The sequence below is a fragment of the Sparus aurata genome, chromosome 18 (assembly GCF_900880675.1).
Source record: "Sparus aurata chromosome 18, fSpaAur1.1, whole genome shotgun sequence".
In the NCBI taxonomy this organism is placed as follows: domain Eukaryota; kingdom Metazoa; phylum Chordata; class Actinopteri; order Spariformes; family Sparidae; genus Sparus; species Sparus aurata.
Window position 1 is genome coordinate 23,173,726 of NC_044204.1, and position 58,798 is coordinate 23,232,523.

At 41.7% G+C, this 58,798-nt stretch overlaps 3 protein-coding genes across 3 annotated transcripts; 1 reads left to right on the forward strand and 2 right to left on the reverse strand.

Moving 5' to 3' along the window:
• Positions 1–6,543: 6,543 nt before the first annotated feature.
• Positions 6,544–10,272, forward strand: LOC115568715 (rho GTPase-activating protein 22-like). The gene is made up of 2 exons (XM_030396270.1): positions 6,544–7,772; positions 9,041–10,272. Exons 1-2 carry the CDS (start codon positions 6,793–6,795, stop codon positions 9,276–9,278), a joined length of 1,218 nt encoding a protein of 405 aa, XP_030252130.1. The 5' UTR covers positions 6,544–6,792; the 3' UTR covers positions 9,279–10,272.
• mapk9 (mitogen-activated protein kinase 9) lies at positions 9,975–26,876 on the reverse strand. Its single transcript, XM_030396268.1, has 12 exons — positions 26,668–26,876; positions 20,346–20,492; positions 19,495–19,624; positions 18,347–18,405; positions 17,926–18,064; positions 17,233–17,398; positions 15,060–15,131; positions 13,946–14,128; positions 13,358–13,482; positions 13,203–13,266; positions 12,234–12,305; positions 9,975–12,091 (listed from the first exon to the last, which is right to left on the reverse strand). Exons 2-12 carry the CDS (start codon positions 20,459–20,461, stop codon positions 11,955–11,957), a joined length of 1,263 nt encoding a protein of 420 aa, XP_030252128.1. The 5' UTR covers positions 20,462–20,492; positions 26,668–26,876; the 3' UTR covers positions 9,975–11,954.
• Positions 26,877–27,946: 1,070 nt separating this feature from the next.
• Positions 27,947–46,513, reverse strand: gfpt2 (glutamine-fructose-6-phosphate transaminase 2). The gene is made up of 19 exons (XM_030397269.1): positions 46,391–46,513; positions 44,738–44,845; positions 43,970–44,077; positions 43,368–43,493; positions 41,932–41,990; positions 40,939–41,073; positions 38,857–38,918; positions 36,983–37,062; positions 33,840–33,957; positions 33,547–33,710; positions 32,810–32,905; positions 32,272–32,369; positions 32,039–32,159; positions 30,971–31,128; positions 30,644–30,758; positions 30,373–30,500; positions 30,048–30,215; positions 29,510–29,671; positions 27,947–29,198 (listed from the first exon to the last, which is right to left on the reverse strand). The coding sequence occupies exons 1-19, from the start codon at positions 46,395–46,397 to the stop codon at positions 29,154–29,156; spliced, it is 2,058 nt and encodes a 685-aa protein (XP_030253129.1). The 5' UTR covers positions 46,398–46,513; the 3' UTR covers positions 27,947–29,153.
• Between the last annotated feature and the right edge of the window lie 12,285 nt (positions 46,514–58,798).

Here is a 58,798-nt window from a genome sequence, read left to right on the forward strand (position 1 = left end):
AAATCATGTGCTCTTGTAAAAGCAGTCTTGTGGCACTAAAAACACACACTGAGAAATTCCTTGTTGTTCGCAGTTTCATGAAGGAACAGTATGCAACACGCACCAACACAATCTAGATGGATAAATACAGGTCAGAGGAAAAATATGTATTTTGGTTATGGGGTGAACTATCACCAACAATATGTACTTTCTGCATCAAAAGTATAATGCAAAATATAGTGTAGTAGTGTAAGTATTAAGGAATGTAAAATGGAAATACTCAAGTAAAGCACATATACCCCACGTGAATGTGAAATAAATACTCCTCACCCTAAAGCAAACAGACTTCCAGCAGCGTCACAGTCTGACTCCCGAGGTGTCTGCTGCACAGGAAACCGTGCTTGTCTTAATAAAACATGAGTAAACAGCAGAGAGACGGTATATAATCTGCTCAGGTAGCACTGCAGCTTTAAAGCACACACACACACACACACACACACACAGAGAGAGCTAGGGGATCAGAGGAAAGAGAGGCAGGGATGTTAATCTCTCCAAAACACACCTGCATGCAGGAATATACCACTGCATTACAGACAAACGCTGCCTTCTCCCCTCTTATCTCTCCTCGAGTTGCTGTCTATCTGCTCGACTTCTCGTCACTCCCCCGCACAACATCCATGGCCACCCTTGGTATGATTTGTCTCCGTCTTACCCCCCGGCGATGAATTTGAATCCTGGATATTATACATATATATATATATATATATATATATATATATATATATATATATATATATTAAATATACATATATATATATATATGTATATACATATATATATATATATATATATATATATGTATATACATATATATATATGTATATATATATACCTCACACCTTCCCTGGCAGTTCGGAGAGAAGTTAGCTGTGGGAGCTTCTCCTGTTAGGCAGACCCGGTCTCTTGTTAACAAGGGCCCTCCTCAATTACTCTCCATCGAGACACTTGCTAAAATAGCCACAGAGACCTTCCTCCCTCCTCCCTCCTTCATCCATCCACCTTTATTATTTAGAACCATGGGGATCTGTGTTGCCATGGATTCTGTCGTCATGGCTACAAACAACTACGCAGATGTACAGGAAGTGGAGAGGGAACGAAGGAGAAGGGAGGGATGGTGGGGGGGCGATAAGGGGTCTTGGAAGAAGCTTAACCTCCGCATGCTGGAGATCCAGCTGTGATAAGTCACAGGGGGTGTCGGGGCGAGGAGGCGGGGGTTAAGATGGCGAGGTCGTCCGTCAATTGTTCAATGACAGATGGAGGTCAGGGCAAAGCCTCAGAGAGACAAGAGATTAGAGCACAACTGGTAGTTTTCTTTACGGCGTCTCAAGGGGGACATTTCAGATTTTTTTTTGTTTTGGTCTCACCTTGAGCGCTTCAAAAACACTTTCACATATTCACAACAGCATCTTTCTGCGTTAGCTCAGAGAGGCACAGGGAGGAAACTCTGCACACGTTCAGATCCGGCAATGTATGTCTACAAACAGATAAAGAAAAATTGGGATTCCTTGCCTGTCTGCGCGGCCTTGAAGGGCGCAGGGTGCATTTACATAGGGCAGATATGAGCGGAGTTTTATCAGTGTTTGACGGACAACCGACTGCTTAATGTGCTCGTGCAGGAATGACGTTTGCAGCGTCCTTGACTCGTGAAGCACTGCAGTGACACCCCAAGGCTCTGGTGGAGCACTCAGTTATGTAGAGTTAATCAGCACTCTCAAAAACAAGTAGTCACAGGCAGTTGTGGAAGAAATACTCAAATGCTTTACTTAAGTAGCAATAAGCAGTGTTGGGGAGTAACGAATTACATGTAACGACGTTACGTAATTTAATTACAAAATTTACGTAATTGTAATCCGTTAAATTACTGGGAGAAAATATGTAATTAAATTACAGTTGCTTTTGGAAATTTCAATGATTACAACTTAAGTTACATTTGAAAAATCGCCGCAAAAGCTCGGATTTATCAAATAGTTTTTCGCCCCCCTGGATTCATGTTTGTTTTTAGTTTTTTTCATATCAACATCCTCCTTCAAAAAACTGACGCTTGTGATTGGCTCTCTGGTCATGTGCCATTCGACAAACCGTACGGCGGCAGTCAGACTCAGCAGCAACAGTGTCGGCGGCGCACAAGATGTTCCTGGGCTGGAAATAAAAAAAACACTTCATACAGACAGAAGCCAGGCTTCCCTGTATTACAAAGGTGGCTCTCTTTTAACCCGACTAGATCACCATGGTAACTTATGCTTAGCTCATAACCTGGTCCCGACCAGGTTCTGTTCATTGTTTAATCATAAAATCAACTGTTTCACTATTTAACTCATTTACAGCTGGCGTGACCTTTACTTTGAAAGTCCAGTGGACCTGGATCAGAACAGAGCATTTGTACGGAGGGAGAGATCGCGCTGATCCGCTGCTGTTTGCTTTCTCTCTGAGCGTCTCCGCCTACAGATGTTCAGCTGAGGGGATACGCTGCTCAGCTGATGATCCGACTCGCGTCAGGAGGTCATTTATTAGGCTATAGCCTATTTACTTTTATATACAGTCACTCACCACTGAAAGAAGTTGTGCGCTCGCAGCAGGACAGATAATTTAACTTAATGTGGCCATGAATAAATTCATTGTTTCGCCTGTTATGTGTTGTCCAAACGCACATTTTGAGTAGGTCTACTCTGTTTTCTGACATTTAAAAAGGTCTTTGTACAGAGACAACATTAGATTTGATTGTACCTACAGCACCTAAAAAACCCACTGTAACCTATTTTCATACGCACACCAGCCTCGCTTTCAATAAAACACACACTGGCATTTTATAATTGCGATCAGTGAAATATATGAAAACAATATAAAACACAGTTTAAAACAACAGTTGTTGTTGCTCTAAAGCTTCATATTTAAAAGCAGCTCAATGTAGAGATGTCAGAAATTAAAATCAGCCTCCTCTTGTCATATTTGCAGCAACACTGTTGCTTCAGGCTGTGATCAGGCTTTTTTGTATCGCTCATACTCTCTCCATTAAAACAACCTGCTCCTCTTGGCTGAAATCAGCCCGTTGTCGCTCCATTTAGTGAGGAAGTGAGCCTCCTTTGCAGCACAGACCTAAGGTTAGACTCATAATATATGGTTAAACCTTTGAACTGAAAGGTTTATCACACTATAGGTCTTAAAATGTGAAAATGGTTAACAGTTGAGAGATTTCATTCAAAATTAAGAAAAGTAATCATATTGTAATCAAATGTAATTAGTTACATTACTTTGAGAAAGTAATTGAAATAGTTACACTACTATTACATTTTCAACAGGGTAACTTGTAATTGTAACCAACTACATTTCCAAAGTAATCTTCCCAACACTGGCAATAAGCACAATGTAAAAAGAAAAACTATGCATTGTAGCAAATGTATTGAAAATTTCAATGGCCCATTTATGATGATCAAGATAGGTCCTGAAATATATAGTTTATTATTTATTTATTATTATTTTTATTTTTTTTACATTTAAAGGATCAGTTCATCCAAAAGTGAAAATACTGGAATGGTTTCCCTCACGCCAGTGGAAGGTCAGATGACGTTTCAAAGTCTACAGATGTTACTCTAAGTATTTATGGAGCTTCACTGCAGGACTGTGTTGCAGTAGATGGGGACTTGTGTTAAAACGTGAATAAAACAAACATCCGCAAAAAACACAAAATGGCTCCACACGTCTCCAGAAGTCCTGAGATCCCAATTTAATTCCAAAGACATTATTCAGACCCCTTTATAAGCAGAAATCTTCACTGTAGCTGATAAGCTTGTAGCGTTAGCCAGCAACCATCTGAAGTGGGCACGACGGTGTAAAAACCTCTTTTCAAATCAATTTTGGACCTCAGGGCTTCTGGAGACCTGGATTGTTTTTTTGTTTTTTTTAATGCTTTGAAACAAGTTCCCATTACTCCAGTTGTTTAAGAGAATGCTGCAAGGCTGTTTTGCTCTGAAGCTCAAGAAATATTTTGTTTACTACGAGACTTCAACTGACATTCAACTGGCATGAGGGTGAATAGAAAGACTTCATTTCTGGGTGAACTTATCCTTTAAGATAAGAATGTGTACACATAAGTTATTGTCATATATAACAAGATAAAAAAAAAATAAAAATAAAAATTTGAGAGATCAAGAGCCCCCCTGTTTCTGACCTGAGACCTGCACTTGATTAAATGTGCTGCTCATGGTCAGTGCATGTAGATAAAAAACGTTGGAGAAACATCACTTCCTCTTTATCTTATTCAGCCGTTTACCTGGAGGTGATTTCAGGACAGAGTGGCTGAGTGGACGTTTCCCCTGATCAAGAGGAAGTGCCTTTGCTAGCGGTTCCTCCATGGCATCATGCAGATGAGCGGAGTTCTTCACAGGGCAGTTCGATCAACACTGGATCAGTAGGTCTTATCAGATCTTTATAAGACTCCAACAACCAACTAACTGTCCCTGCTAGTCTTACATGGACCTAAAAGGAGTCTTTCAATTGAACCATAAGCCATTTAACATCCGATTGAAGACGAATGCATTTGAGTGAAACAGTGCACAAAAGAATCATCTTAAGACATAATAATATATTAGACCACTTGACCAAATCATATTTGTCTGAATATTACAGCTCTGATGCATCATCCTTGTCTTCAAGATGTCTTGAATGATTGCAGTGTACACCGCCCATGTTGAGCAAATCTTTTCATACTGCTGTCTACAGCTCCACCTTGTGGTTGACGGTGACACTTTGTGTGTGTGTGTGTGTGTGTGTGTGTGTGTCCGATAACATTTAGCCAGTTCCCTTATTTTCTCCCTCTCGTTAAGATTCCTCCTGTCATCCCTTTGTGTCCTTCACTTCTTCCCCTGAAATAAGACAGAAACTGAACAGGACATCAGGCACATTTTTCCTACAGTGTGGATCAAATCTGCTAACTGATAACGTGATGTGGTTATATACCAGGTGTCACTATGATTCGCAGGGATGGGTCTGATTAGATTGAAATGTTCTCAATTACTGAATACAAATTGCATGTCAATATTTGTAATTGTAATGGAATACATTGGATTACAAACACTGTAATCTTGGAAGTAATCTTGGATCACAGCAAACTCAAACATTGAAATTCTTCCTTCTTACTGAAAAAATTAACGACGACAACAATTTGCTTCACAAATATCTTTTTTCCCCTTCAGGCATCTCAGAAGATTTTAATTCAAATAAAATGCGTTTTGCATATTCAGCATTTACATTCAGTCAAATCAGATTACCCTTACAAAGCACTGCCTGTACAAGTGTGCTGTGTTTGCTCAACATGTGGGATGCTGTCTCTTTCTGTTGTGTCTTAATTAAAAGACCACATCGAGATTTTTTGCTCTTGTAACGCAAGAGCAAAAAAGGCCCAACAGTCAAGATGCCTGACATTTTACACCAAGATCCTTTTTTTTTTTTTGAGAAATTAAGAAAATAACAATCTCTGAAGGCCAGTCGGATCAACATCCTCAACAACCCTTTTGGATGAGAGGTGAAACATATCCAAGAAACCGAAACAAGTCTGGTTGCCTGCGATACAGCACTGACTGAGAACCTTTATCAACCTTTATCTCATAATGTTAATAAAATTCAAACTGAAAAAGTTCCCTGACCCATCTGTTTACCAAAAGTTAAGTTTTGAGGAAATCTGTTCAGTAGTTTTTGTGTAATTTTGGTCACAAAACAACCAACAAACAAAAACACGGGTGAAAACACAACCTCCTTGGCAGAGTTAATTGAAATAAATGAAAACTCCATTATCATCATTAAAAACAATAACATATAATTATGATTCCAAAAGCAATCCAGGAACTCAAAAAAGTGTTATAATTCCACATTTCAATTAATTAATCAATTAATCCGTGACAATGGAAATAAATGTAAACATACATTCACTAATGTAATCAAGCTGATGACAATTATTTATTTTTTGTAATCTGATTACATAATCCCTTTCACAGGTAATATGTTACTACCTGTCCCTGAAGATTTGTCACCTCATCCTGTTTGGTGAACATATTTCAGTCGTCTGGTGCTGAGCTGCCCTCAGTCATATTTGCACTCGGGCGGTGAACTTGTGTCTGCAGTACCAGCACTTGGCTTTTGACACATCCGACAGCGTTAATGCAGAGTGAGTGCATTAAAACAGAGAAGGGAAATCAATGACGCAGCCGAGGGGAAAAGACCAATGCAAAGACTACGCATTAATCAGCAATGTGGCATTTCTTTAAATGTTAAGAGTCTTGTATCATATCAGATCATTAACTTTTTGTGTTTTTGGCAGATTTCACTGCACGAACGTTGAGTGCAGATTATGGGCGTCATTGTGTGTGCTTCACACTTGTGCTCATGGCCACTGTCTATTTCTGTGGTTGCAGCTATGTGTGACTGTCTTTAGGAATGAGCCAGACTATATTACACCCTGGTCCCTCCCTCAGAAGCTCTGCTAAAGTAATAGCTGATGTCAGTCCTGCTTAAAGACGCACGCACACACACATAGACTGCAACCTGTCTGCCTTTAGGCAGCAGCCTCACAGCAGAGAGCCAGCTAAAGGGGAGGAGGGCTCCTGCACCTTGCTCTCCCCACGACACATCAGCACATGGCGCTTGCTCGGCACCACGCTGACAAATCCACAATCCAAGGCTTGAATCCCAAGTTACAGCAGGCAGAGGAGGGGTGGGCAGTTATCTAAGGCTCTCAGCACCCCCCATGTGCCTGGTTGGATCATGGAGCTGCCCTGTCTTCCCACTGAGACCCCCACCACTGCCAGCTCCTGCTCCACGGACCCCCTGTACGACAACTGCCCACCTTTTGCCCAGCGAGGGAGGGCCAGGGAAAAGGAAATGGAGAGTAGGGTTGTGTGCCCGGCTGTAACCAGACTCCCAGGGCCCTGCAGCCCTCTGCCTGGTCTGGCCCCAGCTGAGGTTCCCACAGTGGTCAGTGGGGGAAGAGGGACTGGCGCCTGGCCAGATCGCAGCTACTGCAGCTGGAGAGGAGGCCTGGGAAGACAGGCCTGGGAAGCAGAGCTGGATCCAGGCGGTAACAGGACAAGAGGAGGGGAGAGAGGAGGAGAGCAGGGAGGCAGCAGCTGGGGAGTCGAGGACAGAGCTCACGGGAACCAGAGCCCGAATCCATCACAGAGCGAGGAGCACAGGAGCGCTCTCTCTCTGTATGATAACCTCCCTGATGCTGTCACCCCCGACAGCCTCCAAGAGGACATGGAGACAAGCTTCCCTGAGCACCTGCAGGAGCAGATGTACCGAGCATGGGCCCCTGAGCACATCCAGGGACTGATGGACGACGAGGGAGCGAGTGAGGACAAGAGTTCCTGGTCCTCCTGTGAGATCATCCTCGCCGAAAGTGGTTCCAGCAACCAGGACCAGAATCCAGACCAAGCCAAGAAGCAGGAGCCAGAGCTGGACTCGGGCTCCTGTGGATTTAAACAGGGGGACCCGATGATGCGCCTTAAGCTGTCCCCTCCTCAACAGCATCTAGCAGCGAGTTCCCCTCAGCTATCCCAAACTGAGGGCCAGGCTCTGTGGCCCCCAGCCGGAGCTCAGCACCCAGAGCAGCCATCCTGGTCTCCCAGGGTGCCCCCTCCCGTACCCCTGGCTGATCCCTCTGCTAGTGCTCTCCGCAGCCTCCTCACCAGCCTCCAGCAGCAGATAGTCAGGCAGAGGGAGGAGTACGAGGAACGGATTATCAGGTATTGTTATGTTTTGTATTTCCACTCCAGACTACGCAGTGCACATAATCACCATACAGACACTTTATTTAGCATGTAGGAGACAAATGAAACGTCCAACATTTAATGTGCTTCAGTATCAAACTTTCACTTCACTGACTTGCCTTTTATTCCAGCCCTTGGTGTGTTTCCAGTGAACACAGTGTTCCCGCGCCCCAGTTGACCCCGAGCTTCACCCTATTTCCTGTTTAGCTCACAGCGCTGAAGAGCTGCTATCAGATTCCTTTAAAGTTTCCAAAGATTCTCCCACAATTTGCAATATTTAACTCAAGTAGTCAGTGTTACTAATGATGAAGTCCTGGTCATTCTTTTCCATTCTGTTGCTGTGGAGATCAGTGCATCACATGTTGTCCACCTCTTTAAATACACAGATGTACCTTTTTTACTGTGCTTTTCCACTGAGCTCACATACAAATTGACAATGTTTCCTATTTGTAAATAGCTGTTTGGTTTTAATAGAACAGCCTGTGTGTGTGTGTGTGTGGTTGACCTATAGGAACAGCTCACGGCGCTGGAAAGAGAGCTAATTTAAGGGGCCATGCTGCTGACCTAGACACAACACATACCTCATTTATTACTGATATAGATAGAGCAAGTCTCTGTGTAAGGTCATCAGAGCTGGTTGGAAGGACACGAGGGAAATAAATGACAATTCTTTTCGCTTGATATAGCATACAGGAGAGTGACAGATAGCTCGATTTGATTGTACAATTTCACTCAACCACCTGTTCTCCCTCGTCCGGATACAGACCCTCTCCTCCCACTCGGCGTTGTCAGACTGGACAATAAAGTCAAATCTAATCTGATCTGATTGTACGCCCATGAACACACACTACCTGTAGTTCTTTTGCAAATCTGTGTTGTCATTGTCACAGAAACCGCCACGCCGCAGCCACAACATCATTATGTCTTTACATCATGGGAATGCGTGCATACTTCTCTCCTCCCTCTTCATACACTTTAAGTTGGCATAATGTCAGGGCTTGTTGCAGAAGTTATAAAACCTATCATTTTTTTTTGTCATTTCTTCTTTATTCACGAAAGGCAGAAATGGAAACTAGTTTAAGTTGCATATTTGTCAACACTTTGAATTGTTGTTGTTGTAGTTGTTGTGGCCTGGAAAACTTCAAACCAACACTCCTCCCATTCCTGTTCATTGACAGAGAAGCCTAACCCAGTTCTCAGCCAGCTCCTTTTAAATACACCCCCATTCCTTGTGTCTTCACCAGTCTAGAGCAGAGAAATGAAGAGTTGCAGGTGGAGGTTGTTCGGTTGAAAACAAACCTCGCACAGCAGCGGCACTGGTACCAGGTCGTCCAGGCTAAGATCGTGGAGTCCGAAAGGGCCCGGAATGCAGCCGAACTTCGCAATGCCACCCTGCAGAAGGAGATGGAGCAGTTCTTTGACACCTTCGGAGAGCTCAACAATGAGGCCAAGAAGACAGAATGTATCGTCAAGAGCTTTTGAGAAAGAAAATGTATGAATTGTGTGTGATGATATGAATGTGTGATAAGTGAAGGACAAGGGGCAGAAGACTGGTTAGTCTTTAAAATGCAGTTAGGATCTCGTAGAAGAATATTTGCTTTCCTCATTGTCAAAAGTCTAAAGGATAACTCCACCTCTTTTACACATTAGTGGGTGCTTCACAGGTCTTGGGGAGGACCACTGCTACTGCATATGAGAAAAAAGTGGTACAAAGCGATTTCTAGCTCCAGAAGAAGCTGCATGTTATTTGATAAATTATCTCCAGTGATGTCACTCAGTGGCCAAGTTGCATTGTGGGTAATGTAAGCACCAGGTTTTGAAAAGGGAGATGTACACGTGGGATAAAAAAGGCGTTATCGCTGGTTCTGCTGTATTATTTTGATTGTTTTTAAACTGTCCGTCCAACAGTGTTAGACGTTGAATGTGAGATCACAGATGTCTACATTACCCACAATGCAACTTGGCCACTGAGTGACATCACTGAATGGAATGACTGGAATTTGTCAGATTCCATACAGCTTTCTCTGGAGCCACAAAAGGCTTTATACTAGTGTTTTTCACACATGCAGTAGCACTACTCAATATGTGTAAACACATGTTAATGTTTAAAGTTACCCTTGAACTTATGTACAGTTATTCCAGAGAAATGTACAAAAACAACATCACTGAAAGAAAATGAATCACTGATGTCCACTTTATTAGTTACTTTTAGGGGCAAATGATGTTGGCCAAGTGATTATATTGTGGTCATTGCAATCACGCAGGACATCTCTGAAAATAAAACAAACAACAACAAAATGTGAGATGTACAGTGTATACAATTGAGCGTTTTTCTCTCTTTTTTAAAAACATGGTAAACACACAAGAAGTTCTGAGCTCTGTAATGCACAGTTTATATCTGATAAGATTTTTGGGAGTGAATTGGCCACTCCTCTGGTCGTTTAAGGCATGATTGAAATAATAAAGTCATGGTTTATAAAAGAACAAAATTATAGTGTACAACATGGTGCTTTCAAGTCCTCAGTGACTCCATAGTGTCATATTTCTGCATGTCCATCACACTGTGCAATCAGTTCTGCAAAAAAGCAGCTCCAAGGTTCATTTAAGTTTCCGTCTCGAGTTCCAAGGTCCAGATTTTCAGTCAGGACTCCACAGTCACAGCCTCTTTTTAATCCTGCTTTTTGTTGAGGGGCCAACTTCCTCCACAGATGCTGCCTTTGAAAACAAGGCTCCTGGACGATTCAGAGGAGATAATGAAGGAGAGCGCTGCACAGTATGTTTTGATAACACACACATACGCACACACACATGGCTTACAAGGCAAAAAAAAAACAACTAACAAAGAAACATCTGCCTCAAACAGGCTTTCAGAACCACAAACATCAAGGTAGTGTAAGTAGAACTGACCTGAACGGATTTCTCTTTAGAACAAAAACTACGGTATCTTATTGAAATCTTTAATGCCTTCATGCAAGTCAAACACTCTAATTTGTGTTTTACTGCTTTTACATGTGTTCTACAAGATGTCGGATTCATGTTTAACTTTGTGACTGTCCAGGTACTCATGGAATGGTTTAGAAAGGAGCAGCCGAAGCTCTGATTCGTCAATGAAATGCTTTGACATGAGGCTTCACTTACACGCACCTCAATGATTGTGTGCAACATTCTGCAAGAACACAAAAATAAATACATGCATCTTTTTGCCTCTCCTGAAATTACGTTGCTATGATCTCCCCTTTTGATAATCAATTTGTCAGTACCTTGTGTCAAATGGGCGTAATTGCAATACGTGGTTCGACAGCTATGTTGGGTTTCTTATCAAAACGAGCACACCTTATCTATTAGTAGTGGGTCTACAGCTACTATGAGAGTCAGATCATGACATCTTTACATACAGTACGTTATATCAGTAAAGAAAACTGTAACACTGCAACCACAGCTTCCCCTAGCTGTCAGGAGGAAAAGCTCAAAATCCACATCACTCCAGCCAATTAAGTCAAAAAAACAAAACAAAAAACACTGTGCAGAAAGCACCACTATGGAGATCTGCAATACTGCGAGCTAGCTAAAGGAGCAATCAAACTTTGGATTGGAGTCTGATCCTCAGATGGAAATCAGATAGTCAGCGCGGTCGACTTATGGTCAGCTTTTGTTCGTATAGGTGTAACATGCATGAGCAGCTGTGGTTTATGTCAGTGTGGTTCTGCTCTAATTCGATGACAATAACCTCTGGTCTCAACTTAACATTCGCTAAAAAAATAAAACTATTAAAATACAGGCAAACAGAACAAACAACAACCCCCCCACCGACTCCTGGTAACCTGAAAATCCATGTGGATGCGTACATCATACATACTTGATCAAGTTAAACAATATCCATAGCGACAGCTTTGACCTCCTTGACCAGCTGTCCGAACACAAAGTGTGAAGTTGAAGAGGATCAACAAGATAAACGTCACGCACAGAAAGAAAATAGAAAAATAGACCTTTTCATTGAGGTTTAAGAGAAAAGAGAAAACTCAGGATACAAAAGGGACAAAAAAACAAACAAAATGGGGGTATGAGGGAGTGAAGAGAAGAAAGAAAGGTGATGGTTGATGTTTGGATATTGTAAATGGGGAACAAGCAGACAGGCAGACACGTGGCCGTGGGATGTGTTCACTGACTCTCATCCAGTGGCCCTGTCAGTGTGTCAATGCTGCTGCTGTCTGTGTCCGAGGCCAACGTTTGCTCTGTGGACATGGACGAGATGTCGTTGGCTGATGAGGACTGGGAGGCTGAACCTGACACCACATCTGATACATGATACATGGAGAGAACCAGAAGATACAAGTTCAGAGTGTTGTAGGGAAACCAGTCAGCTCAAACTTGTTTTGCTCTGAGTCTTTAAAGCAATTTGGTGCCCAATATTACAGATAATAAAGATGATGCATGTACCTGAGCAGTCTTCTTTCATCAGTCCATTCTTGTTCCTCTCCTCCCAGTCAATCACCTCTTCATAAATGAGTTCTGTAGAAAAACATGTTAGCTTTAGAAGACACAGGAAATTCCAGACTGTAACTTTGTAGTTTGATACGTATTAATAAGCTGTGGTCCTGCCATTAGCTTGTTGTCATCAATTCAATATTAACTGGTTACACTGCACTGTTTTCTCCTAAATTTCATAGCCTTTTCTTTTAAGCGATTTGGCAGTTTTGTCATAGAGAAAAATGTTTAACAGGTGAAATATGAACAATTATCAGATTTGTCAAAATTATATTTCTAAGAAGATTTCTTCAAGAGACAAACAAAAGAGACATTTATGTCCATCATGGATTACAACAACTGATACAAAATAAACAATTTAGTGCAGTTGCTGGAATTTTGTCCTCCTCAGCAACAGTTACGTTTTCTCAAATGAAATGGCAGCGATGTATATCACCGTCACATATTTGACTGTTACAGCTACCACAACTGTAAACAAAGAATGAAATACAAACTTTGTTTTGTCCTTCACAGAATTGTCAAATCGATTTGGTGCATTTGAGGCATGAGCAGATATGTTCCTCAGACACAGAACACAGTTTTCAGTACAAACAAACTTTCCAAGGCTCGGGGATTCCTTTTTTACCATTACACTGTTTGCCATGGCTGTGTATTGTCATTTAAACCTTCACATCAATGATGGTTTGGTTTGTGCCTAATTGAAACATTCACACTCTCCAGGCATATTAGTTGTCACAAGTCAAAATAAACAATGGAGATTTTCTGCTGCAACTCAAAAGCTTTGGACAGCATATCCAGTGGAGATCTACTTACAGATTTGGAGGAAACATTCTTGATAGAGCGACATGATTTCCTGTAACTTTAACCAAATAGGCTAAGCTGCACTGCTGTGAGCCTTCCCTAGAGGGCAGTGTATCCTACCTTTCCATTGCTCAATGGTGTGCTCTCTCTCTTCCAGCTGCTTATCTGAAATCTGGGGAGGAGGCTGAGAAACAAAGAGCACTAAATATGTCAGCAATGTCGAACACAGCTGTTGCATTGATAAAAGGCTCCACTATTGAAATAGTTTTCCTCACCGCGTCGGCCTCTCCAGGGTCGTACCACACATGGATGTACGGATGATTTAGGGCTGCCTCTACGGAGATGCGGCATTCGGGATCAATGACCAGCATTTTGGACAGCAAGTCTCGTGCTTGACCGGCTGTTATGGCAACAGAGGAAGGACAGTGTTACCATGGAAAAGAATAGCTCATGACATCACTTTATTTCGGCGACCTTCATGAAAACTGATTACTTCCCCTCATGGTGCTGGGTAACATCTCTTTGAATGTCAAGATTTGCTCTCTGGTTTCAGTGATGTGATCTCTGACTCTAAATGTCACAGATCAGGCCACAGAAACTTTTGACCTGCATGATCATCCCCAGGACTGAGTGAAGAAGAGGTTCAGTTTTTAACGTCATTTTGTTGAGAAACATCTCATCGATATGCTGCAGACAAATACCTTCATTTCACTAAAATCTAAACATTATTGCAGTGTCCTTGAAAAGCCATTTAAAACTCTTGAAATCTGGCAATCGTCTAAAGTATCTGTGCTATTAAACTGTAACTGTTACTAATTTCAAATCAAGTTATGAAAGTGTATTATAGTGAGCAAAACACTTACTCTTCAGTTTGTCATGTTCTGAGTCAGAAGGAAAGGCCCAGTCAGGGAAAAGCTCTGCGAAGCTGACGCCAGGATACTGCGGCTTGTTCATCACATAGTTCCTCACGGTCTCCATTAGCCGGTTCATAAACTCCAGACTGGGCGTGCCCAGAACCTCAATCACCTTATTCCACTGGTCGATGTCTGGACAACACACTTGTTAAGGAAAACTATTTGATTAGGCACACGATCAATAAAGAAATGCAAGAAATTGGTGCACTTTGCATAACATATTAAAATAGAATAAAGAAACGTAAGTCATGGTAACAGATATGTGGGTCTGTATGTAGGCACAGTGTTTCTTTGAGCAAAATGTTAACGTCAGCCTGCAGACAGGATGATGTTAAGCAGGTATAATATTTTGCACAAAACACAAAGTACAGCTGAGGCTGGTGGTAATGTCATTAGTTCTGCTGGTATTTGGTCCTAAATCAAATCAATGGAGAAATGTAAACTTGATGATGGTGCAAGACTGATAATACATTTCATGCCAATCCATCAGCAACACTGACATCCCCAGAACCACGTCCCTAGCATCACTAAAAATACTGATATGCACTGTCTGTGGGCCTGCAGGCTTACAATTGCAATAAAATTCTAGAACATCCTCTGATGAAAAGCAATCTATCATAGAATCACATTGCGCCCTGCATCCATTCTCAGCTACTCAGGTGCAAATGGACAGCGGCACTGAAAAGAGCTGGTGAGTGAAGAGATGATCAAACACATTGGAAACGGAGTAGCGGCCAATATAAATGCAAATTAATTGAATTGTTTCAATCTGGTTTCCCCTATCAATTAAGGGCATTAAAACTGGAGATTAATAAGCACGGACGAGGGCATGAAAACACATGCGGCTCTCTGCTTAAATCAGGGTGTGCAGGGAATCTTGAATGATCCTATACAACAGATTATCTCTGGAGGGCGTACCAGGAAAATGTCGTGACAGACAAAGGTGCTCTGAGAATTAAAAGTCGAGAAAATTGTCAAGATGAATGAGATACTTTGTACTAAATGGAGGTTTGATGGAAGGACAATGAGTGGCACAGAGATGATGAGAACGGAAAAAGGATACGGTCGGTTCCTTGGAAGATGACGCTGCCTTTTACCATCTCTCCCATGATACACCCCACAGACCAGATGTCCACTGGGAACATAGAAAACACAAACACAAATACACCCACAGATATCAAATAATAATCACGTAACATCAACCACATAATATAACTCTAAATATAGAGTAAAATGACATGTGGATGCTGCACAGATGAACGCCACGCTTCATGGTTTAAATCTAAACCATAAACATTGAAATGCAGCACACTAGCTCTCGTTATTTTGGTCCATCCTCAAGCTGTGGCCTGATGCTTTCATCATACTCATCTTCAGGCTGGCTTTCTTTTCTCTCTCTGACTCGGGAGCCTTCTAGGCCTTTCTCCTCGCCTCTGCAGCTCTGCTGCTTATCAGTTTACACAGCTGTTGCTCTCTTCATCACTTTCCCTGTGTGCGCTTAGCCGAGTAGGATGTAGTTTCTCTCCCTTTCTCTCTCCTTCTGAGCTGGCTGTTTGCTTTAGAGCATGTATATCTGGCAAACAGCCATTAACTCCATTCTTCCCTCTATTTCAGTTTCACTGAAGCAGAAAGTTCTCTGTGCTCCGGTTACGTCTCTGGTTCATACAGACCACTTTAGGTCTCGTCTACAAACACAATGCATAAATCATACATTTAAATGTTGGGCAGGCTATGGTTTTCTTTGTGACTTCTCTGACTGGGTAGTTACACTCTTAACTGGGCAGAGGGATGTTATTTCCTGTGAGGCCAGGCCACACACAAGTGTTTTGATTACGTCCTGTTTGTAACCCTTCCTCTAAGTAATGTTTCATGCATCACCTCATACTTAAGCTACTTACGAAAAGACCCGAACAACTTGACTGTTTTCCGACAAATGACACACTATAAAAAAATGCAAATTTGAAGCACAAACTGAAAGCTTTAGATTAAATAAATAACTGCAAGCTATTAATCAAACTATGGTTTCTTATCCTTGTTCTAATGTACTACATAAACTACTCATGATTAAAAACATCTTTGACTCCTAAAACATCTATGAGGGTCTTCTGTCAACACTTAGAGAGAACGCCATAATTAAGGAAGGAATCCTTTCCATGAAAGAAGATTTAGGAGAGATCATTTCAGCCATTATGCATCCAAATGACCACAGGTCCACTATAGCAGATAACTTCTTTGATTATTTCAAACTCCTGACTCGTTTTGTTTTGGAGAGTTTATCACTAACTTTGAATTTGCTGATTAATAGTACCACGATATCTGTTACAGTCCATTACTGCGTCCATGAAATTTTTTTTTAAAACTGAAAGCAGCCTCTTAAATCATAGAATTGAGTGTATGAATGGTGGGAAGCCCCCATTGTAAGTGCATCTAATGCATCCCTTAAATAGCAGGAAACACAAGTACATTTGCTATTTACACAATGTGGGCGCTGGGCATGAAAATGACAACTGCATCAGGCTGAAACTAGCAGTGACACTTGCACTGCACTGTGTTCCGCTTTGCGCTGAGCATAAGATAGAGCCCACTGTGTGTGTTGCCTGGGTCGTGAATGAGTCCGTCAAGTCTGTTTGCTGAAACTTTTAGTGGACAAAAATAATATTTATTATAATAATGATGCTGATGATAATAATAATAATAATAATACAAATTGTTCCAAGCTGATTCTATCACCTGCAGTGCCTGGATCCCTAATAACCAGCTAGAGCCTGACTGATACTGGTTTAAAGACTTGTAGCAGTGAACTTTAGGGAGGGTTTTTACAAGTGAACTGATTATTCTTAACAGCCGGCACCATCTGTTCAGCTGTGATATGCTTTCTTTGTTTACTCAAATGCTGCTGTGTCTGGAAACAGTTGAATCTGTTAGATAAACTATGAAATCATGACAATATTCCTTAAAATCCTCGTGCTTTTCTCTGCACCATGGTATGTAATTTGTTTTCTTTGCATATGATGTGTATACACTGATGTTAAAAAAGGTCATATTAATTTAACAATCACAATAACTTTGTTGATGCCAAATTCATAAACAATTGTAGTTAGACACAGTAGTCTTGTATGAGAACGTGGTCTTGGCAATTGAACTTTTCTCCTTCATAGATCCCTCTCAGTTCATGCCATCATTTTATAAATATGATTAAAACTATTGTTTTATGACTGGTGCTTGTCTGTCCTTACCATTCTCCTTGTACTTCATGCCCAGTATGACCTCTGGGGCACGGTAGTATCTGGTCACCACATAGGGGGTCATCATGAAGTTAGTGCAAGCTGTCCTGGCCAGACCAAAGTCCAAGATCTTTAGAGTGCAATCTGACTTCACCACAATGTTACTGGGCTTCAGGTCCTGAGGAGATAGACCATCAGAAACTTACACACACAGAAACATTGCTTTTTTATTTCTATATTGATAGCAGCCGCAGAAAGATAAGAATAGATGCAAGGCATTTTGGAGAAAATTGTTGCATTCAAACAACTGGACCAAAAGTGTTAAAGACCACTACATTCTTTCAAAACCTCTAATGTAATGTTGGAATGTCCGTTTTCATTTGGTAATAATAAATACTTTAATCTAACACTAAGTGGCTAATCAATGAGCAAAATAACACCAGCTTAAAGTCTGACATCTGGTGGTTTGGACAAAGATCTGGACAAAACGCAGAAGTGTACTCCAGGGTGTGTGAGTGCACTGTGACATCATTGTTGTGTATGGTTACAGGTGCACAGAGCAGACTTCTGACTGCACCCAGCATTGATACAACAAATGTGAAACTTTCAATTGGAGAGGGCAACGAAACGCTCCATCTCAGCCTGATATTAAGTTACTCTTATATAGAAACATTACTGTCTGTCAATTATTTCTTGTCTTGTTACCCTGTGGATGATGCCAGCAGAGTGCAGGTGCCGGATGCCACAGAGGATCTGGTAGAGCAGATAGGACATCCTCTCATGGTCCAGGTCCATGTGGATCACCTGGCATAGGCTGGCATCCATCAACTCCATCACCAGATACCTTAAAGAGGATGCAGGAGTGGAAAGAAATTAAGTTAGGCATGAATAAGAGGCAGAAATGTAGTAAAGGAGTTGATAAAGGAACAGTTCCAAACAGAAAGAAGCAATCAAAGCAAAGAGACAGAGAGAGAAGAGAGGAGAAGAGGCTGACAGGTAAGTGAGGGATGGCACTTAAAAAGAAGAAATCACAGAGAAAGGAAACAACTTCATCTTAAATCTCTGAAGCTACAGAAAGCTCAGAGTAGACTGTTGCAGCTAAAAAAACTACTCGAATGCCACTCACAGGTCCTGGAATTCCTCCAACGACTTCTGAGGCGTGAAAACATTGATCAGACGGATGATCTGCAAGCAGAGAGACAGGCCATTAGTCCACTCTGTGTCTCTTCCATCTACATCCACTTCACTGGGGAGAGCGAGCCAACTGGGGCCACATCACTAAGCGGGTTTGTCTACATTCTCTCACTCTGAGTGAGAAATGACATTCTCATTGCAGCTCTTTTTTCTGTACATTATTTCATTCTTTCTTTTTAATCTCGACAGACAATTAACGTCCTTGTGCTTTGGCTGCCAATCATATCGCAGACCTACTGAGAATCACAACAGTTACATAAAAGACAGAGGAATATCGTTCACAGGTCTCAATATGCTCATGAAACAATGAGAAGATGCTACATTTTAATTTGACTGACAGCAGTTTTAAACCGGTCTGCAGAATTTATTAAATAAGCTTTTTGAACTGCTTTACATATGGTATTATACAGCACTTCATATATCTGTATCAAACATGTAGCACATATTTCAGAAGGTAGGAAAAAGACAGGAAAGAAAGGATACTTTTCAAGTCCAACTTAAAACAATGGTCAGGCGCTGATATAAACACTGACACAATGAACCTTTGCTGCTGCAATAGCTCTTCCTGTTCATGCCGGTCATTAAGATCCCTTCCAAACTCACTTCCAACTGGCTGTAAGTGATGAAAGTCCTCATTCCGTGCAAAAATACATCCAAACTTTAGTTGAGGCTAACATGACGCTTCAGTAGTAAGAGTTCATCAAGTCAAGTGGGTTTCTTTCAAAGTTGCAGTGTTTTTAAGACAAAATTTTGTCTTTGTGTTGCCGTCCGTTACAAATCAGCACAGAAACACAAAGAGGGGATTATGAAGTAAAAGTATTGTTACTTTGAGTGATACCCAATTGATTTGTATAACTAACACTGCTTAATACTCACACTAACTTTTTAACATATTTTTGCAATAAAGAGGACGGTGGATTTTGTCCCCCATCACTTATGTTGGAATCACATAAGTAAAAAGTTCTCTTAATGGCCAGTATCAAGAGGAGGCAGGATTTCCAAGCTGTTTGATTACACACATGGGCACCTGCCTATTGATTTCTACTACATGTGAACCTATCCTTTAAATTAAAGTCTTACATTTTTGTGGTTGACACATTTGAGCAGCACCAGCTCCCTGTAAGCACGCTTAGCATGGGTCTGGTTCTGGAAGGGCCGACACAGCTTTTTTACTGCCACAGGGATACCGAGGACTGTATCTAGAGCAGAGCTAGTCACACATGGTATGGAGGAGGGAACAGAAGGAGACAAAGGTTAGCAAGGAAGAAAATAAATGCATCCTGCAGGGCAAAGCTGTTATCTGACTGGCAGCTAGCTACCCAATTCTTGACATGTAAAATGCATCTGCCTGAAATGAACATTTCAGCAGATATGCAATAAGATAGGAATAAGCTGACAATTTAATCATGTGAATGTGGCACAAACATTTTTTTTCTCTCATTTTACCCAGTGAATGTGCACATTTTGACCAGCATTGTTGTGTCAGTGTCTGCCAGTATAATATATACATGAAAATATACGTGCATACAACAGCATTGGCATCGCTAATAATTACTCTGAAAATATTGACAAAAATCCAATATTGTGCATCCCTAATTTTGAACAGTCATAGTAGGAAAGGCACAGGTATAACTTATAACAATAACAACATACTGTAAATGCGTTGCAGTGAGTCAGCATGCTGAAAGCATGAAGCTGCTAAATGGTATTCAGCCATTTATCACTTACACCTCCGATTTTCCTCCTGTTAACACCTCTGTGGTGAAATCTGCCTTCTAGGGCCCACCGAAAAACTGGACCATAGTTGACTTTACTTATGCAGCACCGAACATGTTTATGTAATTAGGAGGAAGTTAGGATAGGAACAGCACAGCACCCTGGGCCAGTGGTGACACAACCACTAACATGCTAATGAAGCTACAGCCTCTCACCAGACGATGCCCTGGGCCCCCGAGCCGATGGCACGGAGCTGCTGGTAGCGCTTGAGTACAGTGAAGGTGGAGTCTCCCACCTGAACGCTGTAGAACTGGCCCTCCGCCTCACTCATCCTGCTGAACAGTCAGGACCACCAGCACTGTCTGCAGGAGGGAAAAAAAACAAAAAACAGATAAAGACCCAAATAGAATGGATAACAAGTTAAAGCACATTAATAACCTGAAACCACTGTGATGAGGCTATTGCACTGATGGAACTGAATCACTCAAAATGATCCACGGCGAATGGCAGGGCCTAATATGGTTCCATCTGTCAGTCCCTGGCATCACTCCCTTCAGTTTCAGGACGGGCCAAAGCCAAGCAATCTATCACCGCTTTCTGCCCAGTTTGTTCATCTGACAGAGGTAACAGTGGGTTGGAGCTTGAGCCGAGGTTGGAAATGTAATGGTGTGTGTGTGTGTGTGTGTGTGTGTGTGTATTGTGTATATGTAGTGGTGAACAGAGGCAGCTGACAGCTTGGAGTTCCTGAGGCTCTCACTGCCAGCTCTAAACTCATGCTGACACACTCATGCTCAGTAAACACATACATAACACACACACACGCACGCACACACACTGATGCTGGCAGCATTAGGCTTGAGCGTGTTCATTATTCTCTGATCTGCATCCAGCTTCATAAGCATCGGCAAAGCCATCAGCATGAGACGAGAGATGGTAATTGATACATGTCGTCACGTGACGTGTTTGTGTGTTTATAAAAAATATGTCGGTGTTAGTATTGATTGCTCAGGCAGGAAGTGGAGGAGGAGTGGTATTCTTGGCCAGGGTTTGTGTGTATGTGTGTGGGCGAAGACACAGTTATGTAGCTATGCAACAGCAAGCAGTCATGTCTGTTTGTCATTCCTTCAGAAAACAGCCACAGGTTAAATGCAGTCTGATATTTTCCCTTTTCTGTTTGACAGACAGTGAGGGCACAAGAACTCGTTGGTTCTAATGGTCAGAGTGCTAAAAAGACAGACACAGCGGGGCCAAGGCTTTGATCGCAGAGACGAAACAACATCTCAAGATGCTTTAATTGTAAAGCTAGTTAGTCTTAGCTTTGACACTGACATTACAAATAAGTGCAGAGGGTGAGCATCTACATCAGTAAATGCAGGAGGTCAAGAAGAGTTATAATTAAATTTTGTGGCTGCATTTTTTTTTCCAGAAATGTCTTTTCTACAAAAATATTCTTTACACAAAAGGCTTTGATTACTTAATAGCAAAAAAAAATCAAGTTAATTAATGAAATAGTACTTGTAGGGTTTTAATGATATCCAAATTGCGTATAATGCACACTGTCTAAGCTGTAAAAATATATTTATCCGTTAAACGTTTCACACTAGAGCAAAAATATTTTTGCTTGCAACTTTTGTTCTACTTGTCCCTGTCCTTTGCACCTGGCTGAAATAGATGTAAAACAATACCTTTTTCTGTTTTGAAGGCATTTAAAATATACAAATATATATATATAAATGTAATAAAAGTGTTTGTATCAAATTTTCAAAAGGTTTCTATCTTTTTTTTGTCCGTCTGTCAGAACATAATAGTTTCTGAAATTATAATAAAGTGTTTGTTTTTTGTTTTTTTTATCACAAAAACCTCCGGTTTTCATTTCTTTAAGGGACACTGTAACTGATAATGACAATAACAATAATTGCCTTACACTAGATACCATTTTACCATAAAACTGTGATATTTTCAGAACTGTACCATGGAAATCATATACCACTGCAACCCTTGGTAACTGGCTCTTCAACAGGGTGTCCCCCAGATTTGGTCTGCAGGAGCCAACAACACATTGTTTGACAATATATTTAAAAAAAATTTTTACTTTAATTTAAAACTTGTCTGAATATACATAAACACAAATTGAAAATATCATTAGAAGAGATAAATACATAAAAAAACAAACAACAGCTTTAATTTACACAACATGATGATGATCTACCTATGAGTATTCGTGCAGTCACCTTAATGTTCGCTAAATTACTGTGCAGCACCCATCTATATTACCACAATAGTCAGATAACAACATACAGTATTACTGAAATATATTGGTCAGTTATCTGTATTATTGTCTCAAATGTATGTACATTACTTTGAGTCACAGTTGTTTTGTAGCCTATGGAGCTACTGACACACTCTCCACCTCAGAAATCACCAGAGAAATGGCAGAGGGTGAGCTTAACCCACCTAACATTTGCCTTGCTTCAATTGCTGCTGACCTATTTACACATGGCACGACATGTTATTGTAGACCCTGTTTCAAATGCAACAGAATTGTACACAAAATATAAAGTAGTGAGTCCTTTGCCTGAAATATTTTTACCATGCGCCTGTTAAGAAACACTTAAAATGAATTTTAGTCTTCAATCTCCCCCTACAATCACACACAGTAGCATATGTTGCAACAAATACACAATCCCTCCTTCCCACTTTCCCTCATTATTCAGTTAATTTGACAACAGCAGTGATTTCCCTTCCAATTTAAAATGCATCTGTTAAGATATTTCCCACTGTGTTTTCTGTATGTCTTTTGATTGTGTTTTCAATCCCACAGAGTCTCTCTCTCTTTGTTATCTTTGTTTATTTCCTATGTTGGTTGCTTTGCTTCTTTTATAAGCCCAGGTTTTTAATCTCTCTTGAACATGCCATCATTTCCCTTTTTGTGTTGCTTTGTGATACCCTGACCAAATTTCAGCTGTAGTGGGTGTGGGTCTGCAGGCGCACCTGAACTCAGATAAAAAAATGAATCCTTCTCATCTCCATCTACTTTCTTCTTCTGCCTGCCCGGCTTTTTCTCCTCCTTCTCACATGTAAATCCAACTGGATCTCCCACTACAGGGGAAGAGCAGTAAAGACATTTACGTCCTTCATGCTTCTTGTACTCTTTCCATTTTCCTTGGCTTTGTATCCCTTTGTTGTTTCCTCACTCCTCTGACCTTTTCTGTGTTCCTTCCATCTTCCCTGTGGTCCCCTCAAAGATATCCCCACTGAGTGACTTAAAGGTACTGACAGATATATATTTGATGGATTTTTTGATTATGTCATGCAAGCAGAGCTTCTCCCACTTCATTACATGTGTTTAAAAAGGCAGGTGCAGCTAAAACAACATGCTACAGCCTTGGCTGTGCTCAATTAGAATAAAAGAAGGCAGCATAAATTCTAGGCCACAGATTCAAGGAAGCACCCTAACACTTTGTGCAGCAAATATTCTGCAACATATTTCCCTCTGAGGGAAATACACACTGCTATTTTAGCCTGGAAGCTGCATTGGTTAACAGCAGCACTTTTTTCTCCAGTATTTTTTCACGCAAGCGTCTCACGCTCTGATTCACAACACACACATCAAGCTGAGGAACAACATGAAGGAGCCATTAATCATAACCAAAACCCATTTCAACTACAGCAGATACAGCTTATGTACAAGCCTCCACTTGCTGCTAAGCTAAGCACGACTCTCGGGCTCGGCTAAATGTTCCATTTACTCAGCACAGAGACACAGACACTGATAGGGAACAACTGAAGTAAGGTGAAAATTGCATGTAAGCTCAAAATGCAAGACAGAAAGCAGCAGCAGGCACCTGTTATAATTCTTACAAAGAGCCATTAAGGAATTTGTTCAAATTCAAAGGGGATTCGATTAGTGAAAATGATTATGCACCCAAGTAAATTTAGGTCATTGTGGGCATTAATCGGAATTAACTGAAATATAATTGAATTCGCAATATGGCAGAGTGCAATATCCAAATTGCAAAAAGCTGCATCTTTCTGATAAAGATACAATGTGTGACAAAACAGCGTTATAATGAAGTATTGTAGTGCTACAGCAATGTCTTGATCTGCAAATTTTGTTGTACAGATGTAAGGAACATTTTTTTGTTTGGTACAGACCTCAACAAACATCTCATCATCATAATCGCAAACCGTAATATCTAAAAGATAAGTATGATGATATGTGACATTTTACCATATTATGCTTCCTTATCAAAGACTAACAGGAGATACAGATAGAGCTAGACAAAACTAGCTCATACCATTTATAATAGTTGCACAATTGCTTCCCTTGACCTTAGTAATGACAGTATCATGATACAGCTAATGTGGCAATCTTCAAGGCCATTATCCAAAACACATCATTAGGAGGAGGAAATCATACCCACTGAGCGTCATAACACCACAAAACAGCAGATACCAGGCACAGGGCGGGCAATTGTGTGTGCAATAAGGGTGTTTTTGGCTTCAACAATCAGATAAACTTGATCAGTCACAATATTAACTAACAACAAAACTGCCGGTTAGTTAACCTACAAACTGGCTGATCACAGACATTTAAGTGTGTGTGAAGAGAACATTGTAATTAACCAGTGTCTGCTTCCAAAACATCATTAAGGCTACAAGCAAGGGCACTCTCACTGCAAAGAAAATCTGGTAAAGATTTAAGAAATAATTTAGCTGGTTGCTTTCTCTTTCCAATTTTGTTAATGTTTCGCTAAGTGAGAGAAGAGAAGAGGAAGAAATTTCTCCTTTTATAATTAAAAGATTAAAATATGTGTCATTTGAATGTGTCTTTTTTTTGGTTTAGTAGTTTGAAGTTTAGGAGCAAAATATAGATATATATGTTCCTTAAAATGGGTAAGTCAATATGACAAAACATTTAAGTCAAGCAAGTTTTGTTCATAGAGCCCAAAGTAAATCCCATTCATTTGGCAGATCCTTTTGTCCAAAGCAACTACATTTGTGCTGGCATTGAACTACCAACCCTATAATTAAGGACAAACATGTTTTTCCAAGATACCGACTGAGTTTCAGTCACCCATAAATCAAATCAAATAACTGCAATTCTCATATTTGCTTTAGTCGCACAGCCCTGACTCATCTTATAGTGAGTGCTTTACACTATAAAGGGGCTTTAAGTTTCACTGTATTTTAGAGAACTGGGATTTGTGCAACATGTGTCATCATTCAGTTATCAACCCAACATAAACTAGCAAAAGGCAGAACTGAAAGAGAACAGTTTCAATGTCAAAATTGACACCAATATGTTGATAAAGTATGGCAAGATGCTCCATGATTTAATGCTGCACTGTTTGTCATACACTTATCATGGCATACATCCTTCAAAATCCAGAGTTGCAAAGGCAAGTGATTTGGATAATTTCACCACTTCACTCGAGTTGTTGAGAGAAGAAATGACCTTCACACAAACATCCCCATCCCCATCCACTGTCCAGCTCAGTCCAGACCAGCCTTGGGGTCTGATGTGGCCTTGGCTCTGGGTTGGCAACTGGACTGGAGTCAGTGAGCTGGCTATGATGTCAGATTAGCATGGCCTGAAGACTCAGCATCTCACCCTGATGTGGCAGAGTTAACAAAACACACACAGACAGCTAAATCTACATTTTGGCTGCTGCTGCTGCTGCTGCACCAGAGATGTCTGACCAGTCTCTTTAAGAGGATGGAGGATGTAGGGAGTTCATGGAGGGAGATGGCACCGGCATCTCCCTCCATGAACTCCCTACATGTGACGCTCTTGTCTCTTAGCTTCCTTTCATGTGAGACCTGTGTTGTGTGTATGTATGCCACTCTACCCTAACCCACCATGTTTATGCTCTGACGTGCTTCAGACTTCAGACATGACAGACTTAATCCCTGTACATATGCTGCCTGACATGTTGACAAGCCTCTGACACAGCATGTCAAAAGAACTAGATGGAGGTGGAATATAGCTGTAGCGTTAGCCACTCATCACATCTACACCTGTTTTTTGTACTGGTTTTGAGAACCTGAGCTTTACTCGGCCTACAGACATGTCATTCATTTGGCTGTAGTTACATCATCTTAGATCTATGGGGGCAGCTGCGTCTACTGACAACCCGGTGGTAGCCTTAAACAAATAAGGTGGATGTCAAACTGAGATTTTAAAAAATAATTTCCGCACAGTATCCTGACACACACACACGCACGCACACACGCATGCAGAGGTATGATGAAGTCACCCGTGTATGATGACACACCGCGGCCGCAGCACCGCTGGCACTCGGCGGTTAACAGTCAGAAACCATTGGAATACAAAGCCTAACTCACACTAACATAAGCGTCGGTAGAATTCTCAGCTCGCTTAATATATTGTAAAGTTACCTAGAGCTACACTTCCCGTCTTTTTCACTTCTATCGGCAGCACTGCGGTAGTCGGGCCGGGGCTCAACTGAAAGCTCTGACGGACCAACGGACGACAGAGGAGTCGGCAGCGGCAGCAGCCAGAACCGGACCTACCTTCTCCCTTCAGCGTCCCCAGGGCACTCCCATGCATCGAAAACACAGGTAGAACACTCTCTCCGTCTCTCAGCCCGGAGCCAGACTTGGAAAACTTTTGGAGAACGGGCTGTCACGACGGATAGACCTCCTTCCAGTTCCTAGCTAACTCCAGCAGCAGCACGGAGGGACGGGTGCGGAGGAAGGGAACGCCACAACAAGCGGAGAGCGAGCGAGCGAGCCTGCGACTGACGTCATCACGCATGGCGTACGTGGGCGCAAACTTTATTTTGTCGTCCCCCAAAAACTGCGTGGAAAAACTTTTTGTTCTGCGTGGAAGACAATTCTTCTGGAAGAGCATCTCTGCCAGATAAAGACAGACAGTTAATGATGAAATGAACCTTATCATGGTAAGTCATTATTATGTGATTAAAAAAGTCATAACTAAGACAAAACCACTGACTTTTATTCTCATTATTATGTCTTTTTGTCTTTTAACATAATTTCAATGTTTAATCTTATCATTTTGATTTACAAATTCAAAATAGCCTACTTCAAGTATCAAAAGAACACATTATAGCCCCCATCATATTATATGATGGCCTATATTCACATCTAAAAAATATTTAATGTCAAACTTGAAAGAGTTGCTCATTTAAACTATTTGCTCCATCACTGCCTCAGAATGCATAATCTTATAATAATTTTTAGAATGTAGAATTTGTTTAACCAAAGTAACTTCAGCTGTCAGACATGTAGAGTAAAAGTAGCATAACATTTTCCCAAAGTAAAGAGGTACCTTTACTAACTATTAACTATACTTAAGAACAGTTCTTAAATACATGCCCTTACAGTAATATAATGTAGACAATGCACAGTTACGGATTTTTTTCCAAACAATCCAACACAGTAGTATGATGAGAGGAAGTCCTTTTAAATATACATTTTTACTCTGCGGGGGACTTTGAATAGTTTTGTCAACTGGATCCATTACCTTTATTTTAGTCTGTGATGTATCTCATCTTTTCATTGCTAGACTAAATTAGCTCCATTGTATGCAGCTTATTATGACGATACATTTTAAACACAAACTGGTCAAGACTGAACTGATGATTACTAATGAATGATGACTTCACTGATTTAATGTCCATGTAGTCTTGTACCACATATTGTAATATAGTATGTTGTGTAACACCTAGTAGTGTACAGCATACAATGCTTAGTTATATGGCACCAAAATCTGATTTACTACAACAAAAGAGTAACACGTGAGAAGAAATAAGCAAACAACTGCACACTATAAAGAATATAATACTTTATCTATTTATTGATTGATAGTGCCTGTTTGTGTCTATAAAACGTACAGTTTAAAATACAATCATAGTTAAAGACATAATTCAAACCCTCTCTTAACCCCTATAAAATAAAAATCAGATAAATACAGAATATTATCACTCGTAAACCCATACAAATGGCTGCAAAAAACAAAAATCCTACTGAAAGTCACCGTACATTTTTTCTTTTTTTTTTTTTTGCAGCATGAGTGCTCTTTAAATAATTCTCATGTTCGTCTATTTAAATGCTCCACCCTATGACGACAATATGTATAAAGACAATCTGGAAAAAAAAGGTTCATGTGGCACCATGAGCAGATGTTGGAAACTACCATTGCGTTAAACAGAATACACATACAATATGTTTTAAATTAAAAACAACAATAAAATGGAGCAGAAACAATTCAAAAGAATCAAGTAAAACCTTAAAATGTTCCTTCTGGTAGCTGTTGCTGATAATATAGAAGTTTTGGGTTAACGGCCCTCAAGGCACTGTGACGGCATGAATGTGCAACTACATATAAAAATAATTTGGAGAACACTCCGGAATAGGCTGACACTCCTACATTTCCCATGAGGCGAAGAGAGTTAAGCGCGCCCCAACAGACATAAGAAATTAATCAACAGAAAGAGAATGAATCACCTCACACTCATGATTGTGTACATTCATAATGCACATTTGGTCTCCATATTGCACGACTGTAAACACTTCAAGACATCATATTAATGCTTCTCTTAAGCCTGCTGCGTGTGTTTTTGGCTCAACTCAAGATAAGACAAAGGCACGGCGTCTTGCTTTGAATGTTTGAGTGTTGTTTTCATAGGTAATTCCACTAGGCCTCAATGGCACTGGCATTTCCTCAGCAGTGTATTGGTCGGACTTCACATTTCTCTTTTTTCTTTAAAAAGGCATTGTACCATATACCATATACCTCCCTCCTTTCACTTTTCACTTACTCCCACTCACGCTGTACACACACACACGCATACACAGCCCCCTACTTTACCCCAACCTGCCACACACACACCCACACCCCCACACACACACACACACACACACACACACACACGCACACACACACACACACACACACACACTGAACGTTCATTTGCACAATTGCACTGCAAATCTATGAGCCTCCTTTCTTCTCTCCTGTGCTTTGTGAAACAGAATTATTCCACGGTCACAGACTTGGCCAAGTTTCTGGGAAAGTCAACCTGCAAAGACATAAAAAGCATTTTTTTAGATAAATTATCTGCGATCAGGACTGTACACTTTTTTTTAACACACTGTATACCAAGTATAACTGGGAAAGGTGTGCTATATGTATTTACGAATAAGCCACAGTATCTGAATATGAACATTTCGTCCTGATAATAAACAATAATGCATTGTTTATTAGATCTTCCCATTTTTAAATCCCACACACTGGACTGTGCTAGAGCAAAAGTCAGTTAAAATGACTTTTACCTATCTGATGAGAATATGTACAGATAGCTTGAGTAAAAAAACTGTGTTGACTACTTACGTCAAATCCTCGCAGGACGGCCAAGTGGAAGGACAGGAGCTGCAGGGGGATGACAGTGAGGATGCCCTGCAGACAGTCGACAGTTTGCGGCAGCTCGATGGTCTGGTAGGCATTCTTAGTCATCTCAGGGTCATCCTGGCAACAAAGGATGATGGGCCGACCCTGATGGAGAGAGTGAGATTGACATTACATAGTCAGTCAGTCAGTCAGTTCATCTTGTTATATTTGTGTGAAAATTGCACACGTCCAGGTGTAGGTTTTAAACATATTAAGTTATACTATACTATAATTAAAGTAAAACTCAGTGTGCCGAAACAGAAAAATAGAAAACGGAACTCATTAAACAAAAGAAAACTGACTGAAATGATATTGTTTACTTACAAACATAACTAGAATAAAAATCTAAATATATAGGTGATTGTCTTTGATTTGAGTCTTTGTCAAAAGTGTCAACACAACAGTCATAACGCTATGACTATAATGACTCCAGCGTGTTTTAGTTCTACCACATGTATATGAATATATTTTCAGGACCTACCGATCTGGCAGTGACTTGCTGCAGAGCATTCTGACACTTGGTGTAGCAGGCGTCCCTCATGATGATCATGATGACTGGCATGTCTTTGTCTATAAGTGCCAGAGGACCGTGCTTCAGCTCGCCAGCCAAGATGCCCTCTGAGTGCATGTAAGTGATCTCCTTGATTTTCTGCATTACGACAATAAAAATAAAACCTCAGTCAATCATCTTGGGTAACAAAAGTACAACAAACATCACAACTCAGACGTTTCCTCTTTGCCTTAATTTTTTATGTTATTCTCGGAGAAGAACATTTTGACCGACTGCTGTGCCATTCTCAACTCACCAGAGCCCCCTCTAAGCAGGTGGCGTAGTGGAAACCTCGGCCCATCACCAGAAGCGACCTTTGCAGATACAGCTCGTTGGCAATGTCCTTGATCTTGTCATCCAGGGTCAACACCTTTTTGATGAGCTCTGAGAGAGAAGAACAATGAGCGATGTTGAAAAGAAGGTAAGTCACAGTGAGAATATGAACTCAGCTTTATTCATCAGTGGGTGAGCATCTGGTCTGTCGAGACGGATTGTGATTGTGGTTTTCTGGTGTTTATCAGACTGACCTGGAAGCATCCTGAGGCTGTTGATAATCTCTAGCCTTCTTGGCTGTAGGGAGAGCCTGTCCTCGCTCAGCATCAGGGCGAACATTATGAGGGCCACGAACTGGCTGGTGTAGGCCTGAAACATAAGGGACACTCATGTAAGTCTAAGCTGTGCTGAGCAGTGTATCTAACAAATCACCGTACAGCTTTTAAAGAATTTCTTGAAAATGAACGCAAAGTGTTGATAATGCTGCTGGATACTTTATATTTAAGTCTATTTTGCATACTGATGTTGCCAGATTCTAAAAAGATGTTAAAACCCTACAGGATGCACAGTATAAACTATACCTTGGTGCTAGCCACTCCTATCTCGGGCCCAGCGTTGACGTGGACTCCGCAGTCTGTCTCTCTACAAATGGAGCTGCCCACTGTGTTGGTGATGCCGACTGTGAGAGCGTTGTGGTTCTTGCAGTAGCGTAATGCCATCAAGGTGTCGGCTGTCTCTCCTGAGGAAGTAGAGGGAATGAAAAGAAATTCTTACAATGCAGAATTACAGGGTAAAAGGGGAGAAAAAGGTGACACTTCATTATACGGGTCCGGATATTTCATATTTGAGCATGACATATCAACCGCCAAGTAGCTTCTGTCCAACTTCTGCAGGTCAGTAAATTAGAGTTCTCTGTCTCTTTCTCTCTCTCTCACACACACACATAAATGAATATAAATGAATGTTTTTAATAATTTATCTGGAAAGTTGCTGCTGTCCCTAAATATAAAAAGACTGACACTTAGTATATACATATACATTTAGTGAGTAGTGTGAAGACATTTTTACTTGGCTTGCTGTGACAACCCATCTTAGTGGCCTGCTGAGGGGAAGGTAGACAGAAACTATTTGGATACTACTGGAATGGTCAGCAGACGTCAGCCAGTAACTAGTTTGAAATTAATTTAGCAACAGTTCTTTTTAGTTAGTGGCCTGCTGAGGGGTAGATACATGGACTATAGTCTGAAGTGAAGCCAGCAGGATCAGCAGATGTTAGCCAGAAACTAGTTTGAAATTAAGTTGCAACAACTCACTGCAGTATGGTAGATTGCTGGGGGGCCACTGGACAGAAACTGGGAAATGGGAAGTTAACCTCGCATTTTGAGGTAATACTTATGGTACTTGGGGCATTATTTCAAATAAATTTCAATTTGTTTTCTACCTTTTTACCATGAAATTTGCAGACCTGTAAAAGGAAGTGTTACCAGATATAAATAAATAGACAGATGATACTGTAAACAGATTTCACACAGGCCCTGACAGTGTGTGTGAAGTTAGGGTTAGGGTTTGAAGCCAGTTTCATGGTCAGAATTGTCTTTGGAACAAAAAAAAGGACCTTTATGTCTCCATTTTTTTCGTGGTGTCCTCACCTGACTGGCTGATGAAGAAGCAAACATCATCTCTGAAAACAGGAGTGTTGCGGTCAAGGAAGTCGCTTGCCAGCTCCACCATGACAGGCAGCTCGGTCAACTCCTCCAGGATCTGTCTGGTCTGAAAATGAGGGAACAATAGCAGCAGTTTAACTTAACAACAACTGTAAGTGTATCTTTCTAAGGAAATGTTCGTCATCGTGCTAATCCGCGTTATTGATTGCTGTACTCACAGCCACTGCAGCGTGGAAGCTTGTCCCACAGCCAATCACGATCAGTCTCTTGCAGCGTTTGATTTCCTTCAGGTGTTCCTTCAGTCCACCGAGAACCACTGAGGAAAACAGAAGATCGTTACATTAGTTAAAACAGTCGATCCACTTCATGTTTCAGGTCTTCTTTAATAGCTACTGCAGAGGTGCCACGTTACCTTACATATACTATGCATAGTGCATATTAAGCAAAAAATATCAGGTACCATTGATTAAGTTTATGTGTTCAAAATCATTCTACATTCACATGCATATGACTGTATATTAAGAGTGGTGTTTACTTTGTTTGATGCTGGAAGATATAGGTGACAGAGCTCGCACTTTAAGCTTAAGTGATGTGCAAATAAATGTTCCAGTCTCTAGTTAAACTTCACATTCACACAAACAAACTGCAGATCCTGTGTCCTGTATGGATTTCTGCCAATATTGATTCAAGGTGGTCAGGTGCTCGACACATCCTTCACATGCGAAAGGCTGGGCAGGCTGTGGGATCACTGCTCACCTTTGTTGGTGTCGAAGCAAATCCGTCCTCTCATGGTGTTGACTACCGACTCCGGCTGCTCAAAGATCTCCTTCTGCATGAAGGATTCAAAGTTGCCTGTAAAGGGGAGGAGCATTTATTTGGATCTGATTTAATGGTCAGTGCTCCTCGTGAAATGTGGGAACATGCTGAATGTTACAAAAACAGGTATTGTGGAGATGAGTGTGTGGTTTTGTGTTGGAGGAGGCTGACAGCAGTTTTGTGTTTTCACTTTCAGCCAGCAGGGGGCGACAAAGTACAAGTCTACAAGCTAGAGTGGACTGGTGGCTGAATACAAACAGTTTGTTTTCAAGACACTCAGTAGGATTTGTGAGAGCTTTGTTAAGCTTTCCTATGGTGACACTTTCAAATAACCATAATTTATAAACAGTAAATGTATGGTCAGTTAAACTTTAGTAGATAGTTAATTTACTATTAACAAACAATGAAATGCTTTTAAAACCATTTATTAAGCAACACAAAAGTTTATAACCATCAGTGTGTTTATAGATGAATTTGCTTTGCTTGGTTAATGGTTTATAAAGCATTTCATTGTTTGTTACCAGTTAAATAACTACTTACTAAGTTTAATTAACTATACATTTGCTATTTGTTAATGACGTTTTTTTAGAAAGTCTTATCTAAACTACAATAAAATAAACATATCGTCCTCCTATCCACAGGTTAACAAAACCGTCTTTTGGACTTTTTTATCTGACCTTTCATGATCTGCTGCAGCTCCATCTGCAGGGTCTGGATCGCCCGCACAGGATCCTCACCCGCCCGCCGGTTCAACCTGTGGATGGAGAGCTTCCCGCCCTTCACCACGGCGATGTCGTCATCTTCCATGTACAACACCTTGTTCGTGTGCTCGATGATGGCACTGTGAGTTCAGATAGGACGTATACTGACGACCATGTTTGCAAATGTTTGCTCATACTTGTAAGTGACATTATAATGACGAATAAGTATTCAAAAAATTTGGTCCCACAAAGTCAATTTTATGTCTCACCTTGCGTCGGAGGCAAAGTAATACTCCACAGCTCTGCCGTCCCCCACAGAGTTGATGCCGCTGAAGGAGTCCGACCGGTTATGGCTGTTCTTCTCCTGGACTCCCTCCTTGAAGTGACCTACAGGATCAGAAGTCAGAGGTCAGGGGTCGGAGGTCACACAGTGACTTTGAATGACTAAAACAATCAAGATGTTCTCATCGCTTGAATTCTTCGTCTTAACTTCCAGATACAGTCGGGTCACTGGAAATGGTTTCTTCATGTTGTGAAATTCTGATTTTACGGTATCTTAAGATATTTTAAGATATCACAGTGATGGAACGTTCAGCTGATAACAGCAGATACCCGCAAGACAGAATATTTATATTAACTTAAAGAATTAATATCATATTGCCTCATGTTGACAAATGAATGACACTGATTTGAGTAGCTAATAACTGGCACACGAGCACTTTAACATCATTATACGTTATTTGCAATTAGATTTGTCCTCTTTTGCTGAATTTATTTGCCATTATCCACAGAATCCATTTCAAGGAAATCTTTTAGATTACTTCAAGGTGGCAACACATTGCCATCTGAAAGAGGATCATCTTTTGAGTTAACAATAAATCTGGCATATCGAAGAATCAACAAGCTCTGATTTGGCAATGTTATTACAGTATTTATATATACTGTTTAAAAATCAAAAACCCTTTTCAAGAGGATGTGTGATAATCGAGATGAAGCTACTGTATAACGTGTTTTAAAAGGAGAGGGCAAGAGAGGACTAAAAGGTTTTTTTAAACCATTGAAACGACACACCCTGCTTGTTTCCCTCCTGGCCCCAAACCACCTAGCTCTGGACTTTGGACTGATCTCACTTGAGCCATTGAGAACCATAAAATTTAAGTAAACAGATAACACAGTCTTATGCAAAGTAGGGACAAAGGAGGAGCAGCAAGACACGCAGCGGCGTTGCTCACATGATTTCACAAACTCTCTCGTACACTCTTGGACTCTGTCTTTAATGCTGAAAACCATGGGATTGAGAACCAAAGAACCATTTTCCTCTAAACTACACACAGAAATCCCTGGCAACACAAGTGGCTTTCTAAGAAAGTTTTTAAGCAGAACTGTTGCACAATAAATGACAGAGCCACAAAACATCTTGTATTACTTTCACAGTTAGCCAAGAGCACTGGATTTGTTACGGAACATCTGAGAAAATCAGTAGTTGGAGACATATAACACTGTATTCCAAGAGGAGAGGCGAGAGAGACAAAGGCTCATTTCATGGGAGGCACGTCCGCTCTGCAAGACTACTTTCTGCACAGCTAGATTAATCGGAAACTGTTTTAACCTATAGCACCTTTAGTTATAACCATTAATGATAAGTTGTCCTCTAACAAATATACCTGAGTAGCAAAAGCCTTATTTATCTCTATCCTCTCTTCCATGGAGCTCAATTATTGTCAAAAAAAAGTGTAGTTTACTTTGATTTGACCCCTCAAACACAGTCCTGTTGCTGTAAATACTCACCAGTTTCAGTGGCTCTAAATAGAACTCAAAAATATTTACTCCTGTTTGAGTTTGCTCAAAACTACAGTACCTGGCTGTTTAAGGATTATTTGGTGTTTTCATTAAGTTAAATAGAAGCAGAGTAAGGGGGTTTCTGGCACAACACCACCTACTTCTGTGTGGAGAAGGAAAAGAAAGTCTAAAGAGGTCAGAACACCAGCAACTTTTGTAGTCACTATCAATCTGTCTGAGGTTGTGGCCTTCATCAGGGGCATCATGAAACATAATACAGACAGCAATTTAAATGAAAAAACATTTAAACAGGTTATGTTGTGTTGTGAAACATGTGTGTTTCAATCAGAGCTGGACAGGTTTAAACCCCCATGATCTCATATTTGGCTTTATATTGATGATGTTTTTCTTCATACCCTCCATATTTACATTTTTTATTATGTGTTTAAAGGATGACCCTGATAAAGGCCACAAGCCAAAATGCATTGATCTATCAGTAAAGTTGTATTTTTACTGTAAATTACCAATATTGCTTGAGTTTTGACCCCTGGAGTCTTTTTCTGAAATAAAAGTGTAGACTGCGACATCACACTGCTAACCACAGTAACTTCGCAGTTGATTTGCATTGCAAAGAAATCATCAGCAGACTTGTAACCATAATAAGCCGTACCCATAATATTTAATGATATATAGACTTTAACATGGTGGTGGGACCTGCTGGGCTTATTTCATGTACTGCGTTGCTCCCAGTCCAAAGTATTAGCTGCACAGCTAACCGGGATAACTAGCTAAGGGCAGCTAAATGTAGCAGCAGATAGCCATTGCTCTGGTGATATGCCCTGTTTGTTCGGAGTATGAATTTGACAGTTGGCTGTTCTTACATATGTTACTTTCTCTGATCTGACATTAGTGAAAGCGTTCTTTATTTGAACGAATTAATTAATGACATGTATAAACTCTGAAATCACGTATTGAAAAGTTTAACTGGATGTAAGCTACATTATGAAGTTATTGTAAACGTAGACTGTGACCTGTTCAATATATTCACAACCCATTTTCCAGAGTTTGGGCGATGGGGCCAAGAGCCACAGACAGGTTGGACAAGTCAGGAGTTGTTGAGACATGGACGAATGGATTGTTGACCTGCTTGATCCTTTTTGAGATGTGTTTTAAAATGGTTTTGGATGTATGCATGTTTCCACACAGCAATAATGCTCTTGAACAGTGCAGAAACTGAGTTGTGCCATGCAGTATTTCATAACTTCCTCTTAGCATGGTCAGTCAGGAGTCAGTAAGTAGTTTCTTCATTTAATTTCCATACTTCCATGCTGTCTTGTGACTCAGCGAGAGGCGTCAGTGGCCAAAATCCCTCAATTTGGAAAGTCAGTAAAACCGTGATTGTTGGAGTGTCTGCATGCAGCTCAGAGACACATGCTGACGCTGATTAGGTGATCAGCAGCCGGAACAAGTCTAGTTTACTTAAACTATTAGAGGAGTCTATTAGATGGACTCACATGTAAAAAACTGTGTGTATGTGTGTACTCTACAGTATGTCTGTGTGCACTGACGCAGAAATTTAGGGTGCGGTGTAAGCGGATAATGGCAGAGATAGAGAGAGTAGAACAGAGCTCACCACTGTTGTACTGGATGGGGATGTTTTCGGTCAACTGCTCATGCTCGCTTCGCACACCAATGAGCAGCGGACTTCCTCTCCTGCCGGGTCGAGAATGGAGGGAGGAAGAGACGAGAGGAGAGAAGAGGAGAGGAGAGGGAGAGAAAGTGAGGTGTGAGACAGGAGAGGATTAGGATTTGCGGACACACAGCAATGTCAGATACACACACTCCTGCAAGTCTGTATGAATGTTGAAGCGCACATCCAGTCCGGCTGTATTATTCCAAGTTTCCTGGCACACCCTCTCTTTTCCCTCCATCCATTAATTTTTCCTCAAATAAAATCTTTCTAACATTAGTTTTACATCATTTTGCACACAATCCTGAGGTTGAGTTTGTCTCTGTGCAGACACAGGGGCTCAGACATCAAACCAATTAGTCCAAATCTCCTCTAAACTGCCCTAATCTTCAACCATTCGGCAGACTGATCCTCCATTCTTCCACATCCCTCACTGCCTCCTCTCATTGGCTGCTGGTTCCATGTGGGCTTCTCCTGTTGGCTGTGGAGGGAGAGAAGGTGCACCCATATGCAGATCTGACAGGTGAAGGAGGAGGGCATGAGGAAACCGGTAACCTCAAGGTACATAAAACCTTCACACACTCATCTTGTGACACAACACGCAAGTAAAACCTCTTCGTGTTATTGAGTTATTATGACAACAACTGTTGAGAAACTGCGTCCGAAAGGGGCCTCTCCTTATTTCTCTGTCTGGATCACTGTTTTCTCTCTGCTCAGCCTCTCTCTGGGGCTCGGCTTCGCTGACGTAAGACCGCTGGTTGTTTTAAAGGGTGTGGGGCTTGAAAAAAGGGAGGCTTGCAAACAGAAACATGTGGTCGCTATCCAGTACAATATTTACCCTGAGGGAGGGAGGGGACGCAAAGAAATGGAAGATGGAAAGAAAGGGAATGGAAGAACAATAGACTGGGCGGAAGTTTAAGAAAGAAAAGCATCCTCTTTCTCTGCTCCCCCCGCGAGACAATTCTAACTATTCAACCACAATACTGAACTGATGCTAGCCAAAGGTTTGCAATGCACTGACATCAGAATATATGCAAACTAGAAGCAACCAATGGACAAGTGACATGACAAAGTTTGGTATCTTTAGCAGTGTGTGTGCTGACAATGGCACTGCCAGGAAACCACAGGTAACTGCCCTCTTATCGCTCTTCGTTTCATTGCCCTTCTGCCCTCCCTCTTGTTTCCCTCTCCGAGTCCTGTGCGCCAGCAATCTCCCTTTCACCTGCTCCCTAACGGCTCACTGAACCAGGGAAGGTATACAGAGTCAAATAAAATGATGAGAAGTGATTAACCAAGAGTCTTTCTGGCAGGGGCCTTTTTCCCGGAGACGAAACAGGAAACTCTCTAGTCTCCCCGTTAATGAGTCACAGGGAAGGCGGCGTAGGGCCAGCAGCCCAGAGGCCAGAGGCCCCGGAGGGAGAGGGGGAACCTGAATTCAACCTCTGCTCTGCTCCCCTCTCTGCATGGGTCCAAAGACGCAGACGGGCCTGACGCATGCAGGGAATTACATGCACTTGACAAATCCGCCCAGTTACCCATTATCATAGGAAAAGCACGTTCCAGAGTCACAACATGTCACATGTAATGGATGGTAGCAGATAAGCCCCGATGACTGAATCAAAGGAGTCTCCCCGAATCATATTTGGGATTGCTTCACAGTGGTTACAGTAAGGATGACTCAACTCCAATGAGTCTGACTCACTGCAAATATACCCAACTGAAATGAATGTGAAGTGAAATGTCAGATCTGTGTGTGTGTGTGTGTGTGTGTGTGTGTGTGTGTGTGTGTGTGTGTTTGTGTGTTTCTGCACACTAACCTGGTGGACACAGCCTCTCCGGGGAAATGATGGCTTTTAAACACCAGGGCGAAGGCCCCCTCCTGAGGACGAAAGAAGCAGAGGAAACGCAAAGTTTACATTAGCTTGATGAAAGACACCAAAGTTTGAGGCAGGAACCCTTCTCTAGAAACTGCTCAAAATATAGAAGAAAAAAAATGTAAAGGTTAAGTCAGTCCTGTGTTCCTGGAAAGCATGTAACATTTAAGAGAAACATTTTCCGAACACAAACAAACGTTTCTTCTGGCTCCTGTGGGGTTTTGGTCGCTGTGGTGGGGTGCTGGTGAATGTTGGGGGGGAGGGATAAGAGAAATAAGACCTCTGTTGTATAACATCAGCTGTGTTTCGAAAGCAGTGACTGCAATGCTGCCTGTGGTGGTTAGTTGGCTACGACTGTGTTTGTGTGTGGTGTTGAAGGATGGGGGGAGAGCATGAGGAGAGCGAGGCGAGGGGAGGGTGTCACGGTCGTGGGGCTGTTTGTGGGGTCTGACTGACTCCTGGTTCCCATTACTCCAAATCAAAAATGGCTGCTTTCGCCTCCCGTGCTCTTCCGAGGACAGAGAGGAGAAAAAACGCTCCAACCGAATCTGCGAAGCTCTGAAGCACGAACAAGTCGCACAATGGAAAAGGGAGGCTTGCCTAATCTCACCCCGAAAAAATCTGTTTCTACGAGTGATGATGTCACTTGTGATGCGGTTGCTATAGAGACTGTTTTTGTGATGGTGGACAGGGTTTTAATGGACAGGAAATTTCAGCAGCTTCACCCATTGCAGAATGAAGAAATGAGAGTGCGTGTGTTTATGACCGGTCCATGACACATTTTATGATGCTAAGCTACATGATGCTGCACTTAATAGTCACCAAGAAGCTGGCTCTAAAAGTTTCCATTTCTAAATGGAGAGCAAAGGTTATAACACGGTGGTGTGTCTTAATGACAGAAGTAGGAAATAGAAGCAAAACCCACATTTTGTAATATGACAACAAAACAATCGCCCGGGAAGCAGATGAATCGACCGCACTCATGTTTCATTTGCTCTGGCAGATATGTCCGATTCTCTGTCTCAGCCGTTTCACGTCTTTGTTTTTTGTTTTGTTTGTTTTGGGTCTATCACAAGTGTTGATCTAATGTGGGGCAAGTTTGATGTGATGTCTGACAGAGGATCATCAGAGTCATGTGTCACGCGTTTCACTGCGCTGATTGGTTGAAGGTCCATCCAAGCAGGTCGTCCGGGCTCCCAAAAATTCAGATCAAGCTGTCAAACTGAGCAGTTCTGATCAACTACAAATCAAGACACTCTTACTGCACAGCCTGTTTCTTTTTAGTGCACTTTTTAACTGTTATTTGAAAACGCTGTCACAAGGCTGCCATTTTCTGGGTCAAGAATCACTCCGGTCACACATGCTTCCAATTCAGGTAAATGACCGTCATTTTCCAGCATAATATTTGTGTCAAAGTCTCCCAAAGGGAATTTGCTCACGTGCTTCTAAAAAATGTGCCCGTGTGTGACCGTACCCTCACTCAGCGCTACCTCACACATTTCGTTGCTCTGATCGGTTGTAGGCAAGGGTGTCACTTTGTGTTGGAAGCTGGTGGGGAGGACATGAGGGCTAAGATGCAAAAGGAAGACTTTTGAAAGACAACGTGTGATTTTAGGCAACGTTATAAGGGGATCGTATGAGGTCAGAGTAGATGATCACAGCGAGAAACAAATTGCAGAATGGTGCATCAAAATGTATTTAATCTCCTCTGTTACTTAACATTTCTCCGAGCAAGTTATTTTAAAACACATTTTTTACTCTTTGTGCTTTTATAAAGTTGATGTGGCCACGATTGGTCATTTAAAGAATGTGGTGAGACGTGCCGCCAGCATCTCCAGCGTAAATGAAACTGATTGTTGGTATGTGTATCCAAATCGTAAATCATAAAAATTAATGATGCTAGGCTAAGAAAACAGAGATAAGCATGTTAACATTTCCTGGGCTAGTGTTAAAAGGGGTGGTGTGTTTCTGTGGTGGCAGCAGTCGGTGTTGTAAGTCATGCTTTGCTGTGTTTGAGATACTGACCAGCTGCTGAATGACCCTCTCCACCAGGGTTGAGAAGGAGACGTTGTCACTCTCTCGGTTGTCATAAACATATTTGATCAGCTTGGGGATCACCTCCGTGTCCGTCTCCGACTCAAACTCATACCCTTTGGTTTTCTGAGGAAGGCAGGAGACAAAGTTCAAATTAATATAAACGCACTGAGGAGGCCCATTATAGATGTAAGAGGCTTTATCAGGTGCTGCAGATAAGGCGGAAAACCATCACATCGATTTAGACAGACATATTTAAAAGACTACAAAGCATAATGAGTCTCATTTAAAATACTTTAAAATACAACAAGCTACACAGTTTGGACCGACATCATCGGTGACGTTAGACAGCAGCTGTCCTATTTTAACAAAAAGTGTCCCTCCATGAAAAAAAAATTCATCTCCTACCCCAACACCTTTCCTTTATATTTTATCCTAGGCTTTTTTCCCAGAGGAATAACATGACAGTGATACAAGTTTTTTTATTCCAGTCCAGAATTACTTCTGCTGAGAAGCTGGCTGACTAAACAAAACACATTATAATTTTGGTTCCTCCTCATAAATGTAAATAAGTAGTTATTGTATATACGTTTTCCATCCATCTATCTAATGATATTCATTTATTTAAAATTCTAGCCTTCTTACAAATGCATTAATATGTTGCGGTTGTTTCGTAGGTCATGTGTTTGCAGTAGTTACATATGCAGTGGAGATTCAAATCCAGCTGAATATGCTGAACAAATGTCACACTCATTACTTTAACTGTGTAACCTGTCAAACCTGTACACTAAACACCATGGGGCACTTTGCTATATTTAATCTCTGTGACACACAGTGGCAGGGCAGTGACACAATGGCTCGCTGGTCGCTGCTCGCTGCAAGAGAAAACCAGATTTACCTGAAGGGCGGGTCTAAAAATGGCACTGAACAACACTGTGCACCTCCATGTGTTTAGAAAAGGGAGAATTTCAGAGGATGTCTTACCAGGTACTCCTTCAGCTCTTTGTAGTTGGTGATGATACCATTGTGGATGACGACAAACTCTGAGAAAGGGCAGCGAGGGTGAACAGATTAGACAAACGGGCTAAATGTAAAATACTTGGTCTAAAAACACTTGTTTGTTTTCTCCTGATTGTACCCATTTGGATTCGTTTACATTGTTTTAAGGTCTGAACACGCTTAAAATAGAGCTACACCTACCTCAATATTTCAAATCAGTGAAATGTCTGACACGCAGGTTTTTTATTATGTAAAAATGTTGCTTTCAACAATGGCACGTAGGCATTTACGCCTGTAGGCAAGGCAGTGACTAAAATGACACGTATACAGTATCACCACAATGACCTGGTGGAGCAGGATATGGACAGCAGCTAAATATACAAGCAAAAGGTCTACAGACAAACCAGGTGATAAGTTATCAGCAGTGATAACCAAGTGATATTAGGCCAAACATATTATACTAATAAACTGATATAATACACATATAAGTTGCTCAGCAAGACTTTTCTGTGATATGGACTGTCACACTATGGACTTTTATGAGCATACATATCTTGGTCTAAAGCCAAGGTACATTATTGACACACCTGTGAACATTGTGCGCTAATAACAAAGATGTGAAAAGGTCAATGCGGATAGAGCAGATTTGTGTGAGGGAGTTTTAATGAAACCTATATTGTATCATCCTAACCGTTTATTTTGAGATGTAATTGGTACGCGCAATCACAGGGAAATGTAGGGCTTCGTCTTAAGGTTTTTCATAAATTGTAATTATGAATTAATCTGCTGATTACTTCCACTATCAATTGTTCAGTCTGTAACATTTCAAGACATTGTGAATGATTCTTTTGTTCAAGGTGACATCTTTAAATTGCTTTTTTTGGTCCGACAAACAGTCCAAACCTCTTCATTTGCTGTCATACTTTGAAAAGCAGCAGATCTTTACATCCAGAGGGCTGGAAACAGTGAAAGTTCACATTTTTGTCAAAAAAATGACTTAAATGATTATTCGATTGTCAAAATAGTCGGCCATTCATTCTTTCATTTATTCATTCTATTGATCGACTAATCGATTGTAGGGCGCCATCAGAAGCATCTAGATGATCTTTACAGCACAGCTGTATATGGGAAAGCCCTGTCAATCATTAATGATGGAATAGTTTGAGCTGCAGAGAAACACCGTGCAAAAAAAAAAAAAAACATCTGAAAGGGTTCTTTTATTCCAAATGATTGACATATCTTTATTCTATCAATGGGACGTTTCCTTTTTTCCCCTGATGAACAAATGAAGCTACTTAGTTTCACTGAAATCCAGGAACGGCCATTAATAACAGTTGTTTAAGCATGTTGACTAACTGCTCTACTGTGTATACCTGTGTACTGTATGTAAGCATGCATGAAAGTACAGTTGTACATGTTACCATTATCCTTGTCAGAGCGGTGAGGGTGGCTGTTGACGGCGCTCGGCTCTCCGTGTGTGGCCCAGCGAGTGTGAGCGATGCCAAAGTGTGTGCACAGCTCCTCGTCCAGGTCCAGCGAGTCTTTCTCTGAACGCATGAAACAAATCAAATGGTTTCATGTGGAATGTGCCATGAATCCTTGTTGCCCGACATGCACAAGCGATCGAGTCACTTATTAGTATTTATGGTTCGTTTTCACTTAATAGCTCGTCAAGGGAATGCTGGTTCATAGTTGCTTCATACATGAATTAATATGCAAGTTGCTGGCGTGAAAACATGAAAGCACAACGTTGGTCCCCGTGCTAGCGTGAGCATACTGCGGGGAATTTTAAAGACTGAAAAATGTAGCAGAAGATGTTCAAAGAGGGGGCAGCTATGGTGTGCCTGATTTCTTGAGAACTGCTTCAAACAAATAAAGGATTATGATTTTGAAAAAAAAAAAAAAAAAAAACACAAACCAGCAGAATGGACGATAAGACAATGCATTAAAATTGACGTGCAAAAGAACATGTCTTTCAATGGTTCTTTCATGAGAAACATGAGTCAAACGTGCATAAACTCACTGTAGAGCTCCTCATCCAGAGCCTTGACCTTCCCCTTCTTCTTGAACAAGCAGATGGTGTTGCCGCTCATGTCGGTGGTCGTCTTGGTGGGGCCATCGACAGCGATACCTTCAAATCGGCAGGACAGGATTGGAATACAATTTTTTCTAATGAGATCTTTTTTTTAAAAAAAAGGCACTAAAAAGATTAAGAAGAAGGATTATTTGACGTGATCCAGGATTGAATACGTTAGTAGGTGATGTGTGAGTTACCATGGGTGTGTGTGTGTGTGTGTGTGTGTGTGTGTGTTTGTCAGTGTGTGTGCATAGGCACCGTGAAAGGAACTCTAAGTTGTGTGATTTCTTCTTGCTCAAATAGGATGAACAAACACAAAGTGTGTGTGTGAGCATTATTACATGTCCATGTGGCAGGATGTTGATCAGCGAGAGAAGTCACTGGAGCTTTTTCAGCTTTCACGGTGTCTCCTACAAGGAATGCGCCTATGAGCTGACTCCACTTTGTTTTCAAAGGTGTGTCCGTGTGACACCCGGCACACTGTGTGACGCAGCTGCACTACAAGTTTGTCATTTTTAACACTAACAAATGTCCAGAAGCACGCAGATTTGAACCAATAAGTAACGCTCTGAACGCTGCCAAACGTCTCACTTTTGGAGGACTTGACGCACAGGTGCTGCCAAGGAGCACTATGAGCTTTTGTGCACGGTGTGTGTGTGTGTGTGTGTGTGTGAGTGTGTATGCGTGGCAAGGCTGTGAGGCCGAGTGTCTTACCTGCTGAATCGTACCCTCTGTACTCCAGCCTCTGCAGCCCCTTCACCAGTGTCTCAAATATCTCCTTTCTGGTGCGAGACACTCGGTAATTCAGGTAGGCAAAGATTCCTTTTAGAGAGGGAGAAAGAGAAACAGAACTTGAGTCCTCTGAGATGCTCAAACCTTGTCCACAGAGTTTACGCGACTGCAGAGAGCACAGTGGCAGCATCATCATATGTTTGTGTATAAGACAAATATATAATTTAGATGAAGGCTACTGGAACAAACTGTGGCCAACAGTTGTTAGATGAGACCGAAATAGAGGTTTTGGTTCTGATAGATGATTGCGGAAGATCAGAGAGGGACTGTGTTATTTTTTATCATATGTAGTTTTTACCAGTCACTTATGTGCTTATGTGGAAGAATGACAGCTCACAAACCGGCCGGACAAAACGCCAGAAATGGCATCGCAGCGAACAACTCTCTCTTATCTGTAATCTGAAGATGATTTTCGACGATTACATTGATTCACCGTTCATCACAAGTTTCCCAGAGCCCAAACTGACGCCTTCAAATTGCCTTTCTCGTCCAACCAACAGTCCAAAACCCAAAGTATCTTCGTTTGCCACCAGAAATGAGTAAGAAAGCAGCAAATTCTCACATTTAAGAGGCTGAAATAAGAAAACGTGTGACACTTTTGCTTTGCACAGGGGCGGTGTTTCAATCCAGAAATGTCCTAACTGCATACCAAATACTTATTTGTCCCAGCCTCTAAACATCTTGAGTCTGTCACTGGATCAACCAGTTATCCGAACAATTGGCAGTTGATTTTACTTTCCACCGATGAATCGACTGAGTGGACTCCTCGAGCTGAAAACTACATTGAAATGAATTGTGTATACAGTGTGAGGCTGTTGGATATGTTGTCTTTATAAACCTGCCAATGAGTGTGTGTGTGTGTGTGTGTGTGTGTGTGTGTGTGTGTGTCGGAATGTTCCGGGCAGCTCTCTTGCTCCCGCAGGCACACAGCTGGCCATTGACGGACGCACATTGCGCGCACTGTTGGATCATCCAGGTAGGCAGGCAGGCGGCCGTACACTCCCCCCACCAGCCTCGGCCTCTTCCTCGTGTCTGCGAGGAAGAGGCCGAAGTGCTGTTAAAGATTGACTCCCGGTTGTAAACGTCCTTGCTCCCCATCGGGACGTCTGAGGCCGTCAAAAGGCGAATGGTTTTGTTTGTTTTTTTTGACTTGTGGCAGTCCCCCTTCAGCTGGTTGGCTGTGTCGCACTTCATGACGGCGTGACAACAAGCAGCATCAAGACGTTTTTTTTTTTTCCTCTTGACAGTTAACTGGCGGGACTTGTCCGTCCTGAAGTCTGGCGAGTGAGCGCACTGACACGTAGCAGTTTAAAGCTCTCCGCGCATCCATACAGACCCGAGATCGGCCACGCGTGTTTAACCGTTTCAGCCCTGAATTAAAAACAACCCATCGCCAGTGAAACCACCACTGAGATCGGGAACGACCGGGTGAGACCAGCTGAGATACGACAAGAGTCCCCGGCTGCATCGTTTAGGGTTACGCGCGTGACAGCGGCACCGTGCGTAATACGCGCAGCCCCCCCTCCAACAAGTTTAACAGAAAAAGACACGTAGTCGATAAAGAGCCGAACTCACCACACATGGCTCAAGTTGTTGTCGTTGTTGGAAATCTTCCTGTGAGAGAACGACTATCCTGGTTGGAGTGATGCTTCTGCCTCCGCCGTGTTAAATCCAGACAGAGCCGCTGCACACTCCCACTTCTCATTTAAATGGTGTTTCCTGAAGAGGCGGCCGGCCCCACCTCCTCGGCAGAGTGCTGCTGCCTCCCAGGTATTACCATGTCATAGGTTGATAGGCGCCGGTTCAACTTAATTGTTCGTCAGCTCACCTGCTAACGTCAGCGGGCTTCGAGAGTTTTGTCGACGCAGAACGACATAGTTCACTTCATCCTACTTATTATAAAAGCCTATGACAGGAAGAGTTGCTTTCACCCGTCAGTCATTTCTTTCTTTCTTTCTTTCTTTCTTTCTTTCTTTCATCAATTATTTGTTCAAGGTTTAGTCATGACTTCTTTGTCAGTTTGACCCTTTTCCCCACAAACGTAAACAGATCATACATTTTCCAGCAGCAGTCTTAATGTGGAGGGTATTGTGTAACTTTACCACTCAGCTACGTTTGATTTCACTTATCATTTTCCTCTGGCAGACTTTTTAGTTATGAACCCTGTCAAAGATCTGGTGCTCTGGTGTATCTGCCTCTGGGATGTGTGGGAGTGAAAGTATACAGCTGTACAAAGGGGGAATACTCAAATGAAATACAAATATCTCCAATCTGTACACATGGTGATATTTACACTTGGGGACTCTGGGAATGTCCCTCCCAATCACTTTTAGGTGTTAACATTAAATATTTACCTCACCTCTCTTATTCCCATCCTGATTTATTATGATTTATTGCTGCCTTGTCATTTCTGAACACTTCCTGGACTACTTTTCCAGAAGCCTTGAACTGAAAGCATTTTATGATTCAATAAAAATGTTATTTTATTGGAGACTTCTGTTAAATGATTACCAGGAAAGCAGTTTTATCGAAGTCCCAGGTATCAGACGCATACAGCACATTCAGATGAGTCAGATGTATTCCACATAGACTTTAAACAGCGATGTCAAAACTGTTGACCTTACACATGACTGGATAACACAGATTTACTAAAGTATATATAATAATTATAAACTTAATTTATATCGCACCTTTCCAAAACATAGTTGGATGTAAACTGAACACAACTGAAACACAAAAGCAGTAAACACTGGGGACATGTCACCGCCCCATCACGTTTTAGCATCATTTGTTAACGATGTTCTGAAGAATAGCCTTCAGTGATGACATGTTAACAGATAAAAATGACTCACATGCACTGGTACCCCTATCTCATATCGGCGTTGTTCCCTTGACACGGTGTTGAATTTGTGGATGTGATTCATGGATTGTTGTCGATTGGTCAATCGACGTTATTGTGTGTTTTATGCTGAGTATTTAGTGGGCGGAGCTCTCTTGATGCACCATGATGCAGTTTTTTTCCTGCCATAATGATCTCCTCTGGCACAGGGACATGGGGGAATACCTTCATTAGAGTGCCCATCTGATATGAAATATCTCTTAGTTTTATGTTACTTGAGAGTTCTCTGGTTATTCAGTCAAGTGTATGAACTACACTGCAGTCTGGAGTCTTTGTTGATGACAAACATCACACATGCTCCTGTCCTCTGTGAATGCCTGTATCAGACACACTGCTCTTAATACAAAAAGAGAAATAACTGCTGGTTTAACATTTGCCAAATCTACAAGAAGACCCAAATAAATAAGGCATTTTCAAATACAGCTTTGCAAAGTTTTCCTGACTCAACAGCTTACAGAATTGGGCGATTTTATAAGGGACTCCAGGGGTTTTGACTTCCTCTTCATCTCCTCGCCATCGTTGACTGCAGTTGCCGTGGCTGCTTTGACCTATTTTGGTGTTTGCGTTTCCTGTCTGCTCTTCAGACTGTTGTACATGTCTGTTGATGACTATTAGATGTAAGTCACCCTGGCCTTTCAAATCAAAACAAAAACATGCATGTTGCACACCGTTCAATATGACACCTTTATATGGACTGACGTCTCAGCACCTCCGACTATGACTGACTTCCAGCGTCCCTGCTCTGACCTCATACTGATCCCCCTTATGGAGCCTTATGTCCCCACCACTCTTCAACATAAAGGGACAGAGGGATTTCAGTAATTGTACTTCATTACATCCACAAGTGTCTCGAAGGGGTCGCAGAATACAGGATAGCCAGACAGGGGGCTGCAGTGCGGTGGGAATCTTTGCCACCTTTGCTGGTGCAGTTTGAACACATTAGTCAATGGGACTCTGGTGGACCTGAGTGAGTCAACTTCCTGCCCTCAGTGGACTCGACAGATTACAGAGACGACCACAATGAGCTTGCCACTCTGGCGCTTTGAGACAGGGAGTTGTTTCAGACAGATTCCATGGCAAATGATAAGATAAAACTCAAGTCGTATGTACAATGCTCATGAGCTGGTGTGATCAGTTCGGGGCTCTGTAGAACGCTGATCATTTCTGAGTCAGCTGCAAAAGAAAAAGCAACTGAAGCAGTACTTCCTTATGGTTTCCCCTTAAGTGGAAATTTGCATAGCTGTCTCTAATGTAGTCGTTCAGGAATTCAGGGCATGTACTCCCTCTTTCTTGAGTTGTACTGTGCAATTATGTGTAACTTAGCAACAGAAATATATATTACACACATACATAGAGAATTATAGCATTTATTTATCCAATTAGACTCACAGATGTATTCATACAGCGGTTATTTTTCCGCTCAGGGTGGCAAAACTTGAATGCTGAGATAATATTGAGCTGCTGTACTCCAGGTTGCAAGTTGTATAAATGAACCTAATCTGACAAACTGTTAGTCAGTCACTTCAGTCATTTCACTGCTTCCCAATCGATCAGCCACTGAAAGGATGATGATAGTGGAGCTCCGGAGGCACATTCGGACAGATTTCATGGTAAAACAACATATTTGAGAACTCGTTATCTGATGTCAACCATTTCCTAGCTTACATAAGCACCGAGTTTGTTTCACTTCCAGGTTAGACAAATGTCTCCATGATGTGTGTTGATATTTGTATTGCGTCCAAACTGTAGCGTCGCACATTTTTACTCGGATACATTTGTCCGGCATCTTTTGTTACTGGAGTACAATTGATTTTACACACTCCCTGTCCAGCTGAAGCCATGATCTCCAGATGTGTTGATTCTGAATGTTTGATACCTACTGAATCGTGAAGGTTTACTTTTTGTATCGAGAACATTCTCCAACTTCTTAAGATTAATAAACTATTAGATTAGCTGGAAAATGCATTGTCACACTCAATCTGAGTTTGTGAGAAGCACTTTGTTGGTACTGTGGATCTCACAGGACAGCCGCCCTATGAACATATGATGATCTTCATGCCTACAACAGTGAAATGCCCGGTACACATTAATGCATCAGGATTATTAATCCAAAAAAACAAGATACAACTACTGACAGGGAGCATTTTAATGCAGAATGAGTATTTGACTTTTGTGCATTACGTACATTTCAGCCGATTGTACTACAAGCCTTTCCTTCAAATGACAATACACAACTTTTTTGCTTAAACGTATCATTCTTGAAGTAAATGCTGACTGCAACGTGTTACGGCTGCAGAAAAACGACACCATCCGCGTAGAGATCCATCGCTTTTAAAATCTCGGTTTTACTCCGCTCTTCGGTCTGCCATCGAGCTGAATTGTGGCACAAAAGGGCACGTCTGGTGTTTCGCAAACTAAAACAGGAAGAGGCATTGTTTTTAGGTCATCTTATCACTCACTTGATCGAGTGTCATTCAGTAGTCATGTGGTATTACGGTTACTGTTCCAAATTAATTCACCTCTAATTTCCTGGTGAGAACACAGATAAAGGGCACCGTACCTTCATGCATGCCTTTGTCAGGAGGAGCTGCCCAGTTATGAAGAAGTGACATCCACTTTGTAGTATGTAAACTCGTTATACCAAGGAGCCTGCCATTCATTTGGAGTTTACTAATCATTCTGCAATTTGTACAAGTTACTGCTGGCTGTGCAGGGTAAAAAATCTTTAAAAAGATGATCTAATCTCATGTGGCATGAGGAAGGTCAGAAATTGGACATAGAAAAATTTACCTCTCTTTTCCCATCCTGACTTATACGGGTTGCTTCCTTGTCATCTCTGAACATTTCCTGGACTCTGAAACATTTACTTCCCTAGAAGCCTAAGTATCTAAACTGAAAGCATTTCATAATTCAATAAAAATGTTATTTTACTGGAGCCTTCTGTTAAATGATTAACGGGAAAGCAGTTTTATCGAAGTCCCAGGCATCAGACGGATACAGCACATTCAGAGGAGTCATATGTATTCCACATAGACTTTAAACGGCCATGACAAAACTGTTGACCTTACACATGACTGGATAACACAGATTTACTTAAGTATATATAATAATAAACGTAATTTATATCGCGCCTTTCAAAACACAGTTACAAAGTGCCGAACAATAAAAACTGAGCACAACTGAAACGCAAGTACAATAAAACAAACTAAAAGCCATAGACACTTAAAAAGATGATAAAACACACAGAGGAAAACCAACTGAAATGTCATAAATCAAATAAAATCACTCAAAGGCCATTTTCAAAAAGGGGAGTTTTTAAAAGTGATTTAAAAGACGAGACAGAGTTCACAGCCCTGATCTCCTCAGGCAGGTCCCGCCAAAAATCTCTCTGCCCGGACTGCAAAAACTCAATCACCTTTGTGTAAAAATAGGTGTTGGAGTGACCAGGAATGACACACCGGAAGATCCTAGTGAGCAGGAAGGGACATAAAGCAATAAAAGCTCTTTTAAATAACTCGGGGCAAGGCCTGCTAGCGCTTTGTAAGCAACCAATAAACTCTTAAAATCAATTCTAAAACCAACATGTAACCAGTGTGAGGAAGCCTGGGTCGATGTTATGTGGTCTACCAGCTCAAGTCAAATCCTGGCAGCTGAGTTTTTGGATGAGCTGGAGGTGGGAGGGGGATTTTCTTTTCTGATCCCAGAGAGCAAAGAATAACAAATGTCTTACCAACCAGTGAGGAAGACGTGGATAACAGTTTACATATTTTGGTTGAAAGAAATGATCTAACCCTTGTTTCTTGTTTCTGGAGTGGCGGAAGCAGGATTGAACCACTGAATCAATACGTTTGTCTCGGCTGAGGTTTCGTTCCAAAAACGACACCAAGATTTTTGGCAACGCTGACTTACAGAACAGTATGGAGAACCAGGGCTGTTTAGGTATTTTTACTTTCCTGACCTGTGATCATTATCTCTGTCTTGTCAGTATTTACCGACAGGAAACGATACCTGCTTCATTTGCATCATGGCCGATGGTATCAAATGGTGCATTTCAATTCAGGAGAACAAAAATAGCTTGGAAGAACCCCTGAGCACTTTAAAAACTAAATTCAGGAAAGGAACCTGATGATAGAGAGCGGTTTCACATTTGTAGGATAAAGTGGAATAATGTGTTTCAGCACTTAACAGGTCACTGGACCATCTGAATCAACTTTCCAGCTATGAGATATTGCGCTTACCGTAAGTTTTTTTACGCTTATCACCTTGATTGCTGCTACTGCTTCAACTTTTTACCCTGAGCAAAGGTCTTACCGCAGCTCAGATCTGGTGCCAGGCAACATTTAGAGCCGTCATTATTTATAGAAACTAACAGCTTTATATGGATTTACTGCTTCTGCAACTGAAGACAGATATTGAGGGAGATTTCATTCTTGTATAAACTAATCTATTATAGATAATAATAAATAAACCACACTGGAAGTCATATCAAAACATGAAAGATGTCAGCGAGAGGCAGAGATAGAGTCGGAGACACTGCTTATCTCCGTCTGCATGTGTCTCAGCAGGAGGGTCAGCCACCGGCACTGAGTGGACACACAGTGTGTGAGAGGGTGTGTAGGCTGGAAGACGCGGAATAAAAACAAAAAAAAAAGACTACGACAGGCACAAGACTAGAATCAGAGACTAGAGATGGGTGCTGTGGTGTGTTCTCTCTATCCTCATCATGTTCTCGAACATCTCTGCTTGAGGAATGTGTGAGTGTCTCGCCAAGTCACACGCCTCACCTCGCTTTGTCCAAACCACATCAGCCCATATGTGAGCATGATTTTGACGGAATGGCATAATCTGTTGTGATTTCCCAGCTCCACACCGCAGTAATGCTCCACAAACTTACAAACACTAAATATTAGTTTTAATATCGGCATGACTGTGTGTTTTGCGTGTTTCTTCCCGTGTATTGTTTTTAAATACTGCATTTGCATACTGTTAAAGATGTCCACATATATGCACAGGATCTTTCTTTGGCCCGTTTATAGATAGTGTATACGTTTAGGTTTGCTTCAGATGTGCGTGAGTGAGAGCCAGAGTCAGAAGCCAAAGAACCACATTCCTCCCCTGCTTAAGGGATTAATAAGTATAATTGAGTGTGCACCATGACTTTGTTATCCAACGAGATCCACCCCAAAGATCAAAAGTTCCTTAACTACTACGATGATATAAAATGATGGGCACGCTTTGCTACAGCTCATCAAGGACACTTTGATTCGTCTACACTTTTAGCTGTTGAGACTTCAAACCTTCACTCCCGCGGTCTAGTCTTTGAGGTTATGACTTGAATGCCCTGCGCTCAGGGCCACCCGTTTAGAGGGGTGCGAGGGGAAACGCTTTATTTCGGCTTGTTGCATCTTATAAACAAAAGCTAATTTTGTCCTGAACCAATAAACTCACTATATGTTATTAACGCAACAATATAAACACTTTATTTATTGTTGCTTTTTTTCAAATGTAGCCTGTTTTAAATAAATAAATGAAACCTCCCTCTCCTGCTGTTTTGGAGTAAATGTCCTTGTTGCCTCAGGGCCTGCAGATAAATCTCACATTTCAGTACTGTTCAACCCAATTAATAGGAATTTAGCTCTTTAAACAGACGAGAAAAGAAAACACACGCATAAGTAGGTAAAATACACACATTAAAAGCAACAGAACATTCACACGTATGTGCATAGTAGAAAGAAAAGGGAGCTGGCAATTGCTTTCGATACAGATCACAATCGAACGACTTATAACAAGTTATAACTTCTCCTCTCAGCCAGGCTTAAGTTCAAGTCGCTGGGATCAGTGTACGAGCCGCCACCACCTCTGAGAAAAGGGATGATGTTGATGATAGTGAAGCAGGTTTGGCAGGGGCCCGTTGACCTAACCTTATCAGGGGCCAAGCTATTCCTGTGGGCGTACATGCTGTGGTTCATCCTCTAATTGCCACAACCCTATTATAATTTAATAGCGGGTTATTAACTTGGGGCAGTAACTGCGTCAGAAATATTTGTGATTATACATCCGGATAAACTGGTGTTCTGAGTGTGACCAAGCCCTAAAGAATTATAATCCTCTGTGTCATTGACAACAGGGAAACTGGTTTGTCCTTGTCATGTTTTCGCAGAATTTCTTAAACTTGTTCTGAAAAAATAGCATCCACCGAGAAATTTATACGGTCCGACCTCATTCTGATCCCCCTTATAACACACATACATCGAGGACCTTACATCTCCACCAAATGAAGTGATGCCCTTCATGATAATAATCAGGGTGGACAACTTTTGACACCCACACCACATAAAAACAAATAAACATTCTTCTGTTCATTCTCCACATTCACCCAATAAAAAACGATAAACTATTCATTATAGAAAGTAGAAGGTAGGAAATGACAAACCAGGGCAGTTGAGGAGTGATATGTGGTTGTAATATGTAATCCAAGTCATTGAGATAAATGGGGGATGGAGACACCTTAATCTCTGGTTGGACTCAATAAGGAAACAATACAGCCTGGACGACGTGTATAAGTTTATAAAGCCACATGCACTTTGGTCAATTGCACAACACAATTCGGTCATGGATATCCAATTCATCTATTACAGCAGCACATCCGAGAAATGAGTCACGTCACTCTTGTTTTCACTTTTGAACATGCACATACAGGCCGATACTGGTATTTTCTCTTGAGTTGGTAGACATCGGCAGCTTTTAAACAAATGTTTCAAGCATCAACCGGATGTGGCTCCAGTAAGCTGAGCACCTTCAGCTGACTGCTCAGACCTTGTTGGAGTGGAGGGAGGGGGGATCTCCCCTTCCACATCTGTTTCATGTTAGGCCCTGGCGGCCAGCGCATGAGGGCCCAACAATACGCTCTGCTTCTCTCTCTCTTTCTCAGTGGGGGATGGCAGGAGAATGCCTGAGGAACAGCACAGAGACACACAGAGCCTGACGGCCAGAGCCTGGAGACTTGAGTTACATGAAACAGGTAACATTTTCAGCTCAGTATATTCATTGACTGTTTTGTCCCCAACTGTACAATATTCAAAACCAAGAGCACGGACGAAACATTGTAGTGCATTAAGGTGTTCCCTCTCCACATACACACAAACAGCACACACACACACACACACACACACACACACACACACACACACACACACACACACACAAAACAAACCGCAGCTGTGTTGACATCAACAGTATTTCTTCAACCTCATTAAAATCATTCGGATTGTTAACATGAATGATTAAAAAAAAGTAACCCTATAACTATGCATTAAAGAAGAACTTCGGCCGTTTTTAACTCATATCCCTGTTGATCGAGGTTACTGAGTGCTGTCAGTAGGAAAAATAACGTGAATTGTTTGCACAATATTGACCAGATATCAGGACGGCAGCTAAAGCGAACCTATGGGGCAGACATCCTTAAGTTTCACTTCTGGTTATGTCTGCCCCCATAGGTTTGCTTTAGCTGCCGTTCTAATACTCGGTAAATATTGTGCCGAATGTAACCTCAATCAACACGGATATGGGTTAATAACGGCCGAAGTTCTCCTTTAAGTCAGAATATAACAGTTTGACATGCACTGTGATGCATCGAAACTGCCAGAAATATAACAGAAGTTGTTATTCAACTGTATTGAGAACATTGAGTTTATTCGTTCATTTGCGCCGTCCGTCCACACATTCTTCACCTCCATGTCTATTGAGCTAACGTTAGTTGATGTTGTGACATTAACATTAACATAATGCCACCGCCCTCTTGAGGAGGAGCAGGAGCCTCAGACCCACATCCACACCGGAACAAGTTACGTTTGCCAGTCGTGGCTCCACCATTGGATCACCCGTACATCAGTCTGAGTCAGAACCACTTTTGCCCTCCTGATTTTCAGTCTCCTAACCTTAATTGGCCGCCTACAAAAACCTCTGCAGCTGTTGTTGATTCGGTCGGTGGTTAGGTGGATTCCGGCTTTGTTCATCTTGTTTGAACAACCTGTTGTTTCGAGCCTTTCAAACAATGGGGCCTTCGATACTCTTTAACTCTCAGAAGACCCCCAACAAATAAGTTGTGCCTCCAGGAAATGTCACCTCTGATGTTTGCCCCACACATGGAGGACATGAGCAGAAAGAATATTTTTATTCCGACCAAAGATAAACGATCGGATTAACAGTTTACGTGTTTAATATTTCCGTGTTGGTCAGAATTTCAAAGGTTTACACCACCACACAGGCTGGATCGGATCAGTCTGAGGGGTTAACATGAGGCAGTTTTATTCTGATTGGGCGCTTAGTAAGTTTTATTCACCTCACTCAGTGATGTATCATCTGATGTTTTAGTAACAGAAATGAAACGCACTGTTACTTTGAGTAATATTGTAGATTTCTCCAGGTTTGAATATCGTTAGAAACTCTTAGGATAAGGTAAGTACAACTCAAAAAAGCTTCTGATAGTTTCAGATCAGTAGGAAATAGAAAAGAGATCGGCTCAGGATACAAGGCTGTATTTTAAGCAACTGGTTTTGCACATGTGACAAATGCAATTTTATAGGAAAACCTTCAATTGATATGTGAAAATATGGAGAATGTGACTTCGCCTCACACCTTTTTTCTGCAGCAGCGTGGAGATGCTGTAACAGAGGCTGTGTCAATTTATGAGATACGGCAGTTGTTCAATTGCATAACACAAGCACGCTGATTTGATTTGTGCATGACCTACATCAGTGTTAATGGCCTTAAAGCTGTAACCCTATCCCCAGGTATAGTGGGCATGATTGATGTTAACTTACCCAGGACCCAGTACCTGAAGGCAGCCATCGGCTTTGCTTGGGTCCCTCTGGGCTCGCTGGGTTCACCTCCAGGCCAGCGTGCTGTGAATCAGCCCCAGATGTGTTTCTGGAGTCGGCTCGCGTAGCACACAACCCAGCGAGTCCCACCCAGCGGCAGCACACGTCAGAAGAGACCCCCTTAAAATCCCCTGTCGGGTTTTATCACCAGCTGTTTGTGTCATCGTGTGAATAACCAAATTACCTTTTAAAAAAAACTCGACGTGAGTCATCGCTGTGGTCGGTGACGCTCGCTACACTAGTTGGGAGTTGCTGTAAATGAAGTGTTATTCCAGTAATAAGGTCTTTTCTGTCTTTATTATTGTGTCGTCCCAGCTGCTTTGTTTAGCGTCACTTAAAGATATAAAATGTAACTTTTCTGAATCAAAATGACTGTTGTCAGAATGTCATTTTATTCAAGGTAACAGCGGTTGCCTGTCGCTATAGCTTCCAGGAGAGAGTGAGAGGATTAGGAAGGGAATCACAAACACGTCTTAACATAATTTGAGTACAGTTTTAGAGCATTGCCTCGTCTGGGGACAATTTTCCTTGAGTCACGTCAGATGAGTTTAACAAAAGTCTTGATGTCAACAAACTACATCCCTTGTTTTAGCCGTTTGGATTGAGGCAGAAGTTAAGCGCCGTCCAGAATTCATCTTGATCATTTTTAGTATCCGACATCTAGATAATAGCAAAGAAGAAAGAAACACGTGCTCAACATCACCGGAGCCTTCGAGGATAATTACTTTGTGCAGTTCAGTTATCTGATGTTGTGTACTTGAAGTTACCCAGTCACCTTGACACAAAGAGCTTCTACCACTCCTACATGTGTGAGATTAAAGTACGTCAAAGCTGACCTTCCTACACAGCTCGTTCATTAATACACATTGTATCACTGACAACCTGGGTCACTGGAGCAAGCTGTTCTTAAAGTTCTCAAATTTTTGGGCTTTCTTGCAATCTGCCGCTGGCATCGTCACAGTTTTTCCAGACCGGGAAGTTGTGTCATAGAGGGCAAAGGAGTTAAAATATAGTCTGTGGACTGAAAGTCACTGTTTTGAGGTTGTTAAGGAAGGAATACGGCCAGACTGGTCTTTCAAAATACGGATGAGTAAGTGAGTGTGCCGTGTGAGCCTGCAGATGAGGCTCTGCTGTTTGTTTTGGTGCGCGGTCACTCTGGCGGGGCGACGCTTGCCATCATCGCACATCTGTGAGTGAGCTACATGATTTGTGTGGGATCAGGGCAGAGGTGGGGGGCGGGGACGCAAGAAAGGAGGGGGGCCTCGGGACCACGTCATGTCAGACCCAGAGAGAGAGAGAGAGAGAGAGAGAGAGACATCTATATTATGTCATGGCTGCTGGGGCACTCCACCCTTTGCTCTCCATTTCTCTGTTTCTGTCCCTCCCAGACTCCCCCACCCAATGTTTCGCATGTCTTTGCTTTACTGCCGTGGGTGTGTCCAAAGACTTTTGTTACTGACACATCACTGAACAGTTGTTCATGTGCCATGTTCTCGAAGTTTTGGCGTGTTCACTGTGTTGGCACCAGGGTTTTACACTAAGTTTCTCTCTTCCGTTGCTGCACTGTCCTCTTCACCACCATCCTCTTTCTGCCTTTCATCTCCTATCTCTCTATCCATCACTGTATTTGCCACTAACGACCGTCCACCTCCAGCTTTCGACTGACAGCTCTCTGTCCGGACTCGCCCCTCTCATTTGATGTTCACCTTCACTCCTGTAGCACCACCTGAAAAAACCAGGTGGACACTCAGCAGCCTGTAATTAAGTAGAGAAGGGGTTCCTTCAGGAGCTCCGGCTAATTTCTGAATCATTTGAAATCAGAGTTTAAAAGTTGATGAGAAAGAAAGTGATGTTTTGGACTCAACTCAAGGCACAGAAAAGAGAGATTCATTATGGACTTATACTGTACGATGTAAATGCTATGTATCTGCACAATGGTCTGTTTCTGACAGCAATTAAAACGAGAGCAACAGGCACACCCTGCTCTAAAAACCACAAGCATACACAGAGACACACTGCTCCCTATCTCTTACACTCACTCACACACACACACACAATAAAGACAGCATCAGACAGTAACTGCTGAGAGCTTTTACAGGGCTGTAAACTCACCCGGTTCATGGCTGAGTGAGCCCACGGGGGGAGGGACTCTGCCCTCTGCTGTTTCTACCTGTGGGCTCATTGTGTGTCTGCCTGGGTGTTTGC

Bases quoted from the DNA above. Each gene is read 5' to 3' on its own strand.
- LOC115568715 (XM_030396270.1), top strand. From the start codon at position 6,793: ATGGAGCTGCCCTGTCTTCCCACTGAGACCCCCACCACTGCCAGCTCC. The intron at 7,773-9,040 runs GTATTGTTATGT...TGTCTTCACCAG, and splicing joins TACGAGGAACGGATTATCAG to TCTAGAGCAGAGAAATGAAG.
- gfpt2 (XM_030397269.1), bottom strand. The intron at 41,991-43,367 runs GTAACATGTACA...GCCCTTTCTCAG, and splicing joins CCGCTCTGACAAGGATAATG to AGTTTGTCGTCATCCACAAT. The intron at 33,711-33,839 runs GTGAGACATAAA...CTGAACTCACAG, and splicing joins TACTTTGCCTCCGACGCAAG to TGCCATCATCGAGCACACGA.
- mapk9 (XM_030396268.1), bottom strand. From the start codon at position 20,461: ATGAGTGAGGCGGAGGGCCAGTTCTACAGCGTTCAGGTGGGAGACTCC. The intron at 19,625-20,345 runs GTGAGAGGCTGT...ATGTGTGACTAG, and splicing joins GGGGCCCAGGGCATCGTCTG to CTCTGCTCTAGATACAGTCC. The intron at 15,132-17,232 runs GTAAGGACAGAC...CTATGTTCCCAG, and splicing joins CATGAAGTACAAGGAGAATG to TGGACATCTGGTCTGTGGGG.